The 72,089-nt window shown below is 38.9% G+C and overlaps 1 protein-coding gene and 1 pseudogene across 1 annotated transcript; one reads left to right on the top strand and one right to left on the bottom strand.

The window, feature by feature from the left end:
* The first annotated feature begins 36,413 nt into the window (after positions 1–36,413).
* Positions 36,414–47,596, top strand: LOC129027271 (protein FRG1B-like). Its single transcript, XM_054473878.1, has 7 exons — positions 36,414–36,489; positions 36,693–36,753; positions 39,497–39,608; positions 41,861–41,965; positions 45,145–45,236; positions 46,221–46,331; positions 47,497–47,596. Exons 1-7 carry the CDS (start codon positions 36,414–36,416, stop codon positions 47,531–47,533), a joined length of 594 nt encoding a protein of 197 aa, XP_054329853.1. The 3' UTR covers positions 47,534–47,596.
* An 18,520-nt stretch (positions 47,597–66,116) lies between these two features.
* On the bottom strand, positions 66,117–68,759 carry LOC129027285 (tubulin beta-8 chain-like; annotated as a pseudogene).
* Positions 68,760–72,089: the final 3,330 nt, after the last annotated feature.

The raw sequence follows: 72,089 nt of genomic DNA, 5'->3' as shown, positions 1-72,089 counted from the left end.
CTGGGGTTTTCTTTGTTGGGAAATTTTTGATTACTGATTAAATCTCTTTACTTGCTTTTGGTCTGTTCTATTTCTTTTTTGTTCCACTTTGGTAGAGTGCATCTTTCAAAGAATTTATCCATTTCTTCTAGGTTATCCAATTTCTTGGCATATAACTGCTTAATTGTCCTTTATAATCATTTGTATTTCTGTACATTTGTTATAATGTCTCCATTTTCATTTCTGAATCTTTATTATTTACTTCATTATGCTAACTTTGGGTTTAGTTAGTTTTTCTTTTTCTAATTGTTTATTTGTAAAGTTAGGTTGTTCGAGTGAGATCTTTCTTATTTTTTAATGTAGGTATTTATCACTGTAACATTTCCCTCTTAGCACTTCTTTTGCTGCATCCTGTAAGTTTTGTTGAGTTGTATGTTCATTTTTGTTTGTCTCAAGATATTTTAAAAATTCCCTTTTGATTTGTTCTTTTACCCAACGGTTTTTCAAGAGTGTGTTGTTTAGTTTCTGCATTTTTGTAAATGTTTCTGATTTCTTTGTTATTGACTTCTAATTTTATTCCATTGTGGTCTGAGAAGATACTTGGCATTATATCAAACTTCTTAAATTTGTACGATGCCTTGTTACCTAAGATTTCATCTATCTCAGAGAATATTCTGTGTGCACTTGAGAAGAATGTATGTTCTGCTGCTGTTGGATGGAAAGTCCTGTATATGTCAGTGTTTAATCTACTGTGTTGTTCAAGTCAGCTGTTACCTCTTTTTTTATTCCTGCCTAGATGTTCTATCCATTATTGAATTTGGGGTACTGAAGTTGACTACTATTACTTTAGTGTTACTGATTTCTCCCCTTAGCTTTGTTGATATTAACTTGACATATTTAGGTGTTCTAATGTTGGGTGGATATATATTTACAATCTTCCCATTGAAGTGAACTTTTATCATTGTGTAATGACCTTCTTAGTCTCTAGGGACAGTTTTTGATTTCAAGTCTATTTTTTGTAATCTAAGTATAGATACCCTTGCTCTTTTTTGGTTACCATTTGCGTAGAGTATCTTTTCCCATCCCTTCATTTTGAGTCTTTATGAGTCTTTATATCTAAAGTGACTCCCTTATAAATATGTACTTATGAGTATCTTTTACGCATTGTGTCACTCTATGTCTTTTAATTAGATAGTTTAACCCTTTCACATTTAAAGTCATTGTTGATAGGTAAGGAGTAACTTGCATTTTGTTAATTGTTTTTCATATGTTTTGCAGTTCTTTCTTTTTTTTTTTTTCCTCTCTTACTGTCTTCTTAGTTTAGTTATTTCTTGTAGTGGTTTGGTTTCATTTATTTTTCTTCACATTTTGTGTATCTCCTTTATGTTTTTAATTTGTGGTTGCAAATTTACATCTTCTATAAAAAGCTGTCTTAACGTTATCAACTTTTTTGGAATCATTTTCTTTCTCTTCCCTCTTCAGACATATTTGCAAATACTCTGTTTTTCAAGACACGAGTAAATAGGGCTCTGGTTAGGAATTTATCAATACGAAAAAATAAATCCTCTGAGTCCGTTGATAAGTTAGAAAATAATGATAGACTGCGTTAGAATATCATGTATTTCAAGCTGTGTTATCTATGTTACTCTGCAATATATTTTCTGTGTGTATTAGTCAATGTTATATATTTATAAGGTAAATCCATAAAGCATACATTCTAGAATGCCCTAAATTAGGTCCTTAGGAGATATGCTCCTTATAGCCTTCTTGGCACTCTTGAAGTTTTAAATCCATTGAAGAAGGTTGCATATGGCTTCTGAGATGAAGTCTAGACAGGTTAGGATTATTTTTTGCTCCTTTTGCCCACACAGCACCCTCTTTCCCCTCCCTTTGTTATTTGCCATTATCTGATACCCTAGATGAAACCACCTTCTGTCCTTCAGTTTTGGCGTGGGGGCTGATTTCACCCCCAGTTTCAGGAATAAGCACAGGACAGCTAATAACAAGTATGTTGTTCACTCAAGGAAGAAACCCAGCTAAGGGAGAAAGGAGGGCTGAAATCCAGCCTGCATGCTCTTCTCCAAGCCTCACGCCCCGATACAGGGCTGCATCTAACTGGAGAAAGGGGAGCCATTTTCTAATACTTGCAAAGGCACTGTGTGGACAGTGGAAACCCTGTATGAGCTTGTGACACACACCTGGCCAATGAATATACTTCTAATCCTGGCACAGATGAAACTAGAGATGGACATGAAATCCAAGCCTCACACCCAAAGTCAATCTCTAGTCTCTTATTGAAAATATTAGAAGTGTTTCTCTTTTTGTTTTACTCTGGGGCTGTGGAACTAAGGAAATGTAAACTGGAGGAGTGATGATGGCCACATGGCAGCACAAAGAGAAAACTTGTCTGAGAATAAAATCAATGGGGAAGAAAAAAGCAAGGAAGCTGAGAGGAGCCAAGTCCTGAGTCCCTACGTTCAGCCATTCCGAAGCTACATCCTGTATTTTTCCATTATACGAGTCCACAGATTAATATTTTTTTGGCTTAGACCAGTTTGAGTTTGAATTCTATTATTTAAAACCAAAGGAGTCCTACCATATTATCTTAGCTGGATTTTCATAAACATGGTATATGTTGATCAACAAACTTCCTAAATGTTTCAAGTTCACTCCAAAGAGTGAGGGGAAAAAAGAAAGAAGAGGAAGATAATGGTTACTTATCATCCACAATAGTCAAGGAAGCTGCAGAAGCATCAAGCAAAAGCAGCAGAAGTTAGTTTTGTACTCCCACAAATCCTGCTCTGAAGTACTCCGCCTAGTGGCCCACCACAGAAGCTGCATTTCTAAAATCTTTAAAAGACAGAAAAGGAATCACCACTTACCCTGGGAACCCTAACAGGAGAGCAAGTCACATGGGAATATGTCCCATTGTTTTGAGGTCGATAAGTCCATTTTCAAATCTTTAGTAATTCCAGAAACAAGAACATATTTACTTTACTTTGATCACACAATGCCTAGTTACATTAAAAGTAAGGAGACATTCAATAAATAACTTTTATGGAAATAAAAACAGACAATTTAGGAGAAAGTTAACTATCGATGCATTATTTTCAAAGGTAAAGAAAAAAGAAATTTTTCAGAACACACAAAACTATTTTATCAAATATCACGGTAAATTATCATTATATACTAGGTCACTTAATAAATTTCTAGAGATGATTGGAAAGAGTTTCCACAATAGATTTTGTTTCACCCCAAGAAGAAATTTCACAAAAAGTTAGTTACTTATCTCCATTGTTACTAGTACCAAACTAATCCTATCATTCTGAGTCAAATTAAAAATAAAGTCCACACTTTTCTTCAGTGAGATCACAGGAGATGCCTAAGTGGAGTGTGTTTTAATGTGAGGGGATAATTGGTTTACATTTTTCACTGAAAATAACAAATTCTAGACAACTTAAGCAAAATAGGAATTCAATGAAAAGGTATTGAATAGCTCACGAAATCATTGAAGATGCTGGAGAAACAAAGTAAGAACTGAGGGAAACTCAGCACAGCCAAGTTCACTCGATGGAAGCAGATCTTGAGATGCCACCACTAGGATGTTGCCATTTGACACTTGTCACCATGTAGCTGGGCTCTGCAGAACCTAGGCACTTGCTGCCACATTCTTGGACCTGCATCTCTGCTCAATTTCTCAGAATCATCTCTGATTCTTTCAGGTATTTTGCATCATTTCATCGGGTTCCAAGTTCTAATAAAGAGACATCAGTTGGCTGGGCCTAGATATGTGCCCACACGTGAGTGTCCAAGAAACTGGAAAAAGGATCATGTACTCCCTTTCAGCTTTTGTAATGGAAGGTGGGGCCTGTCCTCATATTTCGCTTGGGGTTCAAAACCTACGAAGGGTGTTTTGTTGAAATGAAACCCAAAACTATAGCTATCCATTTATAGCACCTTAATTGTAAAGGAAGAAACCATGACACAAAATGTACAAAAGTGCATGGGAGGTCTAAACATATGAGGGGGTTTCTGAGGAGAGAAAGATCATACTTGATTGGTGCTGTGGTTTCACTGTGCCTCCTCCGAGCTTCAGCATTGACATTGTGATAGTGTTGAGGTGGAGCCTACAGTAAGTGATTAGGCCATCAGGACTCCTATCTCAAGAATGGATTTAGGAGCCTTCATGAAACGGCTCCATGGAGGGAGTTCATCCCTCTTGCCCTCCTGCCTTCCACCATGTGAGGACACCGTGTTCCTTGTCTCTGGAAGATGCAGCATCATGACACCATCTTGAACAGAGAGAACAGCCTTACCAGACATCAGGCCTGCCAACGCCTGGATCTTGGACTTCCTAGTCGCCAGAACTGTGACAGATAAATGTCTGGTTTTAATAAATTGCCTAGTCTGTGTTATTTTGTTGTAAGAGCATAAATTGACTAAGACAATTGAGGATTAGAAAAAGTTTTTGAAGTGCCATTTGAGAAGGGCTTGATAGATAAGATCTCTACAAATAGAAATAGAGAGATGGTTTCAAATCACCCAGGTGAAAGGAATAGCATAGCCATGTTCAGTCTGAATGCAAAATGGAGATGGTAAAAAGTACATAGGATTCCACCACCAGTGGGAGGACAGAATTGCAATGTGGCAGCAATCTGTAAATATAATATTTATCACTCATTCACAGTTATTTAGAGTCCAATGTGTTCTAGGCTCTGAAATTAAGCAAAGAAAATCTAGATATGCATAAGTCCAAGACTTTGCTTTTGTGACAGTCAAAATAATGACCCCATAAAGATGTTCTAGTCCCTGGAATCTGTGACCATATTACTTTACATGGGGAAAAAGGGACTTTGTGATGTGATTAACCCTTGAGTTAGGGGGATTATCCTTGATTATCTTGTGGGCCAATCTAATTGCATGTGTCTATAAAATCAGAGAATCTTTCCTAAGTACAGTCAGAAGGTGATATGACTACAGAACAATGGTCACAGACATCCCACATTACGGCTTTGAAGATGGAGGGATGGTCCCATGATCCAGGGAATAGGGACAGCATCTAAAAGTTGGAAAAGGAAATGGATTCTCTATAGAGCCTCCAGAAAGCAATACAGCCCCGACAACACCTTGACTTAAGCCCAGTAAGACCGTGGTCAGAGGTTTGCCCTACAGAACTATAGGGTCGTTAAGTCTTTGATTTAAGCCACAAAGTTGTGGTAATTTGTTATGGCAGCAATAGAAAATTAATTTTAAGGATTTTATTATTTGGAATATAGGCAGACCAGAAAATCCCAATTATAATATAATTTGATTAAAACCTATGGAGATTTGGGCTAGGTATTTTAGGAAAGAATTGAGTATTAACAAGACTAACAGAAGAAACGTTCTAAAATTTACACACTAAGTACATCACATTTTTCTAATGATCACGTTGATAGAGCAACTTAGAATCCATGGTTTTAACAAACCAACAGGCTTATATACATATATATATAAATATTATATATATATATATAAAATATATAATATATGGAATAGCCCCATGGACATGGGCAGCCCTGGGTCAAAGGGCGGCACTGTACTAGCAGCCCACCTCACCTGCCTACCCTGAGCTGACTTGTCTGCTAAATGCTAAATAAACCTGTCAACCTGTCTGGTTTAACTTAGAAGGGCCAGGATTCAACAAGCCTGAGGACTGTGACTGGGGGAAGAGAGAGCACAGACGGAGCTCCTCCTCCTTCTGCCACTGCCCACCAACTGAAAACCACCAACTGAAGCTTGCTTAGATTCTCAGCCTACACCTTGTTCCCAACAAAACTCATGCAATACTTTGGCCCCCACTACAATCTCTGGAATAAAATATTCTACGGATCTGCTTTTTGAGCTGCAACTTATTTTACTAAATTCCAAGAAACTTATGTAAGAGAAAACCATCAGATAATACAAGATTTTCAATGTGATCATCATTGCTACATTTAACTAGAAATTATACAGTAAATGTATTGTGAACTGCTTTGTGACTATGGTGATTTATTTAGTCTTTCTGATCCTTGGATTGATTATCTCAAATATATGAGTATCACCAATTTTATAAAGTTGCTCTAAAAATTAAATGAAAGAAAAGTAATCCTCCTTCTCCATATATTGAACACTTACAAAATTATACACATTGTGTCCAGGTTTTTACGTACTTACCTGATAGAAGTCTCCTAACAACCCTCTCTTTTAAATTACAAGCACTTTGCCATGATTTTTACACATGTATGTTATAGAAGCCCCATAACAATCACGTATTTTATAGATCAGCACACTGAGGCTCAGAGCAGTTAAAAACACATTCACCATCAAATCATAATGAGGGATGGAACTGGGATTCAAATCCGGTTCTCTCTGATGCAAAAATGGTGCAATTTAAAGAGGACCAAGTTACACCCAGAACATGGAGGGATCAAAACATGTGGATTCCCTTTTCTGCCCCCTCATGTGGGAATTTCAATAGCTTTTACTGCCTCAGAGCAATCCTAAACTCCCTCCCAGGTTGCCTTGCAATGAACCCCTTATTCATGGGGATGATTAGGAATCTACATTTTTGGACCACAAGCAACTATAAAGAGTTGTGTTGATCAAGAAATAAAATTTTCTAGGAGGTAGTTTACTGTGAATTGTCTAGCTTCTCTGCAAAAAATAAAGGGGCTATTCCATGTAAAAAAAAATCACAGGATCCACTGAATCCGTGCAGAAAGACTTCGAACTATACTGCAGGAGCATCTTACTGACAGCTGCGCCTGAAGACCAGCCGAAACACACAAAGCAGGAGCACCTCCAATGACAAGGTGTGGTGGCTCTTGCCTTTCATCCCAGCAGTGTGGGAGGCCAAGGTAGGTGAATCACTTGAGGCCAGGGGTTTGAGACCAGCTTGGGCAACACAGTGAGACCTTGTCCCTACAAAAAAATCATTTTTTATTATTAGAATCAAGAAAAGTACCTCTAACCCCTTGCCGTTGCTTTAGGGTAGAGAGCTCTGGTCTATAACTCAAGATGTGAAATTGTGAGTCCCAGTGTAGCTACTTAAGTTTAAATACAAGAGCTGTCAGACATTTCCTCTACAGCAACGAAATCTGTAGCATCCATTTTGTACTTTGAAAACTTAGTTTTTGGCCAGCCTCTAGGAAGAAGAGGGTCCAGAACTGGGCATATGGGTAGGGAGGGGAAAAGAAACCGGCTGGATGCAACAGGGAAAGACGAAGGGATGGAGAAGCCAGGCAGAGCCAGTCCTCATGACTGGGGCCTGGGCCTAGGAAAGGAACTAGGTGAAGAAGGGAGGAGCCCCAGGCTGTGGATGTCTCTGGGGGAACCTTGGTTCAGCAACGGCCAGAGGAACTCCTGAGGCCAAGCCGTATCTGTCGCCTCCCTACCTTTGGGCGTCTTCTGGTCGCCAATGTGCTGCCGGTCCTGGCTCCGGAATCAAATTGGGCTCAAATTGTGCGAGCTCCAACGCAGTGGAGCCTGGCGCTACTCCCACCTACACCTCGTGGATTTCAGAGCTGCAGGATGGCTCTGCCCACTGCACCCTAAGCTGGCCCCGCTTGGGGCTGGCATTGGAGGACAGCATGTTCTGGTCGTCTCTGCTCCTCTCTGCTGGTGCCTGTGCCTTTGCTGGCCACCCACTCATAGATGTCAGCCACAGGACGTCCCTGCAGAACCCCTGCGCTGACCCTGCCGGGGGCTGGCTTTGGTGCACATGCTACCGGTCATAGTGGTCTCCATTGGGCACCTTTCCTCTTCTCGAGGCAGCCTGGGCCTTTGCTTGCCCCCACGTCCGCAGAGCTGAGCACCTGCCACCTCTCCCCAGGAAAGGCAACCAAATGTCACCAACTTAAGGCACCCACTGAAGGCTTCCAAGAGAAGGCGGGTTGCCCTGCCAATCAGATCGTGTCCTGCATAGAAAGAACCAATCAGGCCTTGAGTTCTCTCCAATCGCTGGCCTTCCATTTGTGACGTGGGAGTCCAGGCACTGGCTCACAAAGCCGCGCCACCCGGCGACCCCGCCTCACCTTTCATTTATTGGTAGCTAGTAGCAACTTTCAGGTTTCCTCACTGTGAATTATGAATATGAATTATGATGAAATTACTGTATCCTAATGTAGCTCATGCACTATCTGACAGCCAAAGTCCCCTCTTCCCCCATGGCCTCTGAGTTTTTTGGAAACTAGAAAGAAGATACATTTCTGCAGGTGCTTTCAGAAGAAAACATTGCCACGACGTAAGGTTACTCTGTGATGTCAAGTCATATTTCATATGTCATACAGATTCATATTTATATTCACAATTCAAAATGCACATATTCAATCAAATTAACAGGACTAAAAAGGAAATTTTCTAAAATTTATACACTAAGTACATTATATTTTTCTAATGATCACTTTGATAGAGCAAACTTAGAATCTATGGTTTCAACAAATGAAGAGGCTTATGCAAGAGAAAACCACCACCTAACACAAGATTTTCAATGTGATCATCATTGCTACTTTTCATTAGCAATTATCCAGTCAATAGATTGTGAACTGCTTTGTGACTATAGTGATTTGTTTAAACTTACTGATCCTTTGATTATCTCAAAAATATGAATAATACCAATTTTATAAACTTGTTCTAAAAATTAAATGAGAGAAAAATAATCCTCCTTCTCTATATATTGAAAACCTAAAAAATTAGTAACACTGTGTCCAGATTTTTACACACTTACCTTATTGAAGCCTCATCACAACCCCGTCTTTTAAATTACAGGGATTATTCCCAGATTTTTACACACTTACCTTATGCAAGTCTCATAACAATCCCACCTTTTATAGATGAGCAAACTGAGGCTCAGACAAATTAAAAACACATTCACCATCAAATCATAATGATTGATGGAACTGGGATACAAATCCAGTTCTCTCTGACAACAAAGGTGGTGCAATGTAATGAAGACCAAGATATATCCAACGCATGGAGGGATCAAAACATGTGGATTCCCTTTCTCTACCCTCTCACATGTGAATCTCAATGGCTCTCACTGCCTCAGAACAATCCTAAACTCCCTCCCAGGTTGCCTTGCAGAGGTTCCCTTCTTTTTGGGGGTGATTAGGAATATGCAGTTTTGGACCACAGGCATCTATAAAGAGATGTGTTGATCAAGAAATAAAATTGTCTAGGCCATAAGTTACTGTGAATTGTCTAGCTTCTCTGCAAAAAATAAATGGGCTATTCTCTTTATTTTTTATTATTCCACTATTCACAATAGCCTAGAATCAACCTAAGTGTCCAAGAAGACTTGGTTTAACCCTGAGGATTACTAACGTTTTCACTGTGGTCATTGTGGTAGATTATATTACCATTCTCCCATTATCTGGTCTTCCTACTGCAGTGGCCCTTTCCTAGAAGATTATACGCTTCTGTTCTATTGAAGGAAGGGTCAGATTTAGACATGTGACCTTCTTGGCCAGTGAAATGCGGGTAGAAGTGGCATGTGTAACTTGTAAGCAGAAAATTTCCTTTCTCAAGGATCTGGGAGCCATCCTTTCAAATGTAATCCTCCAGAAAGATAATACCTTATTTCCCAGTCTCCATGAGAGAGTAAGAGCCTAATCTTGCTCCAAGTTGTAAAAACTACCTTATATCATAAAGATAAAAGGAAGTTTATTTTTCCTTTGAGAAAAGACAGATAGCAAAGACAGGTGGCCTATGATCGCCCCCTGACCCTCACTTTCAAAAACTCCACTGCCCTTTGTATCAGGGGAGCTGAGTTCAGACTAGGTCGGACCTCTCTCCCCTATTGCAATAGCTTGAATAATATCTTCCTTACTTATTTAACTTTTTCCAGTGCAATTTTTTCTTTGACTCTTTCCTCCCTCTCTAAAACTTACATTGAAATTTTAGCAGGATTCAAGGTAGCCAATCTCGACCCTTGAATATAAAAAAGAACGCTTTAGGATTAAAAAACCCATGTTCTCTTCCATAAGTTATTTCTTTGGACTATAGCCTTATTAAAAGTTTCTAGTTCTTATTTTTGCATTGAAAAGGAGAATGATGATTTTTAAATAAGTTCCTACTCACTTTTAATTTCTACTACCACAGTTTTATTGCTTTTCATGGCAATAGATTCCTCTCGTTCAACAAAAAGGCCAGAGCAAGGAAGTACAAAAACAACTCAATATATCTCAAAAAGTTATTTAACATGGACAGTGTCATTTAATATCTTTAACATCCCTATCAAATGGATGCTATTATTATCCCCCTTTTACAGGATATTAAAACTTACATACTGTAAATAACCAGCTGAAAGTCATATAGAATGGAAAATACAATAAGCATACAAAGAAGCAATGGTATTAGAAGTGGAGGAGGGTGAAGGATTAAAAGGCTAAACTTAGTTTGATTAAGAAAAAAGAAAACTAGGAGGTGGTAAACTCCTGTTGGAAAGGGGAAGGATTTGGGCAGAGCAAGGTAGTGGAGTAGATCTCTCCAGTAATCATACCCCTACGGACACATCTATATGAACAACTATCCACATATGAAATTAACTTTACAAGAGCTAATGAACCCTGAATACATGAGTGAGTCTATGAAGCCCCTTTGGACTGCAAAGAGGAGTAAAACCATGCTTGGACAGTAAGGGAACCAGTACTCTGTGACTGTGATACTCCTCCCCCAGGCCATTATGGTATCATATGCAGAAAGTCCTCCTGAATTCACAGTTCTTACACTGAATAAAGTGAGCAGAAGTTGAATAATATTTTCCTCCATTCTGAGTGCCTTCACAGTAGACTTACTCCTGCATCAGCTCACAAGCAGCATCATGAGTGTCAACAGAGCTGAACCACCAGAGGCATGCTAGGGACATAGAGAAGGGATTGGGTTAGCAATACTTACTATATGAAACTTAGCAGTGGCTAGCCATTCCTACCAGAGGAAACATTATACCAGACAGGTTGTTTATGGGCACCACGCTGTGGGAAACATGATACACAGACTGTACATATTTGATGGCCTGACTTGTTCTCCCCCCACAGAGAGCAGCCTTTCTGTGGATCACCCATGGGCGCATCCAGTTACATTGCATCAGTGGTGAAGCCCCATTGCAAGACTTATGTCTAACCTTTGCTTTGGGCACCTCCTAATGCTAAAATGGAATATAATGGAAATCCACACGGAATTTCTAAACAAGCCCACTGAGAAACAGTCAAAAACAAACCCAGACTGAGAAGACTGAAATATTTAATTCATCAATGTGTAGACAGAGATGTACACCTACAAAAAATAAGAATAGCCTAGAAAAAACTGCCTCCCCAATTGGAGAAAACAAGGTGTCAGCAACTGAACCTAAAGACATGCAAATGAATGATGTGGCAGACAAAAAAATTCAAATAGCTGCTTTTTTAAGAAAAAATCTGTGAGCTTCAACAAGGTACAGAGAAACAATATGGAAATTGATGAGAAATTCAACAAAGAATTTAAAATAATGGAAAAAAATCAAATGGAAATCCTGGAGGTGAAAAGTTCAGTAAACACACTGAAAAATGCAGTAGAGGGCATCAAGATAATAACTGATCAAGTAGAAGAGAAAAAAACAGTGAGCTCAAAGACAGGCTCTTTGAAAATACACTGTCAGAGTAGAAAAGAGAAAAAAATGAGAAGAAACAAAGAAAACTTATGAGATCCTTGGGGCACCATCAAAAAAAAAAACAAATCTACAGTGTTAAAGTGGAACTAAGAATGAAAAAGAGTTAGAAGCTTATTCAGAGAAATAACAGACAACTTTTTAAACTTAGAGAAGGATTAAGATGTTTAGGATGGCCAAAGCTCACTAATCTGATTTAATGTGAATAAGACAACCACAAGACGTATTATAATTAAACTTTCAAAGGTCAAAAACAAAGAGTAGGTCCTGAAAGCACTAAGAAAAGGGAAGCATATAACACATAGGAGAATTCCAATGTGCCTGGCAGCAGACTTCTCAGCAGAAACAATACGGGCCAGGAGAGAGTAGGATAATAGAATCAAGTGCTGAAGAACAAAACTGTCAACCATGAATACAGTATCCAGCACAGCTCTCATTTAGAAATGAAGGAGAGGTTACAACATTCTAAGACAAACAAAAGATGAAGGAATTCATTGTAACCATACCTGCCTTAAAAGAAATGTTAAAGAACAGTCTTCAAACTGAAAGAAAAGGGCACTAATATGTAATACAAAAAATTGGAAGGTATAAATCTGTAGGTAAAAATAAATATTCAGACAAATTCAGGATGCTCTAACACAGTAATAATTGAATGTAAACCACTTACATGTTTTTAGTAAGAAGGTTAAAATACAAAACAAAAATAACAACTACAATAATTTGTTAAGGGATAAGTGATATAAAAGATGTAAATTAAGACATCAAAAATGTAAAATGTGGGGGAGTGATTGAGTTAAATAGCAGAGTGATTGCTTTTCCCCATTTCTTATTATCAAAATTAAGTTTTTATCCATTCAAAATTACCTGTTGAAACTATAAAACATTCTTCGCATGCCTCATAGTAACCAAAAGGCAAACATTTTTATTAGATACACTAAAAATAAAAGAACAAGAAACAAAAGCACACAGAGAAAATCACTTAACTACAAAAGAAGAAAATAAAGGGACAAAACGGTACAAAAATTATAAAATACAACAAGAAAACAGTATATGGCAGTACAAGTCTTATCTATCAATAAGTACCTTGAATGTAAATAGATTAAATTATCCAGTAAGAAGACAGAGAATGGGTAAATGGATTAAAAACAAGGCCTAACTATATTCTTTCTACAAGAGACTCCCATCACCTGTAAATACAGACATAAATTGAAAGTGATCAGATGGAAAAATATATTTTATGACAATGGAAATCAAAAGAATGCAGAAGTAAGTATATTTATATCAAATAAAATAGACTTCAAATAAAAAAGCTGTAAACACAGACAAACAAGGTCATTATGTAATAATAAAGGGGTCAGTACAACAAGAGAATACAATAATTGTAAATATATAATGCATTCAACATTGGGGAACCTAAGCATATAAAGCAAACATTAATAGATCTAAAAGGAGAGACAAAAAACTGTACAATAATAGTAAGAATCCTCGACATCCCATTTTCAGCAATGAACAGATCATTGAGAGAGAATCTCAACAAAGAAACATTTAAACTGCACTCTAGATCAGAAGAATTTAACAGTTATTTACATAACATCTCATCCAACAATTGCATAATTCACTGTATTTTCACCTGCATATGGAATATTGTCCATGATAGATATGTTAGACCACAAAACAAGTCTTAGCTAATCAAAAAATCAAATCATATCACGTGTTTTTTTGACCATATGGAATAAAGCTAGAAATAAACAACAGGAGGAACTTCAGAAATTGTGCAAATACATACAAATTAAACAACATATCCCTAAACAACCAATGGGTCAATGAAAAAAAAATTAATTTTAAAACTGTCTTAAGACAAATAAAAATGAAATCAGAACATATGAAAACTAATGAAATACAGCAAAACGGTTCTTAGAGGGAAGCTTATAGCAATACATTTCTACATCAATAAACAAGAAAGATAATGAATAAACCATCTAACAATGTATTTCAAGGAACTATAAATTCAAGAACAAACTAAGACCCAAATTAGCAAAAGAATATAAAGATCAGAGCACAAATACACAAAATGAAGACAAAAAATACAAACGACTAATTAAATGAAGGAATCTTTTTTGAAAAGGTAAAATTGACAAATGTTTCGTCAGACTAAGAAAAAAAGAGAAAATTCACATAAAATCAGAGATGAAAAAGGATATACTATGATAGGCTCTAGATAAATATAAGGAATCATGAGTAAGTACTACAAACAATTATACGCCAATAAATTGAAAAACTTAGAAGAAACACGTATGCTCTGGACACATATAACCCATCAAAATTGAAGAAAGAAGAAATAGAAAATATGAACACACCAATGACAAATAATGAGATTGAAGGAATGATTTAGGCACTCAGTCAAGGAAAATCCAAAAGACTTCACATAGTAGCTCACACCTGTAATCTCACAGTTTAGGAGCCCAAGGCAGGAGAATCACTAGAGACCAGGAGTTCAAGATTAGCCTGGGCAACACAACGAGACTCCATCTCTAAAAATAAAAATAAAAATTCCACAGGTATAGTGGTGTGTACTTGTACTCAGGAGGCTGAGGCAGGAGGATCACTTAAGACCAGGAGTTTGAGACTGCAGTCAGCTATGACTGCACCACTGTATGCCAGCCTCAGTGATAGAGTGAGACCCTGTCTCTAAAATAATAGAGGAAGAAAGAAAAGTTCACGACTTGGTGGTTTTCGCTGACAAATTCTACAAAACATTTTAAAAACTTATACAAATTATTTACAAACTATTTCAAAAAAATGAAAAGGAGGGAACTCTTCCAAACTCATTCTATGAAGACAGCATTTCCTGATTCCAAAATGAAACAAGAACAGCAAATAAAAGAAAACTCCAGGCCAATATCATTGATAAACATAGATGCATACATTCAAAACCAGCAGTTCTAGCAATGATAATTAAAAAGCACATTAAAAAGATTATTCACCATAATCAAGTGGTATTTACCCGGGGAGGTAAGGATAGTCTAATACATGTAAATCAATAAAATGTGATACATCACATTAAACAATGAAGGATAAAAAACATATACTCATTTCAATAGATGCAGAAGAAGCATTTGACAAAATTAGACATCCTTTTATGATCAAAACTTTTAACAAATTAGTTATAAAAGAACCTAATAAAATAAAGACCATATGTGATAACCCACAGGCGACATTATACTGAATGGTGAAAACTTGAAAACTTTGCCTCTAGGATCTGGAACAAGACAAGGATGTTCACTTTAATCACTTTTTTCAACATAGTACTGGAAGTCCTAATCAGAAAAATTAGGTAAGAGAAAGAAATAAAAGGCATACAAATTGCAAAAAAAAAGGCAAATTATCCCTCTTTGCAGATGACATGATGATACATGGGAAAAACCCTAAATACACCACTGAAAATCAGAACTGTAAATGAATACAATAAGGTTTCCGGATACAAAAGCAACATAAAAAATCAGTAACATCTCTATACACGAATAGCAGACTATCTGAAAAAGGATTCAAGAAAGTAATCCCGTTTAAAATAGTGATGAAAAAAACAAAATACCTACAAGTAAATTAATCCATGGAAAGATGAAAATTATTAAAGATTGATAAAAGCAATTAAAAATTAAAATAAATAGAAAGATATCCCTTGTTCAGGGACTAGAAGAATTAATATTGTTGAAATGACCATACTACCAAAATCAATCTATAAATCCAATATAATCTCTATCAAATTTCCAATTTTATTCTTCACAGATATTAAAAAAGATCTTAAAATCCATGTGAAACTACAAAACACCCCAAATAGCCAAATAAGTCTTAAGCAAAAAGAGCAATGCTAGAGGTATTACACTATCTAATTTCAAAATATATTACAAAGCTATCCTAACTAAAACAGCACGATATTGGCATAAAAACAGGCATGTAGACCAGTGGAACAAAAATAGAGAACCCAGGCATAAATCCACACATTTACATGCAACTTATTTTTGACAAAGATGCAAACATTCAATGGGGAAAAGACAATCTTTTCAACAAATGGTGCTGGGAAAAGTGCATATCCACATACAAAAGAATGAAAGTAGACCCCTGTCTCTCATCATATACAAAAGTCAACTCAAAATAAATTAAATATTTAAATGTAAGATCCCAAACTATGAAACTAGTAGAAGAAAGCATAGGTGAAATATTATATGTCATTGGTCTGGGCAAGGACTTTTTAGAAAAGACATCAAAAGACATGCACAACAAAAGCAAAAATAAACAAATGGGATTACACCAAATAAAAGCTTCTGCACTGCATAGGAAACAATCACAAGAGTGAAGAGACAACCTACAAAATGGAGGAAAATATCTGCAAACTATTCACTTGATAAGGGGTAAATATCCCCAATTTATAGAAATCTCAAACAACTCAATTGCAAAAATATACATAATTGGATTAGAAAATAGTCAAGAGAGTGGAATAGACATTTCTTCAAATAAGACAAAAAAATCACCAACAGTTATATGAAAAAATGTTCACCATCACTAATAATCAGAGAAATGCAAGTCAAACCCACAGTGAGATATCATCTCACCCTGTTTAGAATGCTTTTTATGAAAAAGTCAAAAAATAACAAATGCTGGCAAGGATGTGAAGAAAGGGGAATGTTCAAACACTGTTGGTGGAAATGTAAATTGGAGCAATTGTTATGGAAAACAATATAACTTCCAAAAACATTAAAAATAGACTTACCACATAATCCAGCAATCCCACTACTGGGTATATATTCAAAGAATATTAAATCAGTATGTCAAAGACATTTCTGGACTCTCATGTTTATTACAGCAGTATTCACAATAGCCTAGAATAAACCAAAGTGTCCATCAATGAATGAATGAAGAAAATGTGGCATATATGTCGTATTTGGCCATTCTTGCATTGCTATAAAGAAATACCTGAGATTGGATAAATTATAAGAAAGGAGACTTAATTCATTCCATGGGCTGTACAGGGAGCATAGTGCCAACATCTGCTTGACTAGTCAGGAAGCTTGAGAACTCATTCACTATCATGAGGATAGCACCAAGCCATGAGGGATCCACCTCCATGACCCAAACACCCCCTACCAGGCCCCATCTCTAACAGCGGGGATTACAATATAACATGAGATATGGGTCAGGACAAATATCTAAACTATATCATATGCACATTTGGCCATAAAAAAGGGTAAAACCGTGTCACTTGTGACAACATGAATGAGCATAGAGGACATTGTGGTAAGTGAAATAAGCTAACCACGGAAAGACAAATACCACATGATCTCATTCATATGTGAAATCTAAAAACACTGATCTAATAGAGTAGAAGAGTGGTTACCAGATTGGGAAAGATAGGGAGGAGAGGTTTTTAACGATGTGTCATGTATCAAAATACCACACTGTACCCCATCAACATGTGAAATTATCATGTATCCTCTTAATAAAAGAAAAGAAAAAAGAAAATGGAAGAGTCAAAATACTGGGGCACTGGAAGAGACAGAAAAGAAGGTGAGTTGGCAGTAAGGAAGAGAGAGTCTGAAAGAGCAGGTCATAGAGTGGAGCATTAAAGTTTATAACATTAGAAATCAATTTTTAAGTTATTGAAGAGTTAAGTTTATAGCCATGAAAGTGAGTAGCTCAATTAAAGTGAAAGTAAAAGTCAATGAAAGATTAAATTAGAAAATATATTGCTTGGCATTTAGTAGTTACTTCAGAAATATTAATAAATCTTAAGAAAATTAAGAACACCAAAGCACTCATAGTGGGCCATTATCATAGTACGAATTTATGTGGTAATATTTTACTCTTTCCAGTAAAGGGAGTAATTCAACAGCCTTTATTATAGGTTAGAAAATGATTTCTCCAGTTGTGACCCACTGACCACATTCATTGTATTTGAATTGCTTAAGCAATTGGTTTCAGGAGAACATGGAAAGATTTTAAGATGGACCAACAAAATTACCACTGAGTGTCTTTAATGGAAATCTCAGCCTTGTCTAGAATAACTGGGTTATCTGTTTCTATGGGGTCTCTGTGCCTTTTGTTTTCCTTGTTATTTGCAATTCTGTTAGTTGTAGATTACTGATAGTAATGCAAATATTCTTGTCTATAGACAGGCAAATGATTCATTTTGATGGAAGTATAATTAATTTTCCTTTTTCCACCTTCCATCAAGAAGTCAGTTTTGAACCTATCAAGCGAATTTATTTCAGTGTTCCTTGGTGCCTAGATATGTGCGGCTCCTTTAAATCTCCATAAAACTCAGTATAACATCTTACTGGCTCCCTCATTAAATAAAGGAGTTAAACAAAAATCTTAGACAAGTGTTCATTTTATATTTGTAAGTCATAATTTACCCTATTTTAAACAATTTTCCTTTATCATTCCTAAAAATACAGATTCCTATGCCCCATGCTAGACCTGTTGAATCAAAATCTCAGGCCTAAGGCACAAGAATTTACATTGTTAGTAAGCTTTTCAAGTGATTTTTAGGCATACTAAATTGTATTAACCATTACCATTCTAATTCTTTAAACATGAATTATTGTATTTATAATTCCATCTTCATCAAAGTAAACTTTTGGTTAGCAAAAACGGTAGAAACCCCCTTATTCAATCAGATTGGGACCAGTAATAAACAGATTAATCACAAATTTAAGTTAGATGGAGGAATCATAAGAAGTATTAGATGTAAGTCCTTAAAACGTAACTTTAATTTAAAAGACATCTGTCAATAAATTTGCCAGAATTTTGATGACAAGGTCAAAGCCTTGCACGGATTCAGAGAGGAGTTTCTTGTGGAAACTATGCCAATGATATGTTGTCATTGATTTCTTGTTCACTTTCTGTGAAGACAACTGGGGTAAAGCAATCTGAAATTCTAGATTACATAATTTTTCCCATTTGTTTCTAGTTGTCTTGCCAACAGTTAAGCTGACAGAAACTGTTTGAGTTTCTCATTTTTCCAACACATTTAGTTTATTTCTCAGAGAAACAACAATACTACTCTTGTTGTACTCATTTTCTCAGTTTACATAATATATTTATTTATTTATTTATTTATTTATTTATTTATTTATTTACTTTGAGACGGAGTCTCGCTCTGTCACCCAGGCTGGAATGCAGTGGTGCGATCTCTGCTCACTGCAAGCTCCTCCTCCCAGGTTCATGTCATTCTCCCGCCTCATCCTCCCCAGTAGCTGGGAGTACAGGCGCCTGCCACCACACACAGCTAATTTTTTTGTATTTTCAGTAGACACAGGGTTTCACCATGTTAGCCAGGATGGTCTCGATCTCCTGACCTAGTGATCTGCCCGTCTCAGCCTCTCAACATAATATTTAATTAAATTGCATAACTACAAGAGCAAGAAAAAATGGTGTAAACATATTTAGGAATGAACACAGCTTCTTCTTAGAAACTATACAATTTCTGTGATGGAAGGAGAAATGTACAGGCATTAAAAGTAGCTCAAAGACTTTCAATTTGCAGTGGGCAACAGTCAATAAGTTGTACAGGGGTGCCAGAAAGTGCTGATTGCAAATCAGTTAAGTGGAGGTCAGTTAAGGCAGCATCCACTGTATCTTAATTTGTAAAGTGAATGTTCTAAAACTGGGCTCACTTTTTCTCTAAAGGACCAGATAATAAATATTTTTGGCTTTGCAAACCATATGGTGTCTATAGCAACCATTCAACTCTACCATTGTAGCAGGAAAGCACCATAGATCCATGGATATGCTCCAATAAAATTTTATTAAAACAGGCAGCTGGTCTCAGGGCCATGTATATATCTTGCTGTTTTCTTACAATTTTCTAAGTTAGTAGTTCCCTGCCTTTTTAACAATCAAGGATTACTTTTAATCCTCTCCTCTGATTTTACGTTTCAAAAGCCTTAAGAGAAACCCACAAAATATGCTTTACTTTGTAATTTTGTGGGGGTTCTTATTTTACTAATAAGTAATCAATGATATATAAAGGCTACCCATTAGGTCAGTATGAAATAATCAACATTATTAACCCTAATGACTCAGTTCTGGAGAGAAATAAAAAGTATTCAACCATATATATATATATAACTTAAAATCTGTATAGCTTTTTCTGGTGTAAATATATAACTTTTCGAGATTTTTCAAGTATTAGATACAACTTTTGGGAATCCTCACACCTGGCTCCCTATGATGACATTCAAGAATTCCTTAGGATTCTGGGAATCTTAGAATGAAAGTCACTGCTCTGTAGGAATGAATGAATGAATGAATAAGAAAGGGAAGGAAGAGGAAAGAGCGTGTCTACTAAATGTAAATTAATCATCAAGGAACGTTTATTTTATTAATAAATTTGTCAACTTTAGGTTGCCAAATCTAACAAGATACCAACATGGCATTCATGGTGATCACACCTCTAGTCAAATTTTATTTTAGTTCATTGACTATACTATTAATATCCTGAAATACTCAAAACTTCTGTCTTAATTCTGTGAATAATTCACTTATTAATCACCCTATACACTACTGAATGAATGGAATAGTGCTTGGAATAAAGATAATTACAGGGCTAAAAGGGTTTTCTCTAGAGGCAGGTTATAGTATTTTTTTGTCTGACTGGAATAAAACAAAATTAATCAATATTTTCTGCGACCAGTGGCTTTTGACTTAGTCTGTTAATATCTATCAATCACTATAACCTCAGTCCTATTTCCTCCGTTCTTCTTTTTCCTATGATAAAAACTTGTCCATTTTTTTCCTGTTAGATCTATATGTTTCTCCTGTTTTCTTTTCATCCAAACAACTGGACATCAACTTAGTACAGATAGTGCAATTGATCCGAACCCTACAGAACTCACTGTTTCCCTTTACATAACTTATATAACTGTCAAGCTGAAATCACTCTCAAATTTTTTTATTTCACTATTTTAATTTAATTTAATCACATTCATTAATTAATTTATTTTGAAAATAATTTTAACTTGTATTTTACATTCAGGGGTTCATGTGCCAGTTTGTTACATGGGTATATCTCATAATGCTGAGTTTTGGGGTATGAATGATCCCATCATCCAGATGCTGATTTGGTATGGTTTGACTCTGTGTCCCCACCCAAATCTCATGTTGAATTGTAATTCCCAATGTAGGGGGAATGACCTGGTGGGAGGTGATTAGCTCATGAGGGCAGATTTCCCCTTGCTGTTCTTAGATGGTAAGATCTGATGGTTTAAACATATGGCACACTCACCCTGGCTCACTTGCTCTCCTGCCGCCATGGTAGAACGTGCCTTGCTTCCCCCTTCACCTTCTGCCATGACTATAAGTTTCCTGAAGCCTCCCAGCCATGCTTCCTGTACAGTCTGTGGAACTGTGAGTCAGTTAAACCTCTTTTCTTTATAAATTACCCAGTCTCGCGTAGTTCTATGTAGCAGTGTGAGAACAGATTAATACATGAGCATAGTACCCAATAGTTAGTTTGTCAAACCTTGCCTTCCTCCTTCTCCCCTCTAGTAGTCCCGGTGTTTATTCTTTCCATCTTTATGTCCATGAGTACCCAGTGTTTAGCTCCCACTTATACATGAGATCATGTGGTATTTCATTTTGTATTCCTGTGTTAATTCATTTAGGATAATGGCCTTCAGCTACATCCATGTTGCTTCAAAGGACATGATTTTATTATTTTTATGATGGCATAGTATTCCATGGTGTGTGAAATGGTTTGGAAGGTGGCCTCTATAAATCTCATAGTGAAATGTGATCCTCAGTGTTGGAGGTGGGGCCTGGTAGGAGGTGCTTGGGTCATGGGGGAGGATCTCTCATGGCCTGACGCCGTCGTTGTGATAGTGAATTCTTTCAAGATCTGGTTGTGTAAGGGTGTGTGGTATTTACCCCCAATCCCATTCTCTCTTGCTCCTGCTCTGGCCATGTGATGTGCCTACTCCCTCTTCGCCTTCCATCATGAGTAAAACCTCCCTGGAGACTCCACAGGCACCATGCAGATGCCATCACCATGCTTCCTGTACAGCCTGCAGAGCTATGAGCCAATTAAATCTCTTTTCCTTATAAATTACCCAGCCTCAGGTATTTCTTCATAGCAATGCAAGAACGGCCTAATAATACAGTGTAAATGTACCACATTTCATTGATGCAATCCACTGTTGATGGGCACCTAGGCTGACTCCATGTCTTTGCTATTGTGAATAGTGCTGCTATGAACATGCAAGTGCATGTGACTTTTTGGTAGAATAACTGATTTTCTTTGGGTCATATAACAGTAATGCAATTGTTGGCTTGAATGGTAATTCTATTTTAAATTCTTTGAGAAATTTCCAAACTGCTTTCAACAGTGGCTGAACTAATTTACATTCGCACCAATTATGTGTAAATGTTCCCTTTTCCCCACAGCCTCCAAAGATCTGTTGTTTTTCTATTTTTTAATAGTAGCTATTCTGACTGGTGTAGGATGGTATCTCGTTTTCGTTTTGATTTGCATTTCTCTGATGATTAGTGATGTTAAGCCTAATCTTTGCCACCAGAAAACTGGGAAAATACAGTGTTGCTTGTCAAAACAAATTGTTTTACTTTGTTTTAAAAATAATCAATTGAGTAGTATATTTCTTCCAGCAAAATTAAGAAGTAAACATTTAGCAATGTACAATACCTTGCTGTTAAGTCTTCGCACATGTATACCAATCGAACATAAAGGCCACCTTAAACTTTCGTTTGAAATGAAAGAGAATTTTTAAGAGGTTAAGGGCTAGTAATTTGTTAAAGTCCTGAAGTTTAATTAGCTCAAGTAAATGCAAAGACTTTCTTTTAATTAAAGACTTTTAAATGAACACTTTAAAGCATAGTTGGTTTCTACCTCAAATCTTGTCCAAAGCCACTGTTTTCAACTCAGTATATCAAAGAAACTTTCAGACATGATTATGAAGCTCCCTCAACTTACAATATGCTATTTGCAACCTTAGATGGCTATTATTCTGGCTTTTCTACCTTTTAGCAACAATAAGAACACCCTTCCCATTTCTCCCCCACCCTGACTTACCCCTCTTTGCATTTAATATATAATTTTTCTCAGAGTGTTCTTACACATCTTTAACTGTAAATATGACAAAAGTACACAGTATAGTACATGTGCCACATGTATAAATGTTGTATCTAGTCATACAATTTTCCTTTTAAAAAAGAAATATTTTATTTTCAAAAAGCAAAGACTCTAGGAATCTTTTCTAGCTGCCAGTCATAAAAACATAAATTCCTGGTTAGATTCCAAAATTTGCGTGACCATAAGAACCACTTGTGATACTTGTCAAACACATGTATTCTGAGTCACATCCGTGATCTCCTGAATCAGAATCAGCAGGTGAGAGGCCTGGGAATACACATTTTAAACATATGTCCACAGTGACTATGATTAGTCAAGCTGGAAAAAAATTTCACTAGGATCTTTATGACTGAATAACCTCACAAACATAGGAAAGTTACTGGAGAAAAATATGAGCAGAATTTCAGAATTCTGCCTTTGCTGAAAGTGTTTGTTCCCTCCTCCTCTACTCATCAACACCTGACTGCTTATGTAACTCCCCCAAACCACCAACACCTGGGAGGAGTTGAAAATAATTTTAATGAAGAAGAAAAGCTGATGTTTAATTTCAAAACTGACGGTGACAATAGAAGGGAGAGGCATGAATTTATCTTGATTCTAACACAAAACATTGTATTTGAGTCTAAAAAGGAAATTGGTTTCATTTTTATTTTTTGTAAGTTTTGGCCAAACTCTTTGCATATATAGAGGCTGGGCAAGAAAAAAAGAAATCCAGAAATATGGCATATGCCATCCCTTATTTATTTCCCCATACGACCAGCCAACAGCTTCTTCACCTAGTCCCTGTTTCAAGCTGACTTTCTGTCTACTTCTCTATTGGAAATGGAGCTTCCCTAAAGACTGCCTCGATGTCAGTTTCCCAGAGGCCTTTTTTCCATCTTGTGCTCCTAAATTTCTATGATATTAAATGATATTACCATTTCTGGAAATTCTCCTTAGCTTTGATTTTATAATTTTACTCTAACTCTGTTTCATTTCTTCTTTTATAGCCCTTCTTTTCTCTATCCCTTTACTGCAGACATGTTGTACGGCTTTGTTCTTGACCTTCTGATCTCTCCACATTCATTCCCTCAGAGCATGTATCCATTTTCTTGGTGTCGGCCTTGTTGACTATCTGATTATTACCATCATATAACGATGTTGGTGATGAGCATAGCTAACACATCCTAGTCATTTTCCATGTAGGTTATAATAAGCATCCTATATAATCTGTACCATTTAATTCTTCAAACCTAAATGATACTATTACTAACCACATTGTATGAGATGAGGAAACAGATTTTCATCAAAACCATGGAAAGCAAACGTGAGGAGCCCCTGTGTGTCTCCTTTGTTAATGCCTCTGGGCATCACGGCATGTGGATTGCCGTGGAATGGGGATTAGGAAGTGCAGCACTGTGAAAACACCAGAAAATACGTTATGATAGCGGGTAAGGCTGTTCATCTCTGCACATTGAGATGGTTTTGTTTCTGAGTCAGGTTTGAGATGAGCCAATCCTGACTCCAAGGTGCCACCAGGGATCACGAATTTAATAAGATCTTCGTGGATGCTTGGAACCCAACTGGTCTCTGTTTTCTACTTTAGGGAAAGAGCCACAGTTTGAGTGGGGTGGTTTTGGTGTCACATAGGCTATCAATAATACCCACGGTTTTGGTGTCACATACGCGATGAATAATACCCACCTCTGCAGAGGAATCACTGTGGACTACTCCTCGTTTCATCCCATGCTCTTGCGATGGATCCCTCTCACCTGTTTACTGATTTCATTCAAATTCTTCAGCGACCACAGGACCCCGACTTGCCTTCTCTATCCTGGTCCCCATTACTCTGCTTTACAGGCCTGGCCTGCTCGCGGCTCCTCACACCAGCGCTGCATGGCTCTCTCCATGCCTACGCCCTGTTTCCTCCATCAGACAGAACTAACTTCCTCCATCTCTATCGGGCAAAAGCCTGCCCAGCGTTCAAGACCCTCCTCAGATGCCGACTCCATGATTAGGCTTCTTCCTGACCCCTGAGCCTGTAACACGCGCCACCATAACTCTCCACCTCAGCGCACATTCCCACAGCACTCGCGACATCCGCCGCCCTCAACATGGCGCTTCATTCTATTTTAGGGTATTTCCTGCTTGTTTCCTGCACACACAGTCGCGCGAGGCACAGCCCCGAGTGACCCGCGCACCAGTGGCCCGCGCTTCCAGCCGCGCCGCCGCAGGCCGGCGAGGGCAGCCTGAGCCGCTTCCCGCCCCCACGGGGACCGTCGCCAGCCCGCAGCTCTAGCGGGAGGCGGTTCCACAGCGCACCCGGCAGCCCCACCACAGCCAGCACTGGCGCCTCAGGCGGGCTTTCCTCCCCTCGGGGAGGCGCGAATCCTCAGGGGCTCCTCGAGAGGGAGCCAGGGAGCAGCTGCGTGCAGACATCTTTCGGCCCTCTGTGGCCGCCGTAGCTCCCCGGCAGAAACGCGGAAGTGTAAATCTCAGCCATTCAGCGTTTGGATCAAGACGAAGGGGGGTTCTGGACAGACCTACGCTGTCAGGGAGTGTTTACTTCACCTCCCCTTCTGTTCCTCCCCGCCCTGGTGCTGCTGCGGGTCACATACTCGTCCTGAGTCGGCTTCAGCCTCTCCGTGCAGGAGTCTCCCGGAGCCATGGCCGAGTACTCTTATGTGAAGTCTACCAAGCTTGTGCTCAAGGGAACCAAGGTGAAGAAGTGGGTCCTGCAGCTCCAGCGGGAGCCTCCTCAGTTCTTTTCGGACGCACTCCACCCCCGCGAATCCGGTAGAAGTCGTGGCCTGGAGAGCCGGTTTTGTGGCCTCCCAGGCTTCGCCCTGGCCCCTCTCCAGGCTGGACAGAGGCCGGACCGCAGTTCCTGGCGCCTGTGCAGAGAGGAGCAGCCACCCGCGCGGACGACCCTGGAAACAGGATAGACGGGCGGGTGACCCGTGGACCCGTACCCACGAGTTTGGGTCCCCTGAGGCATCTCTCCAGGCCTCTGCCTGGTGGTCTGCGTTAGTCTGATCTCGTAGTTCATGATAATAACTTCCTTTGTTAGGGATGATTATTTTCTCCATTGTCTCTTCCTGGAAAAATTATTGATTAATTTTTTCTAAGCTAATATGTAGAGTGAAACCAGGATGAATCACACAGTGGTTGAAGTGTATATGGGCTTTGATAGGGATGTGGGCTCGAACCTGCACTCTGTCATTTACTGATTTTGTAATTTGTGGCAAATTGATTAATATGTCTGAACCTCCATTTACTCATTAAGAGATCAAATATCTGAACCTCCGTTTACACATTTATACTTTCAGACCATTTTTTATACCTTTAGAAGACGGTGAGGATTAAATGAGAGAACATATATGCAGTAAATAAATTGAGCCAAATGTGAGGAGGAGGTCGTAGTGGTAATTTATTAGCTCTTTAGGAAAAAATACCTGTGCACTCATATCCCCGCTTCTTTTTTAACTGGAAGATTTGCTAGAGGTTGACTGTACATACAGATGTTGAGCATTTCCTCCTGGTCTCCGTGATAAACAGAGGTTTTTGTATTTTTAGGCGAGATGGAAAGAAAGTATCAAGGAGTGAGTTGAAGCCACTGGCCTTGAGAACCCTATCTAGGAGCCTGGCCTCATGAAGATGCCAGAATAAATGACAGGTTTATCCTGAATAAATGTGAGATTTTTACTCTGTGAATTTCCTGTGAGGAGAGGAGAGTTATCTTCTGAAAACTTTATGATGAAAATGCAGACAAGAGTGTCTTAAGATTATCGTAATAATCATAGTTAGTGCTTATATAGCACTTTCAATGTGCCAAGAAATTGTAGGCGCTTTGCACGTTAACTTTTTTCAAATCGCTCTTGGTTTTTTCTTTTTTTATTGAGATGTAATTCATAATTATAAAATTCACCCTTTTGTACAGTCAGTGGTTTTTAGTACACATTCAAGAGGTTCACCATTGTCTAGTTGCTCAGCATTTTCATCATCTCAGAAGGAAACGTCCCCCTACCCATTAAAGCAGTCACACCCCATCCTCCCCGTCTGCTAGTCCTTGGCAACCACTAATCCGCTGTCTATGTGAAATCGCCTATTCTGAATATTTCCTAAGAAAGAAATCATGCAACATGTGGCCTTTTGTATCTGGCTTCTTTCACTTATAACATTCTTGAGGTTCATCATTGTTGTAGCACTTGTTCCTTTTATGGCTGCGTAGTATTCCATTGTATGGATGTAACATTTTGTTCATCCATTCATCATTTGGGTTGTTTCCCCTTTTTGGCTATTGTGACTAATGCTAGTGTGAATATTCTTACGTAATATTTTTGTGGGTGTATATTCTCATTTCCCTTGGGTATACATACTTAGGAGTAAAATTGCTGGATCATGAGGTAACTCTTTAACTTTTTGAGGAAACCCAAACTGTTTCCTGTAGATGCTACACCATATTACATTTCCACCAGCAATGTATGAAGGTACATATTACCTCTTAAACCTCACAATAGCCTTAAGAGTTAGGTTAAATTATTATCCTAATTTTTTAGGTGGGTAAACTGACTCACAGAGAGATTCAGTAACTTTTCCAAAAATCACAGAGCTAAGAAGTGAAGGAATCAGGATTTAAAATCTGGCAGTGGGCTCTACAATCTGCTTTGAACTCTAAGATAATATGTACAAAGCCTGAAGCAACTTCTCAGTACTGTATTTAAGAGGGCATAACAATGTAAGTCTTCCTAAATCAATAATTTATAAATGAAAAGCTTAAAAGACTTCCAAGTTTCAATCTTACGATATTTATCATACAAATCAATATACCTAAACTCATCTATGTAAATTATGTCCTGTGGTAAGAAGAAAAAGAGCAAAGATAAGAAGAGAAAAAGAGAAGAAGATGAAGAAACCCAGCTTGATATTGTTGGTGAGTCAGTTTTCAGTGCCCTATTCTGAAAAAAGTTAATGTTTCTTGAGATCTCATTGAAAATATTTTCCTAGTTAGAAATTCTTGATGTATTCGTATTTGTCTTAAAGTGCTTAAATATTACCTACAGTTATAAATTCCATTTATTCTTTAGCACAGTAGATGCTACTGATGCTTTTACTTCATTATCAGGAGAGAAAAATTATAACTCTCTTGGTAGGCACCATTAGACTGCTTAATAGCCGGAGATTCTGATACATAATTTTAAAGGCCTAAAGTAAATGTTTTTCAACCAAATATATTTTACAAGTTATTTTCTTTGCACATGTATGCATTTTAATTGTAGAAGTCTGTTGTCTCTTAAACGAAGTATCTTCACAGGAAAAATCATTATTTTGTGAACTCTGAAATGAATGAAAATCTTAAATACAACATCAGGGTAGCCTGTAAATGATACTAGAAATAAACTGACCTAAACACACTTAATCAGCCTATTTTCCGTTTAGTTCTTTCCATACATTTTTTTTCTCTTTTAAAACTTGGCAAGTTGCATTTGAATCTTCATAAATTATGGTAACTTAAAAAATATATAAAATATGGAATGGTATAAAGCTAATGTTCTGGAAGAATCATTGCTTTCAAAATGGCAAATCAACAATTCTAAAATTAAGGTAGATATCTAGGATAGATATGTAGATGTGAAATTGCTGTGTCAAAGGATAGGTGAATGTTTAACCATATAAGAAACTGCCAAAAATTTTCTAAAGTGGTTGTGCCATTTTACCCTCCCACCAAGAATGAATTAGTGCTCCTGTTACATCCTTGCCAAGAGTTGATGGTGTTATCAGTCTTTTCTCCCAGTCTGAGTTTTACCTTTTCAGTTTCTTAATGGTGGTTTTTGGATGGGCAGCTTTTTTTTTATTTTTTTATTTTTATTTTTTTTGAGACAGAGTCTTACTCTGTCTCCCAGGCTGGAGTGCAGTGGCGCGATCTCGGTTCACTGCAAGCTCCACCTCCCGGGTTCACGCCATTCTCCTGCCTCAGCCTCTCGAGTAGCTGGGAATGCAGGTGCCCGCCACCACGCCCGGCTAATTTTTTGTGTTTTTAGTAGCAATGGGGTTTCGCCATGTTAGCCAGGATGGTCAGAAGCTTTTAAATTTTATAAAGCTCAGTTTATTTTTTTTTCTTTTATGGTTACTGCCTTATCTCTTTGATCTAAGAGATCTTTGCTTACCCCAAAGTCAGGAAAATATTCTACATTGTCTTTTAGAGGCATCATAGTTTTACTTTTTACATTAAATTTGTCATTCATCTCAAATTAAATTTTGGCATGATGTTGTGAGTTCAGTTTCAAGATTTACTTTTTTTTTTCTTTAACATCTTGATAGCCAATTGTGCCAGCACCACTGGTGTTTCCTTTTTCCATTGATCCACTTTGGTATCTTCATAAAAAATCAATTAACTTTCTATGTATTGGTCTATTTCTGGACTCTGTTCTATCGATATGTTTGTTTTTCTGTTGGTATATTTCTCTTGATTGCTATAGTTTCATGAAGTCTTGAGATCAGGTAGTCTGAGTCCTCCAACTTTGTACTTATTACCTATTAATTTATTAATTTCTACAGTGAAGCTTGTTGGATTTTCTCGAGAAGTGTATTGAGTCCAGATCATTTAGGGGAGAATCAGCATCTTAATATTGGACCTCAATATCTCATAATTTTCAATGTAGCAGTCTTGCATGCCTGTTTAAACATTTATTCTTATGTATTTTATAATTTTACACTACTGTCAACAGAACCTTTGAATTTGATTTTCCAGTTGTTTGTTGTCAGTATGTAGATATACAATTGATTTTTGTATAGTGACTTTGTAGTCTGATAAGTCTGTTTCACTTATTACTTCTAGTGGTTTGCTTATATAGAAAACTAAGAAATTTGCAATTATGTTTCCTGTGACTATCATTTTACTTCTTTCTTTCTAATCCTTATGTCTTGTCTTTCTTTTTATTGGTTATTATACTGTCCAGGACTTCCATAGTGTTGAACAGAAGTCATGAGAATGGGCATAATTGCATTGTTCCCAAGCTTAGGCAGAAAGCTTTCAGTAGTCCACCATATGGTATGATGTCTGTAGGATCTGCAGAGAAAACCTTTATCAAAATGAGGACATTCCTTTTAAACTTTGTTTCTTGGGAGTTTTTATTTTAGTGGTGTTTAATGCTGTCAGATGCCTCTTTCTGTATCTGTTGAGATGATTATACAGCTTTCTTCATTCTGCCAATGGATTACATTGGTTTCATTTTCAACTTTTAAAGTAACTTTATATCCCTGAGATAAACCCCTCTTGGTTGTGGTGCATTGTCCTTTGGGATATTGCTAGATTTGATTTCTAGGTGTTTTTTTTTTTTTTTTTTTTTTTTAAGATTTCTATATTGGTGTTGATGGGAGATACTGGACTTTTGTATCCTTTTCTTGAAATGTCTTTTTTTGATTTTGGTGTCAAGGTGATACTGGGTGTCATAAAATTAGATGGAAAGTGCTGTCTCCTTTCCTATTTTTGGAAATAGCTGTGTGAGATGGGTATGATTTGTTCTTTACATGTTTGATAGAATTCACCAGTGAAGTCAACTGAACCTAGAGGGTTTTGTTTGGTTTGGTTTTAGTTTTTTGTGGGAAAATTAAAATTTTTTAAGAGATATTTTCAGATTTTTTTGTTGTGTCAGTTTTGGTAATTTGTGTCTTTTAAGAAAATTTCATTTCATCTAAGTTGTTGGATTTATTGGCATAAAATTGTTCAGAATATTCCTTTCTTTAATATGCTTTTAATGTCCATAGAATCTAATCTGTATTGCAGTCTCTTCATATTGGTAATTTGTGTTTTTGCTATTTTTTCCTGGATCAGTCAGTCTAGCTGGAGGTTTATCGATTCTTTATAAGATCGTTTGTTTTAGATCGTTAATGATCTTTTAGTACAGGGGTATTCAATCTTTTAGCTTCCCTGGACCACAATGGAAGAAGAGCTGTCTTAGGCCACACATAGAATACACTAACGATAGGCTGATAAGCCAAAAAAAAAGAAAAAGCAAAAAAAATCTCATAATGTTTCAAGAAAGTTTATGAATTTGTGTTGGGCTGCATTCAAAGCTGGCCTGGGTCACATGCAGCCCTCAGGTTGGACAAGCCTGTTTCAGTAGTACTTATTTTCTCTTTTTTTCATTTTCTATTTAATTTATTTTCAGTCTTTTCTTTTTCCCCCCTTTAACTTATTTTCAGTTTACTTAGTTCTTGTTTTATAGCTTCTTAAGAAGGGAGTTAGATCTCTTCATTCCACTTTAGTTTCAGTTATAGTCAACACGCTTTGTTTTCATTTTCATTCCATTCAAAACATTATCTAGTTTTCCTTGTGATTTTTCTTTTCGTGGACACAAGTTATTTAAAAGTATATTGTTTTTAATTTGTACTACATAGAGATGTTATAGGTATGTTATTGTTGCTGATTTCTAATTCATTTATAGTATAGTTGGAGAACATACTTTCTTAGTGAATTTCCATGTACACTTGAAAAGAATGTGTATTCTGCAGATGTTAGTTCAGGGTTTATTTTTTGTTTTTTTTTTTGGAGATGGAGTCTCCCTGTCGCCCAACAGGCTGGAGTGCAGTGGCGCGATCTCAGCTCACTGCAACCTCCGCCTCACAGGTTCAAGTGAATCTCCTGCCTCAGTCTCTGGAGTAACTGGAATTACAGGCACCTGCCCCCACACCTGGCTAATTTTTTAAATATTTTTAATAGAGACAGGGTTTCACCATGTTGGCCAAGCTGGTCTCAAACTCCTGACCTCAGGTAATCTGCCTGCCTCAGCCTCCCAAAGTAGTGGGATTCCAGGCATGAGCCGTGTTTCTGAGCCAGTTCAGTGTTCTTTAGATGTCTGTTCGATCAACTGGTAGAGCTTGTGACTGTGCATATCTTCTGTGTCCTTACTGATTTTTTACTAATCCTACAGTGTATTGAGAGTTATGTTAAAATCTCCAGCTGTAATTCTAGATCTGTCTACATGAGCAATTTTTGCTTAAAGTATTTTGAAGCTGTCATATGATGTGTACACATTTAGGATTGTTAAGTCTTCCGTGTAAATTCAGTCTTTCATTTTCATAACATTTTAACCTTATTTCTGTTAAACGTCTTGATGCCTAGTTAAATTATTTGACTACCCTTTTGCTCCTATCAAGCCTGGGCCTTTGTTAGTTTGTGCTTATTTATTAGAGTTGCCCATAGACTTAGACAGTGACTCTTACTCTAGGAAAGGTTCATCCTCATGGGCCTCAGCCACATGTTTTAGGCATACTTGGTGAGTTCTCTCCACTCTGCTGTGTCCCAAATTTGTGTGATCTCTGGCATCTCCAGTCAGCCCTCAGCAGTGCCAGCCACTCTGCAGAGGCCTTGTGGAGCCTGCCTACTGCATGCACTCCCCCCAGCCCTTGGCCACAGACCTGCAGAGAACTTTTGCATACTCTTTTGAGGCCTCACCTGTGTGTAGTTCCCTCTTCTCCAGTACCTTATTCTATAAACTCCGAACATATTAGCACTGCAAGACTCTCAGCTTAGTGACATTGCCTCATTTCTGGAGGTCTCTACGTCTCTCCGTGTGGTCAGGAAACTGCCATTGGGCAGAAAACAGTACATGTGAGATTTGCCTCCTGTATTTTCCTGTTCTCAAATATCACAGTCCTATTCTGCCTGTGTTCCAATCCCCGAAAACAGTTTTCTCAAATATTCTATCCAGTTTCAATTTTCTCAGTGGTCATGGTGTGAGGGCAAGTCCATCTTGGCTGAAAGACGAAGTCCTTCTGCGTCTTTTCCTCTTTGTCCTTCCACCTTCTTTTGCATTGTGGATTTTCTAAACTTGCCATATAAGTAAGCATGTGCCTATTTGTGAAGGGAAAGAAGAAAAACCTTTTAATTTTTTAAAGCTGTTCTGTTGGTTGCTCACAAGGATCTGAAGGGATTGGTAAATAGGATGAAAGAAAGTCTGTAAATAGGATGAAAGAAAGTCTGTCTTTCACATGGAGAAAACCAAGTGTGACATTAATAAAACGAGCATGTCTCTAAGCAAAGAGTTTCACTGAGCTCTGCTAGATTCAGAAGCAGTTGGACTTATAACATCATAGTTTGCAAAACACATATATTTTATTTACCCAGGAACTAAAGCTAAGTAAGCTATGGGTTAATAGAAGTCTGTGAAGGGTACTTAGACTACAGTAAGATTGGGGAAGAAAATTCCATTTCCAAATCTAAGATATATCATTCCTTTGTGCCAAGCACATAATGAAGGTAGAGATTTAAGGGGGCCCTTAGCACGGAAACACTGGGTTAGTCAGAAGGTGAGGTGAGCTGTCACACAACCTTGATGCCAGAATGAGGGTGCCCTGGTAGTATCTTATCAGCCATGACACTGGTGCATCGGGCCATTTTTTTTTTTTTTTTTTTTTTTGAGACAGGCTCTTTCTTTGTTGCTCAGGCTGGAGTGCAGTGACATGATCATGGCTCAGTGCACTGTCGACCTCGTAGGCTCAAGCAATCCTCTCACCTCGGACTCCCGAGTAGCTGGGACCACAGGCTCCTACCACCATACCCAGCTAATTTCTTAATTTTTTTGTAGAGATGGGGGTCTCCTTTTGTTGCCTAGGCTGATTTTGAACTCCTGGGCTTAAGTGATTCTCCTGCTTCCCCCTCTCAAAGTGCTGGGATTACAGGCATGCCAGACATATGTAAAGATTCTAAACTATGTGAAAATACGTGAAAAGCTTTGTTATGCATTGTGAGGCAACACAGCAGGAATATTTCACCATCTGCCTAAGGTTTAAAAGGAAATAACTTTAAGCATGTGTCTAAATAGCAAGTAATGTTTTAGAGCGGATTCTCTTAAATTCAGCTTGGGCGTCTGCAGCATATACACAGCTTGAGCTGTAACCTGACATAGAGACAGGCAACTTCATTGCCCACTGTTCTTAGGATCCACTGCTTTTTCACAGCTAAAACCCCCGAGTGGCACTGTTAGGTATTATGTTATGTCACTTTAGTCGTTAAACATATAAGCATACCTCCAAAGGTTGAATGTAGGCCACTTGCAGAAAGTAGGCAGAATGCTCACATTTAATTCTTGATGATACTGTGTTTAGCTTTCTTATTCTTTGAAATCTCATTGAGAAAAAAATACTGGCATCTGCTCAAAGTAATTTCTTTTTCAGTTGACAATATTATAAGTAATGTTATTGTGTCATTTCCCTACTTGGACAGAGTGTGACAATTTTGAGGAGCTTGTTTGCTGGAAATTTCTTCTTCATTTGCAAAACTTTAATGAGATATTATATTTAAATGATTTTATTTAATATTAAGTGTACTTAGTGAATGTGGCATAGAACATACAAAATAAAACTAATTTAAAATCATTAACTATTACATTCATAAGAAAGACTTGCTAATCATAACACTGTTGATAATGATTCTGAATAAAGCATTATTTCTTTTCCTGAAAACAATTGTAGCTATAACTCAATCATCTAAATTGCTTATTAGTTTTATTGCTTTTTAATTGTCTTTAGCTGAAATTTTAATTTTGATTAATTTTCTTTTTCTCCATTGGTTTTGTGTGTGTGTGGAGGTAAAATATACAGAATATAGAATTTGCCAGTTTTTCTATTTTTAAGTGTACACTTCAGTGGCATTTAAATGCATGCACCATTTTACCTTCCCACCAGCATTGCACAGGGTTTCAGTTTCTCCACATCCTGCCCAACACTTGTTTTTCTGGTTTTCTTGGTTTCTGTTTTCTGTTTGTTTGTTTGTTTTGATAATAGCATTCTAATAGGTGTTAAGTGGTATTGCATTATGGTTTTGATTTATATTTCCCTAGTGACTAGTGGTGTTGAGCGTCTTTTCAAGTGCTTATTGGCCATTTGTATATCATCTTTGGAGCAATGTTCGTATACGTCCTTTGCCCAGTTTTGAATTGTGGTATTTGTCTTTTTGGAGTTCTCTATATAGTCTGGATATTAATTCCTTATAATGTATGTAGTTTACAAATATTTTCTCCATTCTCTGGGTTGCCTTTTACTCTGCTGATGTCGGTTCTTGATGCACAAAAGTTTTTAATTCTGATGAAGTCCGGTTTGTCTGTTTTCTTTTGTTGCCTGTGCCTTTGATGTTCTATACAAGAAACCATTGCCAAATTCATTGTCATGAAGCTTTTCCTATTTTCTTCTGAAAGTTTTCTAACTTTAGCTCTTACATTTAGGTCTTTGGTCTGTTTTAAGTTACTTTTTGTATTTGGTGTTAGATAAAGGTCCAACTTCATTTTAGCTAAAATTTTATGTATTTTAAAATTTATTATGGAAAGCATGAAATGTTTAGTTGAATAGAAAATTTTGTGCAGTGGAATTAACTGAATCTTTAAAACCTTTTTGTTATGGAAATATCCAAACTATTCCATTCATAGAAGAATATAATGAGTCCCCCATGTGCTCAGGCCCCAGCATTAATTATCAATATTTTGCCAATCTCGTTTGATTTACACACACACCCACATACACATTTTTTCCTAGAAAATTTTAAGTAAAATCACAGATATTATGTCATTTTACCCATCAGTAGATAAATGTACATTTCTTAACGTGGTATGTCTTTCTCTCATCACCTGTTTTGTTCTTTATTTTTATATGTTATACTATGTCATTATCAGACCTTGTAAAATTAACAAGAATTCCTTAATATGTCATATCCAGTTAATGATTGACTCATTTCTACTCTAGCTAAAGTACAATTTAGGAGGAGGTTTGAGGATATTTTTTAACATTAAGATATAAACTTTTATAACAACTGCTTAAATAATTTTTCCTAGAGTCTAACATTTCTATTGGCAAATTGGAAATTAGTATGCATAGAGATAGATTCTGCTCATTTTACTTGCAGTCTAAAATCATAGTTAAGATTACTGGCCAGGCACGGTGGCTCACACCTGTAATCCCAGCACTTTGGGAGGCAGAGGTGGGTGGATCACGAGGTCAGGAGTTTGAGACCAGCCTGGCCAATGTGGTGAAACCCCGTCTCTACTAAAAATCATTCAGGCATGGTGATAGGCGCCTGTAACCCCAGCTACTCGGGAAGCTGAGGCAGAGAATTGTTTGAACCCAGGAGGCAGAGGTCGCAGTGAGCCAAGATAGCATCACAGCACTCCAGCCTGGGTGACAGAGCGAGTCTCTGTCTCAAAAAAAAAAAAAAAAAGGATTGCTATGCTAGAAAGTCTTCATGTAGAGGCATTTTTAAGAAACATTATGATAGGCATTGCCTCTGGAAAGCAGGCATGAGTAGATGGCTGGGGTCTATCATGAGAGAGACCGTTCTCTATATGTCAATTTGTACCTTCACATGTTGCCTTTTGTTTTGTTTTGGTCTTTTTTTGAGACATGACCTTGCTCTGTCACTCAGGCTAGAGTGCAGTGGCAGGACCATAGGTCACTATTACCTTGAACTCTGGGCTCAAGTGATCCTCTTTCCCCAGCTCCCCGAGTAGCTGGGATTACAGGCATACACCCCCATGCCTGGCTGTATGTTGCTATTTTATGTTTTAAAAACCTAATCCTGACTGTGCTGGTAGTCGCATGAATCTGTGCACATACATGCAAACAAGTACATGTAAAACTGGTGAAATCTGAATAAGCTTCATGGATTATATCAATGTCAGTTTCCTGATTCTGACAGTGTATGATACTTATGCAAGATGTCATCGAGACAAAGCAAGTAAAGGATATGTGAGATCTTTGTATTATTTCTTACAACTGCAAAATAAAAAGTTTTTAAAACTAAGTTATGATAACAAAATAAGAACTCTGTGTCAAAACTAACATATAAAGTTGAAATATTGATTTTATTTTTTAAGAATCTGGTGGACAGTAACAAACTTTGGTGAAATTTCAGGAACCATAGCCATTGAAATGGATAAGGGAACCTATATACATGCACTCGACAATGGACCTTTTACCCTGGGAGCTCCACACAAAGAAGGTTTGTGTCTGGAAGGGAAGATCCTGCCACAAGTGTAGATTTTAGGACATTCATTCACTTAGGCCAAACTCTAACTAGTCTCAAACATTTTCCAAAGGAATGGAACCATTGCATTTGACTCTTCCATTTTTTTTTTTTAATTCCTTAATATTTACCAGCCATTGGCAAGTCCCTCTTTCTCATATAAGCATTTGAAAACATTCCGTATAGTTCCAGAAGAGTATCTTTGGAAATCAAAACAACATGAATAATTAAAATAGTAAGTGGAAAGAAAAAAGAAAACCTATTTGAGTCAAAATGTTTGAATTTCTTTTTTATTCAGACCTATTGCCAAAACTAACCTGTGCGTTTAACAATTTGAAGTTTCCTCATTTCCTTTAGTGCATTAGAGGAAGCACTAATGAGATACGAAGTAATTACAAGATAAAAAGCAGTATCATTTGGTTAGCAAGGCCATCCCTTGAATAAATGAAAGCATTTAGCTTTTTAAATAAGTGTTTAAATATGACTGTATTTTAAAACATAAAGAGAAGCTATCTCAAAAGTTACTAAATAAGCATTATATCACCCTGTCTTACTCAGTGTATAAAATTAACATTGTAGTTAAAAGAAGGTAAAATAGATCTTGATTCCAAAGATACAGTATTACAGTGACATCAGTATATCTGAATATTCTTACATTTAATTGCAGAAGAAAATAGCCACATTTTTTAAAGCAAAATAATGTCTTTATATTTATAGCAAATGTCAAATTTATTTTCAAATGTTTTTTCTCCAATAATTGATGAGGGCCCTAGTCCTCCAGAGCAGTTTATGGCTGTCAAATTATCTGATTCCAGGTGAACTTATGTTGCAATATAATTAGTAACCAGTTATTTTAAAAATTTAATTGTATTCATTAAAAATGTTAGTATCTGTCTTAAGCCCATGGTAATTTTGATATAAAAAACAAAATAGCTTTTTTGAAAAGTAGATTTTGTGATCTACTTTTAGTGGATTTCCTGTCAGTATATAATGCTAGGCTGGAAAAAAGATGTGTAAGTTAAAAAATGCAGATTAATAATTTCACACAGCAAATAACATAGATTAAAAAATAAATCAAATAGTACAAAACCTGGTTCACTGTTGCTATGATATTTAAACTCACTGTTTGGAAGTCCAAAGGCAAACAGGAAGACTAAAAAAAGGAATATTGTTGAAACCAGCAGAGAATGTTACAGAATCATAACGACCAAAAGAATATTTTTACTCACTATTTTTACAGTCATTTTATAAAGTAACCTTTTTTATTCTCACCTTGTGCAAAATTATAGAATGATTCTTTGGGTAGAAGATACTGAAAGTGAATTTACATATTTTAGTAATTGGTTACATCAACATGATAATGATTTCTGTTATATAATCATTAACATATAAAGGAGTAAAAGTCAATTCTGGCATCCCAGGAGATTCTCGGTAAGGTAAAAGATTAGAAATCATAATTTTAAAAAATCACATTAACATTATTTCTGTACTTTCTTTGAAAGTCTGATAAGTATGGTGAAAGACAAAGAATAAAAGCAGAGGAAGAAAAAATTCAATAGTTTTAAACTGCTTTACAATTATAAACAAAAAAGGATTATAAAGAAAATTAACTGACAAATGAGGAAAATATTTGCAACAATCTTAACAGGCAGTGAGTTCTTACTCTTCATATGTATCTTGTATAGAATTCATAGCACTGATGACCCCAGTAAAAAAACTGCAAACGATCAGATCTCAATAGAAAAATGGACCAGGGACATTACCAGATAATCTAAAATCTAAAAAGGAAAGGAAAAGAAAAACAGTTGTTATTCTAGTTAACTACTAAAATGCAAATTTATAGGATACTGTTTTTTCCATATCAGGTTTTCAAGTATTTTTTAAAGTCATAATGTTTAAAAAAAAATCTGTGATACAAAACATACTCTGTTAATTTGAGGTAAGAATGTAAATGGAAGCAGCATTTTCTGGAAAACAGTTTGATGACATAAGAACTTTATGCCCTTCGATCCAATTATTTCTAGGAATTTTCTCTAAGGATAAAGCAGTTTTATGTATAGAATAGATGTACATAGAACTATTTATAATAAGAGAAAAAGTAAGTTTTAGTAATTTATTATTGAACTTTATAACTAAAGAGGTATAATTGAAGAATGATGAATTTCTAAAATATTTGTTATGTAATATATAAGGTACAATGTTTATATTAAAAAACACAATATAAAACTAAATTTAAAACTGCACTGTCCAACATGGCAGCAACTAGTCATATGTACCTTTTTATTTTTTTTAAAAGGCACAGAGTCTCACTCTGTCACCCAGGCTGGAGTGCAGTGGTGTGACCGTATCTCACTATAACCTCAAATTTCTGAGCTCAAGCAATCCTCCTGCATCAGCCTCCCAAGTAGCTGGTATTACATGTGCACGCCACCATGCCCAGCTGACTTTTTAAATATTTTGTAGAGATGGGGTCTCACTGTGTTGTCCAGGCTGATCTTGAACTTCTTGCCTCAAGCAATTCTCCCACTGGCTTCCCAAAGCACAGAGATTACAGGAGTGGGTCACCACTCAGCCACATGCAGCTTTTGAACACTTGGAATATGTCCAGTCTGAAATTTTAGATATGTACACACGCACACACATACACATGTCCTGTTTTGATGTTCTATAATTAATTTTCTCTCAGTTTTTAACTTTTATCTATCTTATTAATGTACAGAATTGCCCTGAAATCTGGCTATGGAAAATATGTTGGTATACATTCAGATGGACTTGTTGGGCGTTCAGATGCAATTGGACCAAGAGAACAATGGGAACCAGTCTTTCAAAATGTAAGTGCTGTTATTGTTTACAAAAACTTCCTGTCAGTTTAACAGAAAGTCTGTAACAGTCAATCATAATATATTTAAAAAGAAAAAGTAGGATGCAATAGTATAATACATTAAATTGGAATAAATCAGTAAGAACATAGAGCCTTGAAGAGATCTCAAAATATAGTGCAACTAAAATAGCATTAGTACTTTTGCCCACAATTATTTCGGTATACCCTTAGTGCCTAGATATGGATCTCATTTCCATTAAAGAACCAGTCAATTTTAGGTCTCAGAGTAGGAAAACAGAATAGTTCCTAAGCGTCTTCTTTGTAGCAGAAATCATGGATGCTTTCAGAAACATTAGAGACTGTAAGCGAACAGTAGAGCTTGCTAAGACCAAGTTGTGACAATTTATGCATAAAATAAATAATAGTTCATTGAAGTAAATTATCTCTAAAAGACTTTCTGTTCATAAGCTTAAAATAGTGTATGAAAAGATAGTTTTAATATAAGAAGAAAAAAGATAATATACTAATTCTTAATTTTAGTAAGTAGACAGTTGTTGTATATGGATGTTTTGTTAAATCTTTGTTGATACAGAATACATAATTTCCTTTTTCTGTTTGTGTGAGAATATTGAACAAAAATATATGAGTGCTAAACAGTCTTTAAAAAGTAGATAACTATATCAAAAACAGTAAGGACCAGTGGGCACCACACCGAACAAGCAAATAGAAGATAAGCTCAGCCTTAGAGTAGCAGCTTTGGTAGTATACACTAATGAATTGAAAATAGGAACTCAGCAGTGTTTTCTAAGATGACAGATTAAACAAACATCCCCCCAGAAAGAGGTAATCACTTAGACTAATTTCCTCATCCCCTAGGATAAAATCTTAACTCAGTGACTTGAAAACTATTTTGACCCAACCCTTTGAGAAATGCATTTTTACATTGCAGCCCAGCACACACATATGTATAACTGAAGCAAGAGTTGTACTTAACAATACTTACTTATCTGTGTTATGCACCCTGATATTTCTTATTCTCTGTTACCCCTTCCTCTGTGTGTCTGTGTGTATTCCTTCCCCCGCCCCCCCCATACCATTCAGGAAACAACACTACATTGATTTCATTACCCGCGAATGTGTTGCAACCCCTTTGAGATGATCCTACTAGTTATGATGAGACACTTCTAATGAAAGTTACACCGGTAGAAAAGGCCAATATATCATAAGGCCTTAGATGATGACTTAGATAGTACTAATAATACAACACTTTAGGAAAGTTCATTTCATTTTATTTTTAGGAAGGACACTAAGTTTCAAAAATTTAAATTTAAATGAAAGAGGGTCTTAAAACTCTATTGCAAAAAGGACTCAGCTGAATAATCTGTGGCACAGGTTTAAATCATCTTGGACCACCCTGCCATGTTCCAGGGCTCACCAGGATCCATCCAGATGAGAGACCACCCAGCCCTTGTGACCTTGACTAAGAAATTAAATCCATGTTATCAGAACTTTTTTAACTGGATGTGATATAAGGTTAACATATTTTGTAATCATTATATTTATAAATATTTTGTCTAAATGTTATGGTATTCCAAGTTTTCCAAAAGAATCAACCAAATACAAGTAATAAGTAAACATTATATTTGTTAAGGGGGTTAAGCTAACCAAATTTATAACCCAGATTTAGATACACAAGAAAATCAGTCTTTAAAGTTTTGTTTAATAGAAAGCAGTGTAATATAGCAAACATTAAACAACTAAAAAAGTATATGATTATTTATTTTCACACACAAAAGTCCCTCAGACATTCTTAAATTCAAAACACCAAAGGCGTTGTATATACCTTTTCATGTTTTCTAATTGTGAAGAAAATAGATTTTACTTAAAATGCTAATATTTTAATAAAGTATGCTTTCATAATTATGTTCTTGTCTTTAAAGTTAATTTTTCAAACTGAACTAAATCAGTTATATCTTCAGTAGATCTTTTAGAAAGGAAGCAATCCTACCTCATCTACTTAGAATTTAGTCCTACTAGGAAGATACACTACAAATGTTTATTGTGGTAATCTTTGAATAGTAAAATGATAGGTGATTTTGGTTTCCTTTTCTATATGTTCTTGTATTATATTTTTCAGGTTTTTCTCTAAGTTCTTTTCTGTGATTTTTAAATCAGGGAGGAAAAATTAATTCAGTCTAAACACTTAATGTTTCTTCTACAAGAAGTATCCTCATGGCTATTTTGTTATTTTGTTTCACTTAGGGGAAAACGGCTTTATTGGCCTCAAATAGCTGCTTTATTAGATGCAATGAAGCAGGAGACATAGAAGCAAAAAGTAAAACAGCAGGAGAAGAAGAAATGATAAAGGTAATGATGACATTTTATACAGATAACTACATTCACACATGCGATGTGACTGTATCTCTTTAAAATGTTAAATGGTCATTCGCTGTCACTTTAAAGATTTAGTTAATAGATTTTTGTAATGTGGTGGTTCAAATAGACTCATTTTTAATTATAAATCCCATAGTTGACGGCTTGTTTCTACAATGTGGTAGAGAAATGAGTGCATCTAGGAGCTACCTTGCCATTATCTCCATGGATTAGTATCTTTTTCTGGTAGTTCCACATGCTCTTTTTAGGCTTTCATGTTCTTGTTTTCTTGCTTGTATTTTAAAATCTAATTTTTAAAATAGATAACATGTACACGTGATCCCAACATTTTCAAATAAAAGCATGTGAAGATGTATACCTGCCATGCGTCTTACTCACCTGTGTCCCAGCTCCTGTTCCTCTTTCCCTTTTTTTTTTTATAGTCTCCTAAAATTTCTTTATAAACATATGAATATATTTATAATTTTCAACTTTTTTTCGCTAAAGGTAGCCTCCTCTATAGTCTAGACTTTGATTTTTTTTTCCTTAAAATTGTATCTTGGAGAGATTTCTACTATGAGTTTGAATGTAGAAAGTTTTCTCTTTTTCTTACTTTTCCTCTCTTTCTCTTTTTTAGCAGCCACATAATATTCCATTTTAGGGATGTACCTTAATTTATTTAATCTCTTATAGATGGAAATTTAGGCTGTTGCCAGTCTTTTGCTCTTATAAACAGTGCTGCAGTACATAACATTGAATATGCATCAATTTGTAGATGCATATTCAATTTCCAGAAGGAGAATTACTAGGTCAGGGGTATCTGCATTTGTATTTATGTAATGCTTGAGCTTCTGTGACGATAATCACTTTATGAAACATAAAAAATCATAGCAGAACTTCTGGGGCCTTAGCCCTCACATTTTAAAAATATTTTTATTAATAGTACCAGTCTTCTTTGCATTAGGAGAAACATGAATCACATAAAACATGATTTTTATTTTATTTTTAAAATTTGTGTGCGTCACTAAGCTGGAAATAAAAGTTCCTTATTCCAGGCTAAATTCTCTCATCCGTAGTCAGATGCGTTATCCATTGCACCACTGGCCTGTGCCCTCCCTAATCCTACTCTTTGTTTTACATTATTGTAAAAGTTACACAGACATCTTCATATCAAGGTGAAATTCTAAATAATACTGTTAATATAACCTAGATAAATCAGATAGTTAACTGGAATTTGATGAAAACATTTAAGGCTTAATTTTTTAAACTCACAAAAGCCACTGATCTTTAATGATAAACATATACTAGGATGTGTCTAAAGAATAACTCCCACCTTCTTGACACATGGTTTTTCTGTGTCTTGGCATTCCATCACAGTACTGAGCATCCTGAACCTTGCTTTGTTTGTCTCTGTTGGGAATCACAGGTTGCATCCAGTCTGACCCAGATTTGCTCTGTAAGGCATTGTGGGGGCCGGAGTGGAAGGCTCTAAGAGGGGGGCAAATGCCTTTTCTAAGATGCCCTTCGTTCTTATAATTAGAGCATAAAAATTTATGTTACATTTTTCTCTACTACCAGTGAAATTTAAAAGTATCTATCAAATCTCTGTATGTACTTCATGTTAGATTTCCGATCATAAGTTTGATTTTCTTTTTAGAATAGTCTTGATTTCAAATAATTTCAAATCTAAAGCTCAAACAATTTCAATCAAAAATGTAGGTATTTTCTTAGAGAAGGGAAATGTTATATTTTTTCGTTGCATGCATCCGGCACATGCGTTGTAGTCTTGAATTTCCATAATGCTCCTGTGAGGTGGATGTGAGCTCAGCGTTATATACAAGAAGACAGCCTCTGACCCTCTTTACATCCTCATGGTTTTTGTCAGTCAGTTCATGGAAATCACGGTGATTTCAAGGTGTGGTAAGACAGGATGGGTACCCAGGCTCAGCTGACTCCAGAGGCCACTCTCAGTATTTCATAGCACGTTGCTTCTCAGGAAGCAGGTCATTGAGGAAATGCAGAAGGGTTTGTGACTTACATTTACTTTTATTTATTTATATTTTATTGTATCATGTTTAAATTATTTTGCATCTGGATATCATCACAAAAGAGTTATTGAAGGCAACAATTGCAAATATATGTGCAGTGCTTTGCACTTACACAAAGATACAAAGATACTTGCACAAAGATTGCGTTTTTCACTATGTAAAGCAATTTTCAGACGAAATACGAAGTTTTCTGGATCGCTTTGGCTAGTCAAGTAGCTGGAAGCTCTGAACAGTGATTATTTAGGACTCTTTTCATACCATTTAATTGCAGGCTCTCTTAATCTCTGTCAGCCCTTCACCTTTATGACCTTGCCTTATCTACCAGAACACAGATCCCTCTTACTAAAGGTAGCATTGTATTACCTCTGTCAGCCCTTCAGCTTTATGACCAGATCACAGATCCCTCTTACTAAAGGTAGCATTGTGTTACAGGCCCTAGCAGGGAATGTTTTCATGTCTGGGACCCCTCTAATCAGAACCGTCACAAAGATGTCATTGGCACAAACACGTTATTTGTCATCACTTTCTAAGCAGCCCTGGAACTGGACTCTGGCCACAGAGATCCCCTAGGAGACATGAGTCCTTACCATTGCCAATTGCCTGTTCTGTGGGTGATCCTAATTGTTGAATGCAGATTAATTAACTTATGACATGTGGTAGTAAACATCCATCCAAACTTAGGATATAAGAAGCTAGTAAAAGAGGTGGGTTCCAATTAATTAAAAACAAGTTGTGTAATGTTAAAAGTTTTATTAGTTTGGTAATAGTCTGTGCAACATAAAATAGCTATTTGGTCCTAGTGTATTCACTTGGAGGACAAAATTAAATTAGTTAATGATCGCTTTATTGTCTAGCAGGATCTGATGTGTAAAATGTTTCTGAAATAATTTTGTCTGTAGTGTTTCTGACACAAAGGCTGCGGAGGAAGCATGTGATAGCACTTACTCATATAGATTATATATATGAAGTAAAAACACATAGCCAGAACCTTTTTCTGAATATAGTTGCTCAGTTAATTTTTTCTTCTGCATAAGAAATCATCTCGAATGTTCTTATGTGATACGTAAAGTGAGGAAGGTGGAAGATAAACATATAATCCATTGAATTCTCTTTTCCAATATCTAGATTAGATCCTGTGCTGAAAGAGAAACCAAGAAAAAAGATGACATTCCAGAAGAAGACAAAGGAAATGTAAAACAATGTGAAATCAATTATGTGTATGTATTCTTTTCCTTTTAGACCTACAGATTTGACAGTGAAACGCTTCTTGAAGTGATTCTCAAAGTGCTTTCAAAATAAATTACCAAATTAGCTGGGGATGGTGGTACATGCCTATAGGCCCAGCTACTCGGGAGGCTGAGACAGGAGGATTATTTGAGCACAGGTGTTCAAGGCTGCAGTGAGTTCTGATCACCACTGCCTTCCAGCTTGGGTGGCAGAGCAAGACCCTGTCTGAAAAAACAAAACTGATGGACAAGAAGAGACAACACAATGTAGCCTCTAGGAGAGCACTGAGCTAAATGCTTTTCTTTTCTTGAGGCTTGTTTTCCTGATCATCCTACCAGCTCCCAAAGCTAGTCACTCAGGTTAGTCAATCTCTCTATTCATTCATACAATGGGTGTGATGCCAGTCAAAGGCTGTGCTGTGGCCAGGACACAGGGGACTCCAGCCAGCATGCCCTAATAGAAATGGGGCCTTGTGCTACCCAGTCAATGAGTGGCCCTCCTCTTGAGAGGTCACGAAGGTCATCTTTGTTGAAAAGTTCCAGCTTATTAAAAAAAATACAATTAGAGCTTTTTTCTCCCCCAAGACGGAGTCTCACTCTGTCCCCCAGACTGGAGTGCAGTGGCATGATCTTGGCTCATCTCAACCTTCACCTCCCAGGTTCATATGATTCTCCTGCCTCAGCCTCCCAAGTAGCTGGGACTACAGGCACGCCACTATGCTCGGCCAATTTTTGTATTTTTGGTAGAGACGGGGTTTCACCATGTTGGCCAGGCTGTTCTCGAACTCCTGACCTTGAGTGATGCGCCTGCCTTGGCCTCCCAAAGTGCTGGGATTGCAGGCATAAGCCACTGTGCCTGGCCTACAATTAGACATTTTTAATAAGTGAAAAAGAAATTAACAGTATTTATAAATTTAATAGTAAATATGTATAATCAATTTGAGGTATTTTTCAATGAAGACATTTTCTTTGCAGAAAGAAATTTCAGAGCTTCCAAGACCACAAACTTAAAATGAGTAAAGAAGACAGTAAAATTCTTAAAAAGGCTCGGAAAGATGGATTTTTGCATGAGACGCTTCTGGACAGGTAGCTATTTATTTACTTATTTCCACTATTTTCAGTAGCCAATAGAAATGGCATGTAGAAAATCTACATTCTCTTAAATTAGTGTAGTTTTTCACATTTTTGTCTTTATTTCTAATTTATGAGTGTGGCAATATTACCTAGAGAGGACATCATAAGTTTGGGAAAAGACTGTCAAGAAAGAATATCTAAAAATTATAACCGATTCTAAATATATACTTTAAGAAATTCAGGTTTGACTGTATCTACTTCATAAATTTATCTTTTTATAACTATTAGAACCAGAGTTAGAAAGAAGCAGTTTGACTAATATAAAAATTATGTGGATTCTGTTAGAGTAGTTCAGGTTCCTTAAAATAAGAATAGATCAACTAAAAAACTAAGTATAAAAGCTAAACAATTGAAATTGAAGCAGTTTTATTCTAAGATTTGGAAGAGTGCAGGATGTTTATCATAGCAAATTATTAATATTTATTACTCTTCCTAGGTAGATAAGTAATATCCTAGATTTATGACATAGAAAAACAGACGTTTAGCTGTGAGTGTACAAGTATAAATCAATTAAGTGCCAGATTTTGATAATCACCAGCCGCTCATTCAAGTCCTATGTTGCAAACTTACTCTCACCCTTTTTTTACATTACTTGATAAAGGCAATGTTTAATTACGTATTTCCTGTTAACTAGCTGGTAGAGTTCATACCTAAAGTCAGTCAGTAAATAATCTTAAGAATTTTTTCCAGCTGAGCAAATGAATATGTATCTAGTTGTAAGAAATTAAGAAGAGGATATAAAATATAATCAGGATGTGGACTCTAAAACAGAATAAGCTGTATGTCCTGTAACTTTTATCACTTGTAATAATACAGCATTCTCACCCTGTTAAATGGAAATTCAGAGCACCCTTAAATTCCGGAATAATTAAAATTGCTATTTGGATTGAAAAAGCCCTTAGGCAACATTTATTGAATATTAGGAAATAACTTTTATAAGATTAGAATCCATTTTTTATAGAAACCAAATTTAAAAGTATACATATTTTAATATAAGTGTTGTGGTAATAACCAAAATTGAACACACAGTTTTAAAGCTTTTTATATTTAGTAGCAGTTGAATATATATGGCATGTTTTACATAGATTAATTTTATTACTTTTCTTTGTTTAAACAGGAGAGCCAAATTGAAAGCCGACAGCTACTGCAAGTGACTGGGATTTTTGTTTCTGCCTCATCTTTTTGTGTTTTTTTCTGAATAAAATATTCAGAAGAAATGCTTTTCAGAGTTCTTGATTTGTTGTGAAATTATTGTTTACCTAGTAGCTAGTTTAACCAGGATTAAACAAGTTTAATCAGGATTCTTCATGGATGTACTTTTTAGCTAACTACAGTTTTTCACATGGAAATGAAACTTACAGTACACATTTAACGTACCACAGAATTTTTTTCTGGATTTCCTGTTCTGAAGCATGAATTGTACTAGAAACCAATTCTTCCTGTGCTACTTGTGGAATCTGCCTTATTGGATCATAATCTTACTTTACTTTATATAATAGATGCTTAATCAGTGCCTTTAATAAAAGTTAGTTAGAAACTCCCAATCCAATCAATCAACAAGGCTTTGGTTCTACCTCCAAAGTACTACCCACATCACAGACAATCCAAATATCAGAACTAGGGGGCTGGGCAGAGAGGACAAATCATCTATTAGGGAGTGGGACAGAAAGTGGAAACATTACAAAGAAGCAAGTAGGCTCAGAACAGAGGGGAGAGTAGTACTGGGGAAACTCCCTGCTGAGTACAGGTTAGCCACAGTGGATATGTATGTGACACCTTTGTCCTTGTGGGCTGGAATGGGAGCTGATAAGGGAATAGGAACAGCTCCAGTCTACAGCTCCCAGCGTGAGCGACGCAGAAGATGGGTGATTTCTGCATTTCCAACTGAGGTACCGGGTTCATCTCACTGGGGAGTGTCAGACAGTGGGTGCAGGACAGTGGGTACAGCGCACCGAGCATAAGCCGAAGCAGGGTGAGGCATCGCCTCACCCGGGAAGAACAAGGGGTCAGGGAATTCCCTTTCCTAGTCAAAGGGGTGACGGATGGCACCTGGAAAATTGGGTCACTCCCACCCTAATACTGCACTTTTCCAACAGTCTTAGCAAACGGCTAAGGTATGTCTCCTAACACTATCCCTCCCCACTCCCCTGACCCCAAAACAGGAGATTATATCCCGCGCCTGGCTAGGAGGGTCCTACACCCAAGGAGCCTCACTCATTGCTAGCACAGCAGTCTGAGATCAAACTGCAAGGTGGCAGCGAGGCTGAGAGAGGGGCGCCCGCCATTGCCGAGGCTTGAGTAGGTAAACAAAGTGACCAGGAAGCTCGAACTGGGTGGAGCACACCGCAGCTCAAGGAGGCTTGCCTGCCTCTGTAGACTCCACCTCTGGGGGCAGGGCGTAGCCAAACAAAAGGCAGCAGAAAACTCTACAGACTTAAATGTCCCTGTCTGACAGCTTTGAAGAGAGTAGTGGTTCTCCCAGCACGCAGCTGGAGATGTAAGAATGGACAGACTGCCTCCTCAAGTGGGTCCCTGACCCCTGAGTAGCCTAACTGGGAGGCACCCCCCAGTAGGGGAAGACACACCTCACATGGCCAGGTACTCCTCTGAGACAAAACTTCCAGAGGAATGATCAGGCAGCAGCATTTGCTGTTCACCAATATCTGTTGTTCTGCAGCCTCCACTGCTGATACCTGGGCAAACGGTCTGGAGAGGACCTCCAGTAAACTCCAAAAGACCTGCAGCTGAGAGTCCTGACTGTTAGAAGGAAAACCAACAGATCATTCACACCAAAACTCCATCTCTACATCACCATCATCAAAGAACAAAGGTAGATAAAACCACAAAGATGGGGAAAAAACAGAGCAGAAAAACTGGAAACTCTAAAAATCAGAGCGCCTCTCCTCCTCCAAAGGAACACAGCTCCTCACCAGCAATGGAACAAAGCTGGACGCAGAATGACTGACGAGAGAAAGGGGCTTCAGACGATCAAGCTACTGAGCTACAGGAGGAAATTCAAACCAATGTCAAAGAAGTTAAAAGCTTTGAAAAAAAATTAGATGAATGGATAACTAGAATAACCAATGCAGAGAAGTCCTTAAAGGACCTGATGGAGCTGAAAACCACAGCATGAGAAATACGTGATGAATGCACAAGCCTTAGTAGCCGATTTGATCAACTGGAAGAAAGGGTATCAGTCATGGAAGATCAAATGAATGAAATGAAGCGAGAAGTTTAGAGAAAAAAGAATAAAAAGAAATGAACAAAGCCTCCAAGAAATATGGGACTATGTGAAAAGACAAAATCTACGTATGATTGGTGTACCTGAAAGTGACGGAGAGAAAGGAATCAAGTTGGAAAACACTGTGCAGGATATTATCCAGGAGAACTTCCCCAATCTAGAAAGGCAGACCAATATTTAAATTCAGGAAATACAGAGAATGCCACAAAGATAGTACTTGAAAAGAGCAACTCCAAGACACATAATTGTCAGATTCACCAAAGTTGAAATGAAGGAAAAAATGTTAAGGGAAGCCAGAGAAAAAGGTTGGGTTACCCACAAAGGGAAGCCCATCAGACTAACAGCGGATCTCTTGGCAGAAACTCTACAAGCCAGAAAAGAGTGGGGGCCAATATTTAACATTCTTAAAGAAAAGAATTTTCAACCCAGAATTTCATATCCAGTCAAACTAAGCTTAATCAGTAAAGGAGAAATAAAATCTACAGACAAGCAAATGCTGAGAGATTTTGTCACCAACAGGCCTGCCCTAACAGAGGCTCCTGAAGGAAGCACTAAATATGGAAAGGAACAACGGGTACAAGCCAATGCAAAAACGTGCCAAATTGTAAAGACCATCAAGGCTAGAAAGAAACTGCATCAACAAATGAGCAAAATAACCAGCTAACATCATAATGACAGGATCAAATTCACACATAACAATATTAACCTTAAATGTAAATGGGCTAAATGCTCCAATTAAAAGATAGAGACTGGCAAATTGGATAAAGAGTCAAGACCCATCAGTGTGCTGTACTCAGGAAACCCATCTCACATGCAGAGACACACATAGGCTCAAAATAAAGGGATGAAGGAAGATCTACCAAGCAAATGGGAAAAAAAAGGCAGGGATTGCAATCCTAGTCTCTGATAAAACAGACTTTAAACCAATAAAGATCAAAAGAGACAAAGAAGGCCATTACATAATGGTAAAGGGATCAATTCAACAAGAACTAACTATCCTAAATATATATGCACCCAATACAGGAGCACCCAGATTCATAAAGCAAGTCCTTAGAGACCTACAAAGAGACTTAGACTCCCACACAATAATAATGGGAGACTTTAACACCCCACTGTCAACATTAGATCAACTCAACACGACAGAAATTTCACAAGGATATCCAGGAATTTAACTCAGCTCTGCACCAAGCAGACGTAGTAGACATCTACAGAACTCTCCACCACAAATCAACAGAATATACATTCTTTTCAGCACCAAACCACACCTATTCCAAAATTGACCACATAGTTGGAAGTAAAGCACTCCTCAGCAAATGGAAAAGAACAGAAGTTATAACAAACTGTCTCTCAGAGCACAGTGCAATAAAACTAGAACTCAAGATTAAGAAACTCACTCAAAACTGCTCCACTACATGGAAACTGAACAACCTGCTCCTGAATGACTACTGGGTACATAACGAAATGAAGACAGAAATAAAGATGTTCTTTGAAACCAATGAGAACAAAGACACAACATACCAGAATCTCTGGAACACATTCAAAGCGGTGTGTAGAGGGAAATTTATAGCACTAAATGCCCACAAGAGAAAGCAGGAAAGATCTAAAATTGACACCCTAACATCACAATTAAAAGAACTAGAGAAGCAAGAGCAAACAGATACAAAAGATAGCAGAAGGAAGAAATAACTCAGATCAGAGCAGAACTGAAGGAAATACACACAAAAAACCCTTCAAAAAAATCAATGAATCCAGGAGCTGGTATTTTGAAAGATCAACAAAATTGATAGACCGCTACCAAGACTAATGAAGAAAAGAGAGAAGAATCAAATAGACACAATAAAAAAAGATAAAGGGGATATCACCCCTGATCCCACAGAAATACAAATTACCATCAGAGAATACTATAAACACCTCTACGCAAATAAACTAGAAAATCTAGAAGAAACGGATAAATTATTCGACACATACACCCTCCCAAGACTAAACCACCAAGAAGTTGACTCTCTGAATAGACCAATAACAGGCTCTGAAATTGAGGTAATAGTTAATAGCTTACCAACCAAAAAAAGTCCAGGACCAGATGGATTCACAGCCTAATTCTACCAGAGGTACAAGGAGGAGCTGGTACCATTCCTTCTGAAACTATTCCAATCAATAGAAAAAGAGGGAATCCTCCTTAACTTATTTTATGAGGCCAGCATTATCCTGACACCAAAGCCTGGCAGAGACACAACAAAAAAAGAGAAATTTAGACCAATATCCCTGATAAACATCGATGCAAAAATCCTCAATAAAATACTGGCAAACCAAATCCAGCAGCACATCAAAAAGCTTATCCACCATGATCAAGTGGGCTTCATCTCTGGGATGCAAGACTGGCTCAACATATGCAAATCAAAAAACATAATCCAGCATATAAACAGAACCAAAGACAAAAACCACATGATTATCTCAATAGATGCAGAAAACGCCTTTGACAAAATTCAACAACCCTTCATGCTAAAAACTCTCAATAAATTCGGTATTGATGGGACATATCTCAAAATAGTAAGAGCTATCTATGACAAACCCACAGCCAATATCATACTGAATGGGCAATAACTGGAAGCATTCCCTTTGAAAACTGGCCCAAGACAGGCATGCCCTCTCTCACCACTCCTATTCCACATAGTGTTGGAAGTTCTGGCCAGGGCAATCAGGCAGGAGAAGGAAATAAAGGGTATTCAATTAGGAAAAGAGGAAGTCAAATTGTCCCTGTTTGCAGATGACATGATTGTATATCTAGAAAACCCCATCGTCTCAGCCCAAAATCTCCTTAAGCTGATAAGCAACTTCAGCAAAGTCTCAAGATACAAAATCAATGTGCAAAAATCAAGCGTTCTTATACACCAATAACAGACCAACAGAGAGCCAAATGATGAGTGAACTCCCATTCACAATTGCTTCAAAGAGAATAAAATACCTAGGACTCCAATTTACAAGGGACATGAAGGACCTCTTCAAGTAGAACTACAAACCACTGCTCAATGAAATAAAAGAGGATACAAACGAATGGAAGAACTTTCCATGCTCATGGGTAGGAAGAATCAATATTGTGAAAATGGCCATACTGCCCAAGGTAACTTATAGATTCAATGCTGTCCCCATCAAGCTATCAATGACTTCCTTCACAGAATTGGAAAAAACTACTTTAAAGTTCATATGGAACCAAAAAAGAGCCCGCATCACCAAGTCAATCCTAAGCCAAAAGAACAAAGCTGGAGGCATCATGCTACCTGACTTCGAACTATACTGCAAGGCTACAGTAACCAAAACAGCATGGTACTGGTACCAAAACAGAGATATAGACCAATGGAACAGAACAGAACCCTCAGAAATAATGCCACATGTCTACAACCATCTGATCTTTGACAAACCTGACAAAAACAAGCAATGGGGAAAGGATTCCTTACTTAACAAATGGTGTTGGGAAAACTGGCTAGCCATACATAGAAAGCTGAAACTGGGTCCCTTCCTTACACTTTATACAAAAATTAATTCAAGATGGATTAAAGACTTAAATGTTAGACGTAAAGCCATAAAAACCCTAGAAGAAAACCTAGGCATTACCATTCAGGACATAGGCACAGGAAAGGACTTCATGTCTAAAACACCAAAAGCAATGGCAACAAAAACCAAAATTGACAAATGGGATCTAATTAAACTAAAGAGCTTCTGCACAGCAAAAGAAACTACCATCAGAGTGAACAGGCAACCTACAGAATGGGAGAAAATTTTTGCAATCTACTCATCTGGCAAAGGGCTAATATCCAGAATCTACAATGAACTCAAACAAATTTACAAGAAAAAAAAACAACCCCATCAAAAAGTGGGCGAAGGATATGAACAGACACTTCTCAAAAGCAGGCATTTATGCAGCCAACAGACACATGAAAAAATGCTCATCATCACTGGCCATCAGAGAAATGCAAATCAAAACCACAGTTAGATACCATCTCACACCAGTTAGAATGGCAGTCATTAGAAAGTCAGGAAACAACAGGTGCTTGAGAGGTTGTGGAGAAATAGGAACACTTTTACACTGTTTGTGGGACCGTAAACTAGTTCAACCATTGTGGAAGTCTGTGTGGCAGTTCCTCAGGGATCTAGAACTAGAAATAGCATTTGACTCAGCCATCCCATTACTGGGTATATACCCAAAGGATTATAAAACATGCTGCTATAAAGACACATGCACACGTATGTTTATTGTGGCACTATTCACAATAGCAAAGACTTGGAACCAACCCAAATGTCCAAAAATGACTGACTGGATTAAGAAAATGTGGCACATATACACCATGGAATACTATGCAGCCATAAAAAATGATGAGTTCATGTCGTTTGTAGGGACATGGATGAAGCTGGAAACCATCATTCTCAGCCAACTATCACAAGGACAAAAAACCAAACACAGCATGTTCTCACTCATAGGTTGGAATTGAACAATGAGAATACATGGACACAAGAAGGGGAACATCACATACCAGGGCCTGTTTTGGGGTCAGGGGAGTGGGGAGGGATAGTGTTAGGAGATATACCTAATGTTAAATGAAGAGTTAATGAGGGTAGCACACCAACATGGCATAAGCATACATAAGTAACAAACCTGCACGTTGTGCCCATGTACCCTAAAACTTAAAGTACAATTTAAAAAAAATATATCCCATAGTGGCGATATAGAACAGTTTGTTTAACCATTCAGTCGTTGAAGGATATCTGGGTTGTTTCTAGTTCTAGGCTATTACAAATAAAGGTGCTATGAACATTTCTGTTAAAAAAAAAAAGTTAAGATGCTACGTTTTGCATACGTCTGCTTTGTTGAAGCCTGTCTCTTTCAGACTTCCTAAACACAATATTCCCATGGCATCTAATCCCAGTGAGTGTTTCAAATCCAGGCTGTGTATCAGATGCCATGGGAAATTCTGCCTCAGGACTGAGGTTGGTTCAAGCATCTGGATGATGTCAAAAGTCCACGTTGTGTGCTGGCCTAACCTGAGAGACTCTAATTCTAGCCTTTAAATTCCTTCTGTCACCAAATCTAGAGTTACATGGCATCTGTACAAGCTAGGTAGCTGAGGCACGGTATCAGCCCTATAAAGGAGCTTTTGGTGCTTTTGTTGTAGGTCTAGCTCCAACTTGGCACTCCAGTTCCAATAGCTAGACTTTCTCTCATCGTGTGTTCTGATCCTTGGATTAGGAACAATGTTAACTACTCTGATACAAAGCAGTGGTTTTGGTTCCCAACTGGTGACTATTTTGCCTCCCAGGGGACATTTTTGGTTTTCACAACTGGGATACGGTATTAGAGGGTAGAGGCTAGGGATGGTGTGAAGCATGTGGCAGAATCCTCTTCTGCCCAGAATGCTAACAGTGCCAAGGTTGTGGAGCCTTCCCACCCAAGGGCTTAGTCTATTCCTTGCTTTTGCCAGCTCCCTAACCCTTAAACACAACAGTTCAAATTTATATGCATAAGCATCTCCTTGGGACCTGCATGTTTCCAATATCAACTACTGAGACCCATCCGTAGAGATGCAGGCTTAGGAGGTCTAGCATTGGGCTGAAAATTTGCATTTTAACAAGTACTCCAGGTCATTCTGAAGCAAGTGGTACAAACCACACATTGAGGAGCACCGCCTTCAAGAGACTGAATCTTGCTTCCCAACACTAGCTTGGTATCTGAGACCATCTGACTGCTGACTGGCTTTCCTGGCACAAACATTCTGCATGTAGGCACAGTGTGTTCCTGGACTCCATGTCACCTCGTTCACCCTCATGTTCCCTCGGTTCCTGTCCCCAGTCCAGCGAGCAGAACTGATTACAGATCTTGACAACAGAAGATACAGATTTAAAATAACTTGCCTGTTCCCGTGGACTTTATCCACTAGTGAAGGAGGACAAGTGGACAAGGGGAGAGGGTAGGTGGGGGCTCCTTCCCTGTTCCTCCCATTCCACTTTATACAAACCCCAGCTAGGCCACTGGGAGAGCAACGGAGATTAAGAATGACTGCATCTAAATATTGTCATCTGGTCCATTCTTCTATCTTGAACACAAGGTTATCATGAGTTTTGTTTAAAGCACTACTGAAACCAAGATAAACTCTGGCTTAGCAAGCCCCTGACAGATCAGTCTAGTAATCTTATCAAAACCAAGATTACCTAAAAGCACTAACCAAAGGAAAAGCTCCCTCACCCCAACCTATGACTGCTCACATTTTTCAGATTGAATCATTTCAATTGTATTTTAAGGTTCATTGACTCTTTACCACCTCCAAGCTGCTCCTGAACACGACTGATTATTAATTTTGAAAACTTTTTCACTTCTAGAATTTCCACTTGGGCCTTTGTTATTACTGTAGTTTCTTCTTCTCTGCTGTGATTTCCTATCCATTTATTATAAGAGTTCTTGGGGTTTTGATTTTAGTAAGAATTATAATAACTACTTTAAAAATCCACACTAATTCCAACATCTGGGTCATCTCGAGGTCAGTCTCGATTGATTGCCTTTTTCCTTGAATATGTTTCTTTTTATGTTTGATATAACGGGATTGAATCCTGAAGATTGTAAAAAGTGGATATTTTTTGTTCCTCTGAAAATTTTGATAATTTTTTTTAATTTTTTTTCTATTGTATACTTTACATTTTCCTCCAAGGGTTTTAACATTTCTATTTCTCAAAACATTTATGTTTATGTTAAAAATTATACAAAGTAGCTTGGTACAGTGGCTCCTATCTGCAATCCCAGCACTTTTAGAGGCCAAGGCAGGAGGGTCACTCAAGCCCAGGAGTTGGAAACCAGCCTAGACAACAGGGCAAGACCCTGTCTCCACAAAAAATTAGGGTGGTGCAAAAAGTAATTGCGGGTTTTGCCATTACTTTCAATGGCAAAACCCACAATTACTCTTGCACCAACCTGATAAAAAATAAGCTGGTTATGGTGGTGGTGTGTGTCTGTGGTCTCAGCTATTTGGGAGGTGAAGGCAGAGGTGGGAGGATTGCTTGAGCCCAGGAGTTCCAGACCAGCCTGAGACACTGTCTCTATGAGAAAAAAAAAATTAGCCAGGCCCACATACCTGTGGTACTAGCTACTTGGGAGGCAAAGGCAGAGGTGCCAGAATCACTTGAGCCCAGAAGCTCAAGGCTGCAGGGCACTGATTGTGCCACTGCACTCCAGCCTGGGTGATGGAGCACAACCCTGACTCCAAATAATAATAATTACAAAAAGGAAAGACCTAGAACACCAGGTTAAGTATTCTAAAATTTAGCTGACTTACTCTGTTCTCCATAAAACAGGGTTGCCACAGAAAATATAGCATGCCCAGTTAATTTTAAATTTCAGATAAACAAATACTTTTTTCAGTGTAAATATATCCCATGCAATATTTGGGATATACTTATACTAAAACATTATTCCTTGTTTATCTGAAATTGAAATTTAACTGGGTATTACATAATTATAGTAGCCTGACCATAAAAGATATGTAGGCTGAGCAAAATTCTGCTTCAAGCTTTATAATAAATGCATTATTAATCAACAACTATTATTTACTGAAACCTGTGTAGATCCCCTTATTTATCTTTTTAAATGTGGAACTAGGAAAGCTACATAAAAAAACATTTATAGAAATGACTGTTCTATAAAGCTGAAAGGAAAACTCTAGGTTTTATTTTTCTCCCCAAACTTAAGCTTTATTCTACATTTGTATAAACAATAAAATTACCCCTCAACTTTGGAAGCACAGATAATAATATAAAAATAATGCAAAGATCCAAGAAACATTTAACAGGCAGTAAATCTTTGATGTCATCTAACTACAGCAACTAAACATATAATAATTTAGAATGATCCATTAATTATAAGAATAAATTATTTTACAAAGCATAACTATTAATATTATTGACCATCATAAGAACAAACATTTTAACTAAAACACCATGAATACTTTACAGAAAGGGGTGAGTTGCAGACACATTCATTCTTGGATTTCTTTCAACACCAGGCTTTCTTCCCTTTTGACCTGAGCTTGGAGTTGAATATTTCCTCTCTTTGCCCTCTGACCCTCTAGTCTCTGAAGCATCTTTTGTACTAGAGGTGTGTGCAGAGACTTCCTGGAAATTTGGATTTCCTAATTTGTTGTATCTTCTAAGCACTGCAGTTGTATCTTCTGTTGTATCTTCTAAGCACTGCAGTGATCTGGATATAGAGCTGTTGCTCTTGCTTGTATAAGTGTAATATTCTGATTCAAAAAAGGAAGTGAAAGGAAGGGAGTTGATTACATTTGGCTACAGAAAAAAGATGACATTAATAATAAAAATAAATAATAATTGTACTTGTAATATAAACATCTGAAAGTTTTAGTTCTAAGAATGGCAGTCTACATAAGAAAATTAGGTAAAAATAATTAATGTATATTATAATTACTTTAACCAAAGAAAAAGTATAATTTAAAGATAGCTGTTTAAGCATCAAATTGTAGCAATTGGTAAAAGTATATATTAGTCATATTTATTAAGTGACACACAGTGATACTGAAGGCACTTATTTCTCAGCAACATCATCTTTTCCCAACAAGAACATACTACATCCTAGACATGAAATGAAAATAAGCTTTAATTTTCACCACAGGAGGGCGACAATTAGAGAACTGAAGTGGTACAGATCCATTAGAGGACCATATCCATGAGCCCATAAGCCTCTACTGTAAGAGCAAGAATTTTTAAGGAATCTCGGTGAAGGCTTCTTTAAAAAAAAAAAATACAAAGATTAAAGCCTTTGAAACGTAAATTATTTTTTGCAGTTATTACATTGAGGACAAAGTAATAGTTGCAAAGTTAAGATTTTTATAACTATCCCTAAAATTGATTCTCAGTTACTCCATTGATTTACATATGTTAAGGAAAAAGGCAAGACAAAGATATGTTCATATAGTTTCCAATTTTTAGTAATCAGCTTTAATATAAGGTATACCCAAATAATGGTGAATTAAATGACCGTGAAAGCACGTTATAGCAGATGCCGGCTCATCAACATGCCTTGAAATTAAAGGTTTATAAAGTGCATAAGGGCAAAGGTTTTGATGTTGCCATTACATTCACAAAAGTATCTGAGGCACGTACAGCATGAAGTTCACTAAGTGCTTGCAACATGACCAGCACTAAATTTTGTTGAATAAATACATGAATACTTTTGTATAGCATCTGTTCAAAATCTCTGATGTAAAAATGAAAATAATCTGAAAATATGCAAAACTGAAATTTCCCACATAGGGCTGCCAATTCATACAAACCCCAAGATGAATTTTAAAATGAGAACATGACAATAAAATCAAGTTTCAAAATGGCTGGCCTTTTTAAGTAAAACCCATGTTCAAAAAAAGGAATAAGACATCAACTGTTTGGAGAACCAAAATTTTACTGCTGCTTTTCTAACACCCTGTTGCTAACCTAAGCCCCCATCCTCTTACTGTCAATAACAGATTTTCATCATCAAATACAAGAAAAAGGCTGGGTGCCTGTCAATAACAGATTTTCATCATCAAATACAAGAAACAGGCTGGACACAGTGGCTCACACCTGTAATCCCAGCACTTTGGGAGGCTGAGGTGGGTGGATCACTTGAGGTCAGGAGTTCGAGACAAGCCTGGCCAACATGGTGAAACCTCATCTCTACTAAAAATACAAAAATTAGCTGGGTGTGGTGGCGGGCGCCTGTGATCCCATCTACTCGGGAGGCTGAGGCAGGAGAATCACGTGAACCTGGGAGGTGGAGGTTGCAGTGAACTGAGATTGAGCAACTGTACTCCAGCCTGGGTGCAGAGCAAGACTCTGCCTTAAAAAAATAAAAACAAAAATACAAGAAACATCTCAAAAACAAAATAATCACTATTCTAAAAAACCACAATCCACAAACAAGAATAGAAGATTCAAAAATAAGTTTAAAAGAAAAAGAAATTCATTTTACCAACCACTCACCTTTAAGCTGATAAAACTCCATGGCTTCCTTAAGAAACAAGAATCCTTTCGATGCTGAGCAGGTCAGTTTGGAAACTACCCCACCTCATTTTTCAGTACTTTTTTCCAAATACTTGAGTTGATCCTGAGGTTCTCTATTTCTCTCACATTTGATCCTTGCATGAGTTACTGAAGTTGAAAAGTATTTAAGAAAACACAGTGGTATTCTTCACTCGTGTAATTTGTTCATGTATCAAATAAAGGATGGAGAGAAAACTGGATGAAATACCAGAAGAGATACATCAAAAACAGTACCATAAGGGGAAAATTTATAGCTATAAATTATAAAACATAAGATACTGAAACAACTTTACTCCTAAGGAACTAAAAACTGAGGGAAAAAGTGGGACTACTAAAAGAGGGACAACTAAAAGCTAGCAAAACTTAAAAAATGATAAAGATAGCAGTGGAAATAAGTGAAATAGAGAACAGAAAAACAATATCAAAAATCAACAAAACCAAGTTTGTTCTCTGAAAAAGATCAAAACTGACAAAATTTTAACTAGATTGACTAAAAAAAGGGGAATACTCAAATTACTAAACTCAAACATAAAATGGGTACATTACTAACAAATTTTTGGAGTAAAAAGGGGATGTAGGAGAGTACCATAAGGAATTATACACTAAAAACTTGAATAACCTAAATAAAATGAACAAATTCCTAGAAACAAAAAACCTAAGACTGAATCAGAAAAGTTGAATAAACCTATTCAGCAAGGAGATTCAGCAGGAAGATTGCATCAGTAATCAAAAACCCAGCAACAAAGAAAAGCCTGGACCAGATGGCTTCACTGTTGAATTCTACCCAACGTTTAAAGCAGAATTAACACCAGTTTTTCTCAAACTTTTTCAAAACGTTGAAGAGGATGTAATGTTTTCTAACTTATTCTATGAGGACAGTATTACCCCGACACCAAGCCAGACAAGGCACCATAAGAAAACTACAAACAAACATCCCTTACAAATGCTGATGCAAAAATCCTAAAATACCAGCGACTCAAACTTAGCAGTACACTAAAAGGATTATACACTATGAATGAGTATAATTGACTCCTGAAATAAAATTATGTTCCAACACATGAAAATCAGCACAATATCACATTAACATAAGGGAAAAAACCCTCATGTGATCACATTTTAATCAAAGAAAAAGCATTTGTCAAAATTTAACCCACATTCATGATAAGATGTACTTAATAAACTATAAAAAGAAAACATCTTAACATAATGTCATATAAAAAAAACAAAAACAGAAACAAAACACAGCTCACATGGTGAAAGACTGAAAACTTTTACCCTAAGAGCAAAAACAAGGATGCCTGCTTTTACTACTTCTATTTAATATAGTACTGAGGGTTCTAGTTAGTTAAAACATGAGTAAAAGAATAAAAGATATTCCAGTTTTTTAAAAAGTAAAATTATCTGTTTGCAGATGACATAACCTTATATATTAAAAATCTTTTAGTTTCTGTGAAATAAACTGTCAGACGCAATAAATAAAATTCAGCAAAGCTGCAGGATACAAAATCAATACACAAAAATCAGTTGTATTTCTACGATAACAATAAACTATCTGAAGAAATCAAAACAACAGTATCATGTATGATAGTACCAAAAGAATAAAATACTTAGAAACCCACTTAACCAAGGAAATGAAAAACCTGTACAGCAAAAACTATAAACATGGCAGAAAAGTATTAAAGATGACACAAATAAATGAAAAGACATCACGTGTTTATGGACTGGAAGACAAAACCTTGTCAAGATGCCATTGTTATCTATAGTCACCTACAGATTCAATAAAATCACTATAAAAATTCCAATATTTGCAAAAATAGAAAAACCTATTCTAAAATTCAAATGAAATCTCAAAATATCCCAAGTAGCCAAATCAATCGTAAAAACTAAGAAAGTTAGAGGACTATCACCTCCTGGTTTCAAACTTATTCACTGCTTCAGTACCCAGAACAATGCTGTACCAGCATAGAGGCAGACATAAAGACCAATGCAATCGAAATAAAGAACCAAAAAATATGGTCATGATTTTTAACAAATGAGTCAACACTATTCAATGGGGAAAGGATGGTATTTTTTAAATGGTGTTTAAAATGGACATTTACATATATCCATATGTATGTATATATCCCAAATTAGCTTTTTATCTGTCATGTATGTTGCAGATCTCCCCAGTCTGTTAACTTTTGACTTGGAGGCATTTTCCTCTCATACAGAGTTTCAATTTTTATGGAGTCAAATACATCAGTCTTCTAGTAAGTGACTTCTTCATGGGTATGGTGTTTCATTTTAGGATGATAAAGTTGTAGATATGGATAAGTTTGATTAATTAGATGGTTGGATAACACTGAATATACTGGATGCCACAGAACTGTACATTTAAACATGGTTAAAATGGTAAGTTTTATGTTATATATATTTTACCACCAAAAAAGGGCCAGGCTTACATGTTTGTATGTTAGGGGTTTGGAGTAACTCTAACATTTATTCCCCGCCAGGGGAATAATTTATAAACACCCACACAAGAAAAGTAGATACTGACTTCACAAATCTCCTTAAAAGTCCCACAGCAGGGGCTGTCTGGGAAAGCTGAGGTGGAAAAAGTCACATAAACTTGAGGTCAATGTGAGACCTCCTATCCCTACTCTGGAATCAGATGAAGGAAGGCATGCATGCAGGCTGAGCTGGAGAGATGAGCTGGGGTCGGCAGAACAGTCCTCCCGTGAGCCTAGACCTTAAGCGCTCCCACATGCTCTCAGGCATGTATCAAACCAAGAAAGCAGCTAGGAGGGCAACACATCTACCTGTATACAGGGAGCTATGAAATATCTGATCTGCGCAAGTGATGCACAAGGAGACAGAAGCAGTCTGACCTTTACACAGTGACCTGGCTCAAATAATTTCAGGCTGTCATTAACCAGGTGAGCTCCTCTTTCTCTCTGAGGTAGGTAAACCTGAGGGGGCAAAGCGGGAATTGGGGATAATGGAAAAGAAAGCCTAGTAGTATTTCTTCTAACTCTGTTATAAATAAAAAGTAAAACAGATGCCGTTTCTCAGGGCCCAAATGTTAGATGAAAAAATGTCATCTCAGTCATGTGATGTGGACTTCAGCAGAGCAGGACACACATGGTCATTTATCCTTTCCCTCTGCATGTTGTGTACTTTTTCAGTTTATAATGTACCTGATCCACTTGTATCATACTAGCTGCAAACAAGGCCACTGAATGTCACACCAGGTGGCCAGCATGTCTGTGAAGGGCAGAAACTGGGGCAGCCAAACAGCTGGCAGGGGCTAGCTAGGAAGTACCTGATGCCCACTCCATAGAGGACTCCACACTTAAAAGACAAGATCTGCCTCACTAGTTACACCCCTAAATAAAAAAATAAAACCCCTCCAGGGAACATGTGTGTGTACACGCAAAAGTACATGCACAGCTACATGCAAAGGGGAAAGGCTGGGAAAGAACCAAATCCACCTCTGAACACCAGTTACTTGTGGGGAAGGGGCAGATGAGGCCCACTATCAGCATTACGCACCTTTTCAACTGTGAGCTTGAATCAATTTTGGCAATTTCTCATAAAAAGACAATTTTCACTCCTTGGGTCATCACCCAGGTCCTGCAAAACTGAGCCACCAACAACCACCTGCACCATTTCCCATGAGGCCAAATAATGGCTTCCCTCAAAGCTCAGCCGTCCCACCCACCTTCCCAAGTCCTCTCCCATGCAGGGGGCTGCTGGCCTCCTGGGGTACAGGGGTCCAGGCCAAACCCAACCCACAGATGGTTGGTGAAACCAGCACGTATCCAAGGGCCTTTCCCCCACCTGGGCCATGTGCCCACTGCATAGATAGGCCTGTGCTTGCTCCCCAAGGACAGAGACTCCCTTTTCTTCCGTTGGAATGAGGGGTGGGGAGATTTGATGGTATCCTGTACAGGCTGGATGTTAATCTGATAAGGTGCTCTTGGAAAAGCTTGCCTGTGTTCGGCGTTTTCTCAGCACATGGTGTTTGCTGCCCCTTCAAGCTGCAGAAATCTCAGAAGGTAAGTGCTACTGCAACCCCCATTTACTGGTGAGCAGAGGTCAGATGATCTGCAGCCAGCCAAGCAGCTGCTAAGTGGCCAACAGGCTGGATCTGCATCTCACTTGCAGAGGCCCTGCCTGGCTGCTGGGACTGCCCCGAGACTCCCTCCTCCTCCTCTTCTCTCCACAGCTCTCCCGGCTTCTATCCACAGCTGTGCTCCAGGTGGGGAACAACTATGGATGCACCAGGGTGCAACTACTCAGACTCCAGTGTGCAGAAGGGCCCCGTCTCCATGCTGTTTCCATATCCCAGTCCAAGCTCATCTAGAGCTTCAGCAAATCCAAGCCTCTCTGAATTCCCTGCAAGACCAAACTGAGCCCTACAACCCCCACTCCACTTGTTAGCTGCCAGTCCCAGCCCCTGCTCCCTCCTGGGCCCCTGTCTGTACAGTTCTGGAGTCCTACAAGAATGTTGAGATTCTAAGCCGACTCTCACCCAAAGAAGTAAACAACCAGGGGCCTCCAGGGGTAGAGAACATACCCAGAAAGGTTCTGCTGCCTGTAGGCCTGATGTCCTTCCCCCACAACACGCCATGCTTGCCAGGCTGGAAGAGGGACTCCAGAAACTTGGGAAACCTGAGGAACGTCTAGCCCCACACGTGAGTGGAGACACTAGGTGTGGGCAGGTTCCAATGGTTGCTGCAGCTGAACCTACCCAACCAGGTCCATGCAAGACCATCTCAGATGGGTGAGCACCTGGGTTGGGCAAGGACCTCCCTCAGAGAGTGAGAGCCACTGAGGGGGGTGTCACAGAGGCCCCTTTTCCTGCTCCAAGAACAGGTTGGGGGAGCATGGGGGACCTCTCCCACCTCCCAGCTGCTTCCAGGAGCCACTTCTTTCAAGATGAGGCACTCTCCTGCCTGCCTGTTCCCCATTTGGCTGCAATAGACTATTGCCAACATTCAGAGAAAAAGGGGCCTCACCTGTTTTCCCGGACATGTCAAAGGCAGGTGGGTATGCCCAGGGGACCTGGGGTAGAACCTGTACATCTGCTCACCCGCAGGCTATGCTGGCTTCATCTTATCTGTGTGATGGAGGTGGGGGTGGGGGTGGGGGTGGGGGTGGGGCTTACCAAGGGGTCATCACACACAATGGACAAGTTCTACAAGAGCCAGGGAGAAGAGCCCTGTCCGTGCAGGCTGCCCAGCACCCAGCTCACACACACACCTCTTATTTGACAGCTTCTCCAAAGCAGGCTTTGCAGTCCAGGCTCCCTGAGAAGCCTGGGGAGGAGACTCTGCCAGGCTGATGGGCCTGTCCCCAAAGGTGCCACCCTCACCAGGCTCATCCTGACAATCTTGGGTTATCTTTGCCTGAAGCTTTGGAGTGGGGACAAGGAGACAGCAGACAGTACGCATCACCCACCTTTCCGGAGACCATCAGCCCTCCAGACTGGGGCAGGTCAGACCTCCACTCGGGCGTTTTTCTCACTGGTTGCCAGCTGGGGGAAGCAGCACTTGTGAGTACCTACCTGCCTGTCTCCCCAGGTCCTGCTCAGAAACCCCATCTGCACCTTTGGAGAGACTGCCCTGAGCACAGAGGCCCAGCAACCACCATCTACCGTCCCCGGGACCTAATCCCCTTCTACATGGGGTTCAGTGCATGTCACAGGCCCAGCAACCACATCTACGGCCCCCGGGACCTAATCCCCTTCTACATAGGGTTCAGTGCATGTGAGTCTACACTGGGCTTGATTCCTGCTCAGTGTATCCCTGCCAGATATCCCATGCCCACCTCGTTAAGAGCATGAGGCCACACAAACACACCCAGGCCGTCATGGTGATGGAGTGGCTGGGCTCCCACTTGCCCAGCCTTCATTGCTGGTTCAGAGCCAGCTGTGACCACATTCCTATCCCGAGATGGGACTTTGGAGACATTGTCCATCAGGGTCGCTGACCCCTTTCAAAGTTTCAGAAACAGAGGGCCCGCTGGTCCCCTAGAAGTTTGGCACACGGGATAAGCCAAGGCTTGCCTTCAGGAACAGGTTTTCCACCACATCGCTGCCCAAGGCCCAGGGCATCCCCAAGTCCGTGTGAAGCCTGCCTGCCATGTCCACAGCCCATGCCGACCCCTCCTGGAACCACTGGAATGCTTGTTCCTGGGCACGTGATAAGCCCAGACAGCTTCAGCCTTGCAGGACAACTATGCGCATCTGGCAGCAGTAGCCAGAGGGCCCATGGAAAGTTGGCGGTGAAGCCAGATGCTGTGAAAATACATTAGGCAAAACTGCATACTACGAAAGTGCTTTAAAATGCAGCAGCAGGAGAGGTGAAGACACAAATGAACAAGTGCGTAGTGACACATGGCTGTCAGAATACAGTAAAGAATCCACACTGCTTCCCCCCTTTACCTAGAAAAGGAGAGTTCTAGGCCACCTCCTCCTCGGCAGTGGCATCCTGATATTGCTGATATTCAGACACCAGGTCGTTCATGTTGCTCTCGGCCTCGGTGAATTCCATCTCATCCATGCCCTCGCCCGTGTACCAGTGGAGGAAGGCCTTGCGCCTGAACATTGCTGTAAACTGCTCTGAGACACGCCTGAAGAGTTCCTGGATGGCTGCGTTGTTCCCAATGAAGGTGGCCGACATTTTCAGCCCCCGGGGTGGGATGTCACAGGCGGCTGTTTTTACGTTGTTGGGGAGCCAGTCAGCAAAGTAGCTGCTGTTCTTATCTTGAATGTTGAACATCTGTTCATCCACCTCCCTCATGGGCTTTGACCCCTGAAAATGGGGCCGCCGTTAGGCAGCGGCCGTGACGGAGTTCGCAGGTCGCCATCATATTCTTAGCATCAAACATCTGCCGGGTGAGCTCAGCCACGGTCAAGGCCCGGTACTGCTGGCTGCCCCGGCTGGTCAGTGGGGCGAAGCCGGGCATGAAGAAATGCAGCCGGGGAAACGGGACCATGTTCACGGCCAGCTTCCGCAGGTCGGCATGCAGTTGGCCCGGGAAGCGCAGGCACGTGGTGACCCACTCATGGTCGCAGACACCAGGTGGTTGAGGTCACCATAGGTGCATGTGGGCAGCTTTAGGGTCCTGGAATATACGTCATACAGCACTTCGTTATCTATGCAGAAGGTCTCATCCGCGTTTTCTATGAGCTGGTGGACTGAGAGGGTGGCGTTGTAGGGCTCCACCACGGTGTCCGACACCTTGGGCGAGGGCAGGATGCTGAATGTGTTTATGATCCTGTCTGGGTACTCCTCCCGGATCTTACTGAGCAGAAGGGTACCCATCCCAGACCCAGTCCCCCCACCCAGGGAGTGGGTCAGCTGGAAACCCTGCAGGCAGTCCCAGCTCTCAGCCTCCTTTCTGACGACGACCATCACTGACTCCATCAGCTCCGCGCCTTCTGTGTAGTGTCCCTTGGCCCAATTGTATCCAGCCCCGCTCTGACCTGTAAGACAGTACAGCCAGTCACTCGATGGCCAGGTTTACGGTTATCAGTGGTCACCACCATAATGCAAAAAGGGCCAAGTGTCACGTGTGAAGTGAAAGCACCATTCACCCTGCAGGTGGAGCAAAAGAAACCCCTTCCCCCAGAGTTACAGGACAGCAGCTTCCCCTGTTAGGAATTAAGTCAGGATTCAAACCTGAGATGGGCTAACAGACCTCACTGCAGGTAGAGCAAATGAAACCCCCTCCCTCGGAGTTACAGGACAGCAGCTTCCCCTTTAGGAATTAAGTCAGTAGTCAAACCTGAGAGGGGCTAACAGACCTTGCTGCAGGTAGCTCCTGCCCATTTTCAGGGAAGGCAGCAGCCACGGCCCCAACTCAGCTCCCTGCAGGGAGTTTACATCAGTAGCTCCTCACCTTGAGGAGACACCCGGGCCTTCCTCCCAAAGCCCGTTTAGGAGAGATGGACTGAGCAACTCGACTGGGAGGACAGGAGGATGTTCAGGGGCCCTGGCTCCACAGTTCCCACAGGATGACCTTGGGCCACTCCTAGATTTTGAGCTGCCCTGGCCCCAGCCCTCTCCCGCAGCTCATCGAAGATGAAGTTGTCTGGCCTGAAGACCTGACCAAAGGGCCCTGAGTGCACAGAGTCCATGGTGCGGGGCTCCAGATCCACGAGCACAGCGCGGGGCACGTACCTGCCACCTGCGTGGGGCGGGAGCGCATCAGGAGGGGAGGGCCGCGTTCCCAGGAGGGCATCTCACCGCTGGCCTCGTTGTAGTACACGTTGATGTTCTCCAGCTGCAGGTGGCTGTCCCCGTGGTAGGTGCCAGCGAAGTCCATGGCGTGTTCATCAGAGATCACCTTCCAGAACTGCCAGAGACGGGAGGGGCCAGACAGACCAGGGCTGAGTCATGAGGGCGCCCCAGCCCCTCTCCCACCCGCACCCCCATCCCTAGGCCGCCATGTCCCTGGGGTCCACCCCGGCCGTCTCGCCAGCACCTAGTTCCACCGCGTCCCTGGCAGGGATCCCAAGGGCCGCAATGCAGGGACTCCGCCGCCGCCACTGCCAACATCTTCCCTGGCTCCCCCGGCAGGCCCGGGCTGGGCCCTCAGAGCCCCCGCTGCCAACCTTGGCGCCGAGCTGGTTCCCGCACTGCCCGGTCTGCGTGAGCACGATTTCCCTCATGGCCAAGGCGGGATCAGGGCTGTAGGAGAAAGGCGAGAAGGAGGAACAGACGCGCAGCGACCCAGCCTGCCCTCCGCCAAAGCTTAAATAGCCCTGCGCTCACCTCCCCCAGCCTCGGATTGGGCTCCCAGAATAAGCAACAGCTTTGCTTCCACACAGGTGCACCCACCTGTGAATCCCTTGGCGTTGAACGTCTGTTGGAAAGCTCAGGTGTCCTTGCGTGGTCCTTTCCACGTTGGGGAAAGCTGCTCAGCTGGAGAACTTCCTCGCGCTTCTTTAGTAAGACTAAATCCCTAGCTGAGCTGAAACTGAATTTTCCTCCCATGTGGGAGGGGAAGACTCTTGTTTCCATATTCACAGAGTGCCTTTGCACCTGTCCTAGATTGATGACATATTTTTGTAATGGATGCGTCCTTTCATCTATTAGGAGATCTGTGGTTAGGAAAGGCCTTCCGTATGTTAACTCAACAGACCTAATTATACGTTTTACTTTGGAGAAGTTCAAACCCGCAGTAAGCTATGGGTGTTAGAGATAGTCAGGCCTCTGATTTAGCTAGAGTCTTCTTTAGAGTAGGATTAGCCCTTTCACCTTTCCAGAGGACTGCAGTCTCCAGCAGAGTGAAGGTAATATTGGATTCTTAAAGCTGAGGATAGGTGTTGGGATACGCCTGCTGTGAAAGATGGGCCATTGTCACTTTGCAGGCTTTTAGATTACCCAAACTGAGGAGTTATTTCTTCCGGTAAACATTTTTCAGATGGGGTGGGGAATGCCTCTATCTAACCTGTGAAGGTATCAGTAAGCATTAGCAAATATTTGAATCTCCTGCAGAAAGGCATTGGGGCACATTAGAGTTGCCAGTTCTCACCTGGATAGGTTCCTCAACTTTGGACATGTTTAACTGGAGAAGGAGAAAATTGCTGGCCGTTTGGGTCATGTCAGGCACAGAGCTCAGTGCTGAGTCACCTGTTTTAGTGTCTTGAAAAGATTTACCCCATAAACAAATGAGACATTAACAGAAACAATCCCTTCTAGGGTGAAAAGAATCATGAAAGTGCTGAGTTATGTTCCTGTGATTGGTATTTGACATTAATAATTTATTACCATCATTCAGTCAGCCAAAGGGACCCTGGAATGAAATGCAATCCCTGGCCCATTTTTGTTCTTCTTCAGGGTATTCCGGCCCAGTTCTATGTATGCTGACCAGCACGCCCATAAGCTTCACTGGCCCTTTCAGTGCAGGGGCCTTGGCTGCAGCATCTACAAGGGCATTTCCTTTTACATGGTCAGTCTCTCTTTTGATGTCCAGTGCAATTAATTATACTCACTTTCTGGCAGCAAAGCAGCATTCTAACAAACTCAAAATCTGAATGATGTTGTATGGAAAAGCCCTTGGGGGTCAGGAGTCCCTACCCATTCCAAATTGCAGCATAAGCATGAAGCAAAAAAAAAAAATCATACTTGGAATCAGTGTAAATGTTAATTTTTAAATCCTTTCCAACTGCAGGGGCCTAGTAAGTTCAATTAACTCAGCTTTTTGAGCTGAGGTCGAGGCCAGCAAGGCTTGTGCCTTGATTCTCTTGTGCTGACTAATAGTAGCATATCTAGCCCTCCTGTTTTCCTGATGCATAAAACAACTTGCATCTGTTAACCACTCTTCCTCAGGATGGTCAAGTCTGGCCTGCTAGAATACATTTGTTTCATAACCTGTGACATGCTTTGGCTGTGTCCCCAGTCAAGTCTTATCTTGAATTGTAGCTCCCATAATTCCCATATATCATGGGAGGGACCCAGTGGGAGGTAATCGAATCAGGGGATGGGTCTTTCCCATGCTGTTCTCGTGACAGAGAATAAGCCTCATGAGATCTGATGGTTTATTTATGTATTTATTTTTGAGACAGTCTTGCTCTGTTGCTCAGGTTGGAGTGCATTGTCATGATCTTGGCTCACTGCAACCTCTGACTCCTGGGTTCAAGTGATTCTCCTTTCTCAGCTTCCTGAGTAGCTGGGATTACAGGTGCCCACCACCATGCCTGTTTAATTTTTGTACTTTTAGTATAGACGGGGTTTCACCATGTTGACCAGGCTGGCCTCCATCTCCTCACCTCAGGTCATCCACTGCCTTGGTCTCCCAAAGTGCTGGGATTACAGCTGATGGTTTTATAAAGGGGAGTTTCCCTACACAAGCTCTTTTGACTGCTGCCATGTAAGAGATGTGACTTTGTTCCTCACTTGCCTTCTGCCAAGAGTGTGAGACCTCCCCGACCATGTAGAACTGTGAGTCAATTAAACCTCTTTTCTTTATAAGTTACCCAGCCTCAGATATGTCTTTATTAGCAGCATGAGAACAGACTAATACAATCTGTATGCCAGAAAGGCTAGGAGCACCTTCGGACTCTGGCAGATAAGTAGCTGGGTTTGTGGTTTGGCAGGCTTTAAGGGTTATGTCTGGAGTGTCTAGCAATAAGGCCTGACACTTTCATAAATGTTCTCCTATTAACCACTTGCGCCCTTTAGTTTCTAAGACCTTCTTCCCTTGGTGTGGGGTCAAAAACCTGTAGGTGCTGTTCTAATGTTAGTTTATTAGCTTTGCCTACTAGAAAAGTGGTAGCAGCAATAGCTCTAAGACATCAAGGCCATCCTGAGGCCACCTGGACTATCTGCTTAGAAAATTAGGCTACTGGCCTTGGAATGTCCCCCAGTGTTGGGACAAGATTACCCAAGGCCTATGACTTGCTTTTTGGTCACATAAAGAAAAAATGGTTCATCCAACCTGGGGACTCCCACGGCTGCAGAAGAGCCCAATTTCTCCTTGAGAGTATTGAAGGTTTGCTTGCAGTTCTACTTACATTCTAGGAGCCCTAAATCTTTCCCTTCAGTGTATCATATAACGGCTTGGCTACATATCCAAATCTGGGCACCCATAAGCAGCAGTACCCAGCCATCTCCTAAAAAAGCCCACAGTCATTCGTCGGACTAGGACCCTTAGATGACTAAAATAACTTTTTTATCTTCTAGGGATGTTGATCAGTTCCAGAGGTTAAGATAGATTCCAAATATTTAAGTCTTTGAGTCAAAATCTGAGCCCTGTATGGTGATACCATATATCTGCAAGTTCCCAGGAAATTTACCAACTTAACAGTATTATTATTTGAGTCTTCTTTAGTTGGGCTAGCAATGAGCAAGTCACCTACATACTGAATAATTGTGTCCCTTTCCAATTGTAGATTTCTTAAGTCCTTTGCTAGAGCATTTTCAAATAAGTGGGGGCTATCCCAGAACCCTTCAGGGATGACTGTCCAGGTTAGTTTTGAGGCTGAATCCATATCTGGATCAGTCCATTCAAAGGCAAACATATTATGAATCTGGATGCATTGAGATGCAGAAAAATGCATCTTTCAGATTTAAGAATGTAAACCAGCTTGCATCTACTGTGACTTGGTAAAATTTGGGGACAATGAGGTGTATGGAGACAACTGCATTTCTTAATGCTCTAAGGGTTCTGACAAATCTGTACTTGCCATTAGGCTTTTTATCTGGTAATATGCGAGTATTGTAAGGAGACTCTCATGGCCTTCATAACTCATATGGCAAGAATTTGGCAATAAGGGGTTGAATTTCCCCTCATGCTTCTTGCCTTAAAATGTATTGTCACTTCTGAGGGCAGGAGAACTAGGCTGAAGTTGGATTTGAATGGGGGAGGTGTTTAGTGCATTTCCCAGAGCCTGTGTGGCCCAAACC

The sequence above is a fragment of the Pongo pygmaeus genome, chromosome 23 (genome assembly GCF_028885625.2).
Source record: "Pongo pygmaeus isolate AG05252 chromosome 23, NHGRI_mPonPyg2-v2.0_pri, whole genome shotgun sequence".
Lineage (NCBI taxonomy): Eukaryota > Metazoa > Chordata > Mammalia > Primates > Hominidae > Pongo > Pongo pygmaeus.
Note: the sequence above shows the minus strand (reverse complement) of the source record. Positions and strands in the feature narration are given on the sequence as shown.

Coding starts and splice junctions, on each gene's coding strand:
- LOC129027271 (XM_054473878.1), top strand. CDS start 36,414: ATGGATTATATCAATGTCAGTTTCCTGATTCTGACAGTGTATGATACT. Junction 36,754..39,496: donor GGGAGCTCCACACAAAGAAG/GTTTGTGTCTGG, acceptor ATTAATGTACAG/AATTGCCCTGAAATCTGGCT. Junction 45,237..46,220: donor CAATGTGAAATCAATTATGT/GTATGTATTCTT, acceptor TTTTCTTTGCAG/AAAGAAATTTCAGAGCTTCC.